The following is a 61395-nucleotide window of genomic DNA, read 5'->3' as shown; positions in this document are numbered from 1 at the left end:
TCTAAAGTTGAAAAGAGAGGATTTAGCTGCTTGTAAATTTACAGTAGAGAGAGAGAGAGAGAGGGATTAAAGGATTCAATTGGAATCTCTTAATATATATAGAGAGAGAGAAGTTTGAAGATATTTGATAGAGATTATAGAAAGAATTGAAGATTTGTAGAGAAAGAGAGAGGGCTGGAGATTGATCTCATAGTTGTTTCTTTCGGCTATATAGAGTAGGAATAACAGAGGAGCAAGGCATCTCTCGTTTGGGGGTTATCCTCTCGAGATCAACCTATAGAAAAATGAGAGAGAGAGAAATCAGAGAGTTTTGAGAAATTTATTTTGGTTTATTATCAATATCAAGATTGGTTTATATTCATCTCATTCTCTTTGTTATCTCATTAGTATTAAAGACACAGTCAATTATCATTGTTAATTTGAGATGAGAAAGAGTAAACAGTAGAGAGAGAGAGAAATCAGTTGAGGAAGACGAGGAAATCCGTGGGGAAATTATTTTCCCACTGAGAAATCGTTTCCGAGAAGATGAGAAAAAGTTTAGTTTTTCAGCAAGAAACAATAGAGTAGGAAGACGCGTTTGGTTGCTAGACGGGAAAATCAGCAAGAAACAATTTCCAGCGAGAGAAAAAGTTTAGTTTTTCTTCCATTCTCTCTTATTCTTTATATTTATTTCAATCTTTGATCATGATTAGCTAACCATCTCTAATCTAGGGTTGATGATGAAATCATATTCGAGTGTTTAGAAACATATTTGAATTGATTAATTCTCGGACTGTGCTTCAATGTTTAAGTTATTTTGTTAAATCGATTATCTTTTCATTTTCTATGCTTTTAGGTTCGATACATCATGCTTAGGTTAAATCCTTTGATGGTGTATACTTATCAATTCATAGATAATAATAGTTTAGAGGTTTGTTTTTCAAAATAAAATGATTACATGTCTATGAATCGGGTTTAAACGAAAACATCTTCCGGGAATCGGATAGTTCATTATCTTGATTTCTGAGTTATAAAAAGAGTAATTTAATTTATCTCATTATTTGTTCTTAGAAGTGATTTTATGTGGTGGAATCCAAAATCCTCTCCCCATTTGAGTTCATTTACGTTAATCGTTTAATATTTTATTATTTCTATCACCAAAAATAATTTTCAAAAACAAAAACCGTGTTACTTCTAAGTCTTAGAACGGGTTTCACTTAGTCCCTGCGGATCGACCCGGTCTTACCGGAATTATCACTTGATGCCCGTATACTTGCGGGTGGTGACCTATTTAGGGTAACCTTCTAGGCCCATCACTCATTAATTAAGATCGAATATCCCCTTCCCATCATAAATAGTTCCTCCATCATTGATAACAAAAACCTCCCAAACTCATACCAGATAATATTGATAATTAGAATCTCCACCATTGAAACCTTAATGAAAAACATTAAAAGACTTCGACGGTAAACCTTGACTAAATTTATTAAGTATGAACCAAGCTAATTAAAAAATAGAGAAAGAAATATAGAAGAAAAAAAATTAACAATGATTCCGGTGGACGGTAGTCATGGAAGCGGCTACCGACGCCGGTTAAGCGGAAGTAAAATAGGATCAAAACAACACTCTTTAGAGTTTTGTAGCTTCGAAATAACCATGAAACAATTCAATAGATACGGTAAAACAGAATGGTTGTATACGGATACCTTGTATTACATTTATATTACTAGGATTTACACCTAAACTAAAACTTTACATAATAAAGGATATACATAAAGAAAAGACTTGATATACAAAAAATGCAAGAATATCTCAAAAGACATTCTCAAGATTCTTACTTGGGTGGAACTCTAACCGAGTCCCACCGGTTCACTGTGATTATTATAACTCCTAACTGCAAACACAATTAATGTATGTGGGAAATGGGGTTTCCAGGAAGACTTTGGTCTGATCCAAGTGGAGATGGAGAATTAAGGGTGGATAGGCTAATGAGAGAGTGAGAATTGAACATCGGCAATTTTTTAATCTAAGAAGATCAACGACCAATGAGCTCAAGCTTATGTTTCCTTGTATGAGCTTGAGCTCACATAATCATAGACCTTAAATCATTGTACTTTAATAGATTACTTCATATCTCCTTTGAAATTGTTAGATCCGTAAAAGACGAATATGCCAACTCAGAGTTAAATCAGAGAAACTCTACAAAGAAAAAATAAATTGATAATATTCATTGTCTGCTACATATGTAGCAAGACTATAACTTGGGATAGCTTATCTTCGTTGTAGGTACAAGCTATATCCGTTTTCTTAAATAGTTTTGTTTATTAAAAAATGGTATACAAAAATACCATCGATTATACTTCTCAATGTTCTCATAGACTCATTAGAAAGATTTTTTTTTCATAAAATTGGCTTTAGACTTATATATTCATTCAAAATTTTCAGCTACATTTGAGATGAACTCCAATTCTAACACTCTTCCAATGCATTGTGGGGGGATTTAATTCCTCCCACTTACGAATTTTAAGCATGAAAACCTCTTTTACTAGATAATGAGCAATCTAATTATGCTCTCTAGGTGATGGTATAAAATTCCACCTTATCAAATAGTTGTGCTTTATTTATGTATATCATTGATTATATTGAGACATAATTTCATTTTATTCTAATAGAAAGCTGGATTGATAAGCTTAATTTATTGATAAATAAATCTTATACTTTGGTTTATTTAAACAAATGAAATATTCAATGATCCATTGATGTCCTTTTATCCAACGTTAGGAATAAAGGCGACAGTTTCTTGGGCGTCAGCATTAACAAAGATCCAAACGCGGTTGCAACAGAAATCTTCAGTCACATCGTTATCTTTCGGTATTACAATTGTTGTTACTTCAGGATGACTTTTTTCTATGATTTCTTTAGCTTGGACTCCTGGCATTCCCACTACTTGTGGCCAACTAAACGCCGGAGTTGCATTAACAATCAATTAATCAATAACATTCAATATCTAGTTTTTCGAGTAAAGAGATGTATATGTTACAATTAAAGTAAACTTTACAAAAAAAGAATCCAAGATTAGCATTAAGAGATTTATATAAAAAGAAACTAAACTTTTGGAGATATCAAATTTGTACAATATTTTACTTTGTCGAATTACATAACTCAGTTACTAGAGTTGAATCACAGAGTTCGTAGTTAGATCAGTGAAATACTATATTTATCCATCAAGTCATTCTGAAGATGATTGCTTTCACATATTACAAAAACAACCTATTGATGGCCCAAAGAAGTTGGTCAAACCTAGTCTATTGTGTTAAAGTACTGACCAGGAAAAATGGGTTGAATCTAGACCGTCCATTCTAGCATGGATAATCCCTTTGTTATAAAATGTGGAGGAACTAAAAATAATACTACAAGACATTTAAATAGGAAATTGAGAGAAGTTACCACTGCATCTAGACTCGCATGGAGGGTATACCGTCTCTGCTTATTATCTTTCTTATGTTCTTCTAGTGAGAAATTGTCTAATGGTTTTATTCATTTTTTTTGTGTTTTTATAGCCGTACTATTAAATATTTTAGATTACACTAAAATCTATAAAAATTATGAAATATTTCTTGGACGATCTCGAGGTATGGATAATGGTTAAAAAAATCAATAAAGATTGCTTGATTAATAATGTATATTTTCACTTGATTAACTGATTATACTGATTCTAATAATTTTAGTAAAACTGAAATTGACGTACTTATTATTAAATAAGATAGTCTTTTGGTTATTTCATTTAAAACTAAACTTTTTATTTAGAAGAAGAAACAATTTTAAGAAACATTCTCTTTGAGAATTCTTCACGCCCAATTCTCTTCTAATGAAGTCATCATATAGAAAAGAGTTAGGTGTGGAGAATTCTCAAAGAGAATGCTTCTTAAGAGTTTTTTCTCTTCTAAATAAAAAATTTAGTTTTAAATGAAATAAACAAAAGATTATCTTAGCTAATAATAAGTATGTTAATTTTAATTTTACTAAAATTATTAGAATCAGTATAATCAGTTAATGAAGTGAAAATATACATTATTAATCAAGCAATCTTTATTGATTTTTTGTTCTACTATCAATACTACGAGATCTTCCAAGAAATATTTCATAGATTTTATAGATTTTAATGTAATCTAAAATGTTGAATAGTATGGTTATAAAAACACAAGAGAATAAAACCATTCAACAATTTCTCATTAGAGGAAAATAAGAAAGATAATAAGTAGAGATGGTTTACCCTCCGTGCCAGCCTGGAAGCACTGGTAAGCTCTCTCAATTTCCCATTTAAATGTTAATATTTTTTTTAGTTCCTCCACTTTTAATAACAAAGGGACTAATCCATGCTAGAGTGGACGGTCTAGATTCAACCCATTTTTCCTCGCCACTACTTTAACACCATGGACTAGGCTTGACCCACTTCTTTAGGCAATTAATAAGTTTTTTTTGTAACATGTGAAAGCACTCATCTTCAGAATGACTTGATGGATAAATATAATATTGCACTAATCTAACTAAGAACTCTGTGGCTCAACTCTAGTAACTGAGTTATGTGATTCGACAAAGTAAAATATTGTACAAGTTTCATATCTCCAAAAGTTTAATTTCTTTTGATATAAATCTCTGACTGCTAATCTCAGGTTCCTTTTTTGTAAAATTTACTTTAATTCAGTGGTAAATGTATACATCTCTTTACTCAGAAAACTGAATGTTGAATGTTACTGATTAATTGATTGTTGATCCAGCTTCGATGGTTAGTTGGCCCCAAGTAGTGGGAATGCCAGGAGTCGAAGCAAAAGAAATCATAGAGAAAAGTCATCCAGAAGTAACGGGCATTATAATACCAAAGCATAACGATGTGACTGAAGATATCTGTTTAAACCGCGTTTGGATCTTTGTTAACGCTGACGCTCAAGAAACTGTCGCCTTTATCCCTAAAATTGGATAAAAGGACATCAGTGGATCATCAAATAATTCATTTGTTTAAATAAACCAGAGTATAAGATCTGTTTATCAATAAATTAAGCTCACCAATCTAGCTTTATATTAGAATAGAATGAAATTATGTCTCAACATAAACAATGAAATACATAAATAAAGCACAACTGTTTGATAAGGTTGAATTTTATCTAGTAAAAGAGGCTTTCATGCTTAAACTCCGTAAGCAGTGGGAGGAATTAAATCCCCTGTAGTGCATTGTTAGAGTGTTAGAATCGGAGTTAATCTCAAATGTAGTTGAAATTTTGAATGAATAAATAAGTCTAAAGCCAATTTTATGATAAAAAAAAACCCTTCTAATAAGTCTATGAGAACATTGAGAGGTATAATCGATGGTATTTTGGTATACCATAATTAATTAAACAAAACTATTTAAGAAAACGGATATAGCTTGTACCTACAACGAAGATAAGCTATCCCAAGTTATAGTCTTGCTACATATATAGCAGATAGCGAATATTTTTAAATTTATTTTTTTCTTTGTAGAGTTTCTTTGATTTAACTCTGAGTTGGCATATTCGTCTTTTACGAATCTAACAATGTCAAAGGAGATCTGCAGTAATCTATTAGAGTAAAGTACAATTATTTAAGGTCCATGATTCAGTGAGCTCAAGCTCATACGAGGAAACATGAGCTCGACCTCATTGGCCGTTGATCTCCTTAAATCAAACAAGGGCTAAATAGTACAGTTGTACTCTAATAACAATAAACTTAAGGGAAGTGCTAGAATCACAAAAAATATTGACAAAAGAAGTTACCCAACTGATGTAGCGGTTGCGATATTCATCTTTCGACGCATGTGATTTACCATTTTACGATTTCTTTGAATATGGATTGACTGATGGAATATGAAAGAGTTTTAGATCCATAAAAAAAAACTGTAGCATTTCTTGCAAACAAGTGTGGGGGAGAGAGAAGAATGGATATTTTAGGAAGACTTTGGTTTGATCTATGTGGAGATGGAGAGTTGAAGGGTGGAGGGGAATGGGAGGGGGAGAGTTGAACGGTGGCGATTTTGTAAATTAATACACAAAATGTGACTTTTAATTTATTGTTTTGAGAGTACAGTTGTACTATTTAGCCCTTGTTTGATCTTTGAAGATCAACGGTCAAAAGGTTGAAACTCATATTTCCCCGTATGAGCTTCAGCTCATGGCTCAAGTTCCAACTCATGATTGTTATCGGCTACCTAACTATTACATCAATTTCAATTGTTTGTCTTCCTAATGCTCTTATCTAATAACGTATGTAAGTTGTCTGCAGATTTGAGTCGTACTATTTGTTCAAAGTGCATAGAGACGACAAGGGGCCTAAATAAAATTTTGTCTAGCTAAGGGGGGAGGAAAAAAAAAATAGAAAAATCTATTAATGATTCGGATACACCATGAAGGAGCAGAAAATCATCTTTGTATAGCGACGCCACATAAGCGTTTGATCTTCTCGTTAAACATACATCCACATATAAGAGCAAGTAAGCAGGCTAATTGCATCAAATGATGAGCTAAAGGCAATAGTTAGCGACCTTGAAACGATATTTTGTCTCCAACGAAACCTTATGAATGTGCAGTAAGTACCCTGACAATATATTATCCTCTCAAAATGGGATTCTCTAATAGTTCTTTGAGTAAGTATTCTTCTCGACAGAGAAAATCGAAAAAACAATAAATGGTGCACACATTATTAATTATAACTTTATTTATAAGTAGATTACATGAAAGTATAGCTCAAGACCTTCCCCCATACAGGAGATACAAACCATGGGCCCGAGACCTTAATTTATGGCATAGACTGATAGACAGATATAATCAAACACACAACATATATAGAGTTTTAGGTACATAACTACTTCGATCATCGAATTACTTATTATAGCCAAACACAGAACAAAGTTTCTCAATTTTCTTTTTTTATTACGATTTTATAGTTTTATTATTGTTCTTTTAAATTTCGTAGATCCATAATAGAATAATCATTCTTCTCCGCAGTAAGGGTTTGGAAATCCAATAGGAGAATTTTGACCACGTTTTGGGAAAGACGTGTTATGGAGAAAACTGTAGAACCAAAAAGCAGAATATTTCGGGTAACGTTGGAGAGCTTTAGTTTTTCGGTCTACATATATTAAACCGAAACGTTGAGTATAGCCTGTACACCATTCAAAGTCGTCCATGAATGACCAAGCAAAGTATCCCTTCACATTCACTCCATCCCTATACATATAAAGGTTTGTTAAGAATGTGAGTAGTTTTATTAATTTTAGTATAATGAACTTCACTTAATATCGATTGTTTGTTAGTGATTATCTCACTTGATTGCCTGATGTACTGCAAAGAGATATTCCTTATAAAACCGAGCTCTCTTTTTGTCTACTACATTAGGAAACGGGGACGTATTATCGCTTTCATCATCCATTCCTATAAAATTCATAAGGGGTTAAGAGTGCAGATAGCCAATATAAATAAATCTACAAGGGATCATAAAACACAAGGAAAACCAATTATAAGTTATCCGTCCATACCATTTTCGGTAATGTATATCGCAGGATTTTTGTATGTGTCCTTTATGTAATTGAGACATTTTCGCATACCCCATGGTACAATGTAGAGCCATTCCGCGAAAGTCTGTTATCAAAATAATTAACAAAAATCAAAGAGAACAAATCCACACATGTATGCATGCAGGCGAGTGTATTAGCGAAAGAGATTAAGACGTTGAGTACGTACCGGTTCACCAATAGGATGGCCGTGGGAGTTTACAACTGCCGATAAAAAAACATAATACAAGAAAAAAATGAACACAAATAAATAAGATCGAAATGGAAAAATAGAATGAAATTACATAAAAAGAAGCCAACGCCACCCTTGGTTAGAGTTGTAAGAGGTTTAGTCTTCCACTTTAGAGGTCAAGGGTTCGAGGCACGCTGACAATTAAAGAAAAATTACATAAAAAGAATAACAAATGCATTATGCATGAGCTCTGTGGCTCATCCCAGCAAAAATTGTTGTTCTTTCGTTTCTTTTTTATATCTCGAAGAAAAACTAAAGTTGTAAGAGAGTCATTAGAGAAACACTTGAAATGGGGCATAAAAATCTGAGATTTGTATTAAAATAGATTGAAGAAGGAGTTTATGAATATTGACTTACCCGATCTGTCTATTTGTTGTTCTCGACTGAAAAAATCACGTTCGATGCTTTTCTTGTTATTACTAACATACCTTGATGTATATTGGTTAATACCCACAAAGTCCACCGAATTTTTCAACAAAAGTATCTCTTCATGTGTAAATTTTGGAAGCCGATTTCCAAGTATCTCACGCATTGATTGAGGATAGTCTCCGTAATATATTGGATTTAAGAACCTTCACCATAACCAAAACTGTTGTTAAATTAACTATTGTAAAATACATGCCAACAGCCATTGATTTGAGTAGTCTTCCACTTTAGAGGTCAAGGGTTCGAGGCACACTGACAATTCAAAAAAAAAATAAATTGTAAAAAACACAGGAGCTGGCCAAACCCTCGAACCCTCTTGACATAGTCAACTCACTTAGACCAACTTTTACTGATCCTAACCCCAAAAATAATACTTCAAAAAGAAAGGCAAAGAAACCAAAGGGGCTTCATCCTCTAGAATTTGAAACCAAGCTAGAAATCCCTCTGAAGTTGCAAATCCAAAGGGGAAACTAGTTAGAAACCCTATGATATTTCTTATCTTAGTGGGATCTTATTTATTCATGTGTGTAGTTTTTTATTCGACCTATAAAATAAACAATATATATAGTTTCACATTCTCGTCAAGTAGGTACAGTTGATTTTGTAAAATGTCATGTTTGAATTAAGTGCGAAAAGGAGTACCATCCAATCTGAAAGTCTAGATGCCTTTTTGCAGCTTGTACATCTTCTGGTTTGTTTGAGAAAGGTTGCGCCCATTCGCAATTGGGTGCCATGCCAATTACTCCATGTTGTTGGGACTATATAACAACATAATAGGGTTTAGGATACACTACAAAATAAAGAGAAATATGGACAACATAAGACAAGATTAGTATCGAATGGCGTGTACCTGATATGTTTTCCTATATACTGAAACAGCTGCCGCGTGAGCCAAAAGTAGGTTATGTGCAGCTATATAAGGTCCATGACGTTCATCTTTTAACCCAGGAGCGTGCTGCCCGCTACCATACCCTTTTACACAAGTCGGAAGAGGTTCATTGAATGTGATCCAGTGTTTTACCCTATCTCCAAATTTCTCAAAGCAAGTCCCAGCATAGATTGCAAAGTGTTTCCTGTATCAACATTTTCCGAAAAAGAAAACTCCAATACTCAGGAGGAGCTCTAATTGTGCTATGGTACCATAATTTACATTCTTGAGGATTAAGTTAAAAAGAAAAAAGAATTATTGAAAGGTTTTAGGGCTTACACAATTTTGTTACTTAGCCATCCGCCGAATTGTTCTTGTAGGTGGTTAGGAAGATCCCAATGGTATAATGTTACGATGGGCTTCATCCCTGACAATAAGAAAATTAATTTCCATGACACGTCTTATGTTTGAAATTGTTAAATATGCGGTACTTAATTAATCAATTTTAATATATTATTGCCGAAATATTTCACACTAATTGAGACATTTCTACAACATATAGGTATCTCTCTAGTGATAAATATTAAGTTAGCAAAATTAAAATTTAGTACCTTTACTCAGTACTTCATTAATGAGATTGTTGTAGTAAGCGATTCCTTTTTCGTTCGGTTTGGTTCCCAAACCATCTGCAAATATTGAAGTAAAACAAGTTCATCTAATTGTTACATTAGTGATCAGCTAAAACTCCACGAAACTAAGGGTCGAATACCAGGGAAAATGCGAGGCCATGATATGGAAAAGCGGTAAGCATTGAATCCCATTTGGGACATAAGACCGATATCTTGCTTATAGTGAACCGGATTATATGCATCATCTGCAACATCTCCATTGCTTCCATCTATTATATGTCCTGATACACGTACAATCACAATATTTCATAAAAACTCCGCCCCTCATAAGATTAATGTATGTGTGTCTTTAATCTGATAAGAAGAAATATTACCGGGTTTATGTGCATAAATATCCCAAATACTTGGGCCCTTGCCATCTTTATTATAAGCCCCTTCAATCTGATAAGAAGCAACGATGAAAATTTTTGAAAGTCGAATTACCTTAATATTTCTGATCAAAATATGAATAAACTAAAAGTTATGATCTTTGTTACCTGATAAGCTGCAGAAGCAGAACCGAACAAAAAATTGTGGGGAAAATCCTTTCGAGAGAACTTAGCAGGAACACCTGGTGCGACAGGGGTCACAGGACAGGTGTTTTGAGAGACCTGTTTTGACTCCATTGATATCTAGTAGAGGCTAATAGGTTGAAATGTGAAGTGCTCTTGGTTGAAGTATTTGTTGGGAATGCTCTTGCTTTTATAGTACTTGGGAAAGCAAGTTGGGATGGAACTCATCTAGTGGAATACTCAGAGAGAACGACTGAGAATTTAAGAGTCTGGTGCTATACTTTAAACCGTCTCTAAAAAGATACGTATTAAGAAAAGATAGAAAATAAAGTGGAAAAATACAAAGGATATAAAGAGAAAATGCTTTATTTTTCTCATCAACCAGTAATAGAGGATTCCAAAAGTTACTTTTTTCGAATTAAACTTATGGCATTAATACAAAAGAAATTGGGGTATTTGCTGACGAAGTATTAGCGACAACCCTAGTTAAATACTGTAGGCAAGTTATAGCTAACGACATGTATGATAAATAAGTAAATATATAAGAGGAAATAATTCGGTTCAATAATTAGATAATTTAGATACCACTAGGTCTTTTTGGTTTGATTTCTTTTTGGATGCATATTCACCCTTATCCTCCATCTGCCTCTAGAATCTTTATGACTATATGCTTATAAGAATTATTACTTGGAAAAGCAAAATACAAGGATGAAATAAATGGAATAAACAAAAGGGAAAAAGAAAAATAAAAATATTCCAATGATTTAGTAATTTAATTACTTATTTCTCCTTTTTCTCTTAAGATGAATATTCCTTCTTAGTTCATTTTGATGGAGCCTAAGCTTTGTTTGCTTGAGGTTGCATATCCAGACGCATTAGGTATACAAGTATATTGTGAGGTCTGCTTCATGTCGTCCTATAAGAATAAGTTCCCTGTTCTTTTTCTCTCTTTTCCGTTTTAGACTAAAATTCACACTTATCCTTTGTTTGACATAGGCCACCATTATACGGACAATCACTTTTCCTATATGGACAACAACAGTTTGGGGCTAAATAATACAATCTATTTGAAGGATCAAAAGATAAATTTTTTTTTTACTTCGTCCTCACGATCTTGACATCCACATATCTTCACCGCCCACACCAACAAATTATCCAGATACTCCATAGCTGGATTCTCTTTGATTTGATTTACGATTGACTAAGAAAGATTTAGGGAGAAATTTCTCAAATTAGTTAGTTTGATTTGGGTAGGGTTTCTGCTAGATTTTCTTTTAAAGGGAGGAGGGAGTAAGAGAAATCTGGTGTTAATGAAGATGAAAATGAAGAACGAAGGAGAAGATGAATATGTTGGTGGTGGTTCTCCAACAAAAAGGATCATTGTTCCTCAGACAAATTCTTCCCAGCCCTCACTCTCTCAAGTGTATCAATTCATCTATTTCTACACATACAAGTTTCAGATTAAAAAAATATGGCTGCTTTAATTGAATCGATTATTGTTCCTCACTCTTCTCCCCTTTTAACAAATCCTTCTGCACCAGTCATATAATCAGAGATTTCTTCTTCTTACGGAAGCAGAAAAAGTATTAGTTCTTTTCCTGGATTCAAGGGGTTGAAGATCCAATTTCCAAGGTGCAATTTAGCATCATCAGTTGTATTAAAGATGATTCAGCAATGTATGTGAAGCTAAGAGAAAGATTTTTCAAAGTTAGGGTTTCTAAACTTCCCAGTTTTGGGTGAAGGAGTGGTAGCCGATGAAGAAGGATAAAGAATGAAGTACTTAATTTTAGACCCTTTAGTATGATCGTGTTATTTACGCCCAATTTTGTTGTCCACATAGAATAGTTGATTGTCCATATATTAGCCACCTTGACATATAGTGGGTCGGTTTCTTTTGTTGGAGCTTATGCTCCGTCCAGACTGTATGCTAGATTCTTGTAGCCCTAAACTTGATTTGTAGTGCGTCCAAACAGATTACTAAATTCGTCTTCACATTAACAAAAAAAAAGATATTTTTGTTAGGGAGGATGGGTTTTAAGTCCAAAATTGAATGATCAATGGGTCTAGAGCCAAAAGATAATCTGAAATAGAAAATAAATCCACTTAGAGTAAATTACATGTCTAACCTTTGGTTTTTTATTACTACCTAACCTATCCTAAGTTAAACAAAATAACTTAAATTAAAGATTCAATAAATTATTTCTTCAAAAAAGAAATTTCGTTTCACAACAAAAATTTCTTTTTTCGTTATCAGAATGACCAAGCTTTTAGTTATAACCTTTTCTAATATAGATTTGTTTAACATAATATAATTTCAGCAGCATTGTGTTAGAATAAATAAGATGCTAGAGAAATGTAAGTATTGCCGGAGAATCAATGAAATGCTAGAGAAACATAATTTAAGACATGTGCAGGAGAATCAATGAAATGCTAAAGAAATATTAAAAATTTGGTTGACATAATATAATTTCAGAAGACTTTTGTTAGAATCAATAAGATGCTAGAGAAATATAATTATTTCAGGAGAATCAAAGAAATTCTAGAGAAAAAAATGGTTCTTCTTCTTTAATAAAATTTTTAGAATGTTGTTAGAATCAATAAGATGTTAGAGAAATGTATTCCTAATTTCAGAAGAATTTATTTTTGTAAGTATATTATTGAATTTTTAAAACAAATAAAATGTTAGAAAAATTTGAGAATTCTGTTATATATAAGAATGTTGTTAGAATTAATAAGATGCTAGCGAAATAATAAAATGATTATCAACCTATTTCTAACATATTGGTAACAGATGCTAATAGAATTAAGAAAATGCTAGTAAAATACTGAAAATATAGTAAAAACAAATCCAGTTTATATTTTTTTTTTTATGAGAACAAGATTATAATGATAAATATTTTTTTTATGTTAACAAGTGAGGGAGAAGCCTTAACTTTTGGGGTGAGAGAGACCCAAAACCACCCAACATCCACCACATGCATTATGTTGCTTACTTGATTCTAATCAGGAGCTAACGTTCCCGGATAAGTACATTGGTTGATTCCAAATAGCACTTAGTATCCTACAATGTCAGTTTTCTTTGTTTCACTTGTTTCTTTGCATCTCAATCAAGCCCAATGAACTTACATTGAAAAGAAAGACAAAAAAGAAAGGTGGGGGAGACGACAAAATAGTGGGATGGCTTATAAATTGGAGGCAATGCGCAATATTTATTTGGGATTCTTATATGGTGAGACATAAAATGTAACAACATACCCAAAATTCCGCAATCGCTAATTTAGTACACGTACCAACTAAGACACTCCTAATTGACTATTCGAAAAGTATACAATATGAAAAACTAAGAACTGAACTCATGTTCTCATACTTACAAAGCAAGGTGACATTAAGTCGGAGAGGAAGATGACGAACGCAAGTTTTCGAACTAGGGGTGAGGAAGAGAGAGACATTAAGTCGGGGAGGAAGAGAGAGAGAGAGAGATGAGAGAGAGAGAGATTAAGAGACGAAGAAGGGATGAAAGTGGTGGAAGAAGACGTAGATGAGAGGCAATGACAGAACAATTTTTTTCTAACTAGGGGTATTTCAGTTTGATTTGCGTGTGGTTCACACACGTCCTAAAAGAAGTGTCCCTAATTGCATTCTAAGTCATTATTACAAGAAGAATACGAAGAACTTAGGGTCCGTTTGATACGTGAGAAAACCTTGGGTAAGGAAACCAATCTTTTCTGATGGGTAAGAAAACCAACCTTGGGTAAGAAAACCTACCTATCAAAGTGTTTGATAGGGTTGTAGGAAAATGTCGAGTGCCTTTAAAAAATCATTGACATTTCTTTTATTAACTAGTTCATGGAGGGTGCCTTCAAAATTCGTGATGATCTTCTTCCTTAACACAGGAAGCAATCTTAACTTTTCACCAAAAAATAAAAATCTTCACTTGATCTTCTTCAAAAGTTTCTTTTATATGTGAATTAAGTTTTGATCTTCTCTACAATTTCGTGATGATCTTTGCTGTAAATTGTACATAAGCTTTGAGATTCTCCCAATTTCAAATTAGGGTTTAAATTTTTTCCCAAATTCATGTTAGGGTTTATACATGGAAGCAATCTTAACCTGGATTTCATGAAGTAGATGCTGCTGGAGAGAATTTATTTGACATTTATGTTGGTGATGAGGATGATCAGACCTAAAAGTTGATTAATCGGTCAACTTGTAGAGAAATTGAGAGAACAATAGAGAGAGATAGCTAGATCCAAGTTGCCATCATTAATAGTTTACATCAGATTGCAAAAATAGTTGCCACTGTACCGCCTCCAATGATTTCTAAAAGAGAACTTTTCCATCATTAATAGTTGCTATTAAATAGTTGCCATCAGATTGGCCTCCAATGGTAACTATTTCTGGTACGAGTAGTCTTTGTTGACGAAGAATCCATGGAGTTTGGGTCTTGATGTTTTGTGGAAATGGTGGAAGGAGTGATCTAAAACTAGGGGTTAGATAGGGGCTTGAGCTTCCACCATTGGAATCAATTCTAGAACAGAGAGAGAGAGTCAAGGAAAGATTCAGGGTAAGATTGAGAGAGAACGAGAGGAAGAGAGTCGGTGAAAGATTGAGAGAACGAGAGTGAGGGAGCCCGTGTGTAAGAATTCCATTTTACCACCTTTTTTGTGGTAAAATATTTAGAGTCATTTTCCCACTTTTTTTGGCCACAAGAAATCGTTTTCTCACACTTTTGACCCAAGCAAACACTGAAAAATCGACTTTCTCAAGAAAACAATTTTCTCAACCCTATTTTCCCACCAATCAAACGGACCCTTAATTCTTTTGATTTTACGATCAGCTAACCATCCAAGACTGTCCCAATTAGGGTCGTGGCTGAAAATGTATAGGCCATGTGCCAAATTTTAATGTTTGTACACGAATATGAATGATGTTATGATGATAAAAGAAGGCCAGCGCTTTGGGGAAAGCTAAATAGTTTCTGGGGTGTGAAATTTTAAAGGGAATATGTAAAATTTTGAAAATTTTCTGGGAAATATATTTTTTGGAGAAATTTTCCACCTCACTTCTCTCTCACCACCTTACCTCTCTCTCTTCTCCGACAAGGTCGCCGGCCGAAATTTTTTTCCGGCCGGCGACTTTTAAAACTAAAAAAAAAAAACTTTTTGCTCTCTCCTCTCTCTCTCTAAAACTCTTTTTTTTCCTCTCTCTCTCTAGATCTAGAGAGAGAGAGAGAGATGAACAGACCTTGAACAGATCCGTTCAAGGTCTAAACATACCTTGAACAGACTTCCTCTCTCTCTCTCTCTAGATCTAGAGAGAGAGAGGAAGAAAAAGAAAAAAAAAGAAAAGAGTTCTCGAGTGAGAGAGGAGAGAGATTTTTTATTTTTTTTTTAAGTTTGAAGGTTGCCGGCCGGAATTTTTCCGGCCGGCGAACTTTGCCGGAGAAGACAATGAGGTGGCGACAAGGTGAGGTGGCAGGGAGAGTGAGGTGGTGGCAGGGAGAGTGAGGTGAGGTGGAGAGTGAGAGGTGAGGTGGAGAGTGAGAGGTGAGGTGGAGAGAGAGTGAGGTGAGGTGGAGGGAAGTGAAGTGGAGGTTTTTATTTCCCTCTAACAACTTACAAAATAAAATTGTCAAACAAAGTTGACCAATTTTTGACCAAGTCTTCACACCCCGAAAACTATTTTGCTTTCCCCAAAGCGCTGGCCTAAAAAAAAAAATCCAATTATCAAAGTATTAGTCCTTAAGAATTCCGAACCTAAATGAAATCGCACCAACAAATTAGCCCAAATGGTGCAAGCTATCAAGATAAGATATTGATGAAGTATGTGCACAGAGATAGTCAATTAGATAGACCAATAAGAGAATTCAATGTTTTGATTAAGAAAGTGTTGGGTGGTCTTGGGCCTCTCTCACCCCAAAAGCTAGCTCAAGAGGTAAGACTTTTCCCACACTTATTCACACACCCTATCCCTTCCACAACCAATGTGTGATTATCCTAATAGAAAGTACAATGAAGTATACGTGTTGCGCATACATTTAGAGAGATTAAGGGAAGTAGGAAAGATTGATTGACCAACGCAATTTTCAGAACGAAAAAGGTGTAAGTGTGGAAGTTTAAGTCACTTGTGTATTAGGAGATGTCTGTCAATCAAGATGATAGTGCGTTCAATTTGTCGGACAAGACAAATGATGAAGATCATCAACTCCGATTCTTTTACAGATTGTAGTGTTTAACTAGAAACCAATTACGATATGCAGCTCACTCGGATGACCCGCGTCTAACGACGAACAAATTAACACAGAAAAGAGTATTGACTCGATCAGTGAATCTGACTAGAGGGAACAAGATAAATATGGTGTAGATTTAATATGTCCAAAAAGTATCCAAAGGGCTCGACTGGGAGTTGGGCCATGTGCCCGGGCCAATGGTTAGTCGAGTGCATGCTCCTGCCCATGCCTATGGCTAGACACATGTGCGGGGCCTCTAAGGCATGACCGCCAAGGCCTTTCCCATCGGGAATGGGTTTCCATAGCCAACCACCACAATAGAAATCACAGATGAGATTAATTCCCATTTGGGAATCCAGCTTAGATCTGATTTTATGTTTGGTGGTATTTTTGAAAACCTAATTCGACCAGGACTCCCTTTAGAAGTTTTTATCTTCTACTAATGTGTCTGTCGATGCATCAGCAGAAAATAGAAAATAGAATAGTTCCCTAGATGCCTATCTAGTGTAAAGAATGAGCTCTTCATATTCACATGTAAAGAAGGATCAAGAAAGGTATTGATTCAGGTTTAGCTAACCTAAATAGCGGGAGGTCAAGTTGATTGTTCAGGTGTTTCAAATAGAAGAGTTGCACAAGTGAAGCTCTAGACTTTGGAGAGAAAAAATAATCAGATTTTGGAAAAGTGATTTAAAGTAATTCTCTTTTTCACAGGGCCGGCCCTGAGCCCAAAGCAGGCAAAGCCTCGCTTTGGGCCTCCCGAATTTGGGGGCCTCTAAACTACAAAAGTTTCAATGGTTTATCTCTTCTTATAACAGATTTTAAGGGCCCCCACACATATTAAAACAATAGAATGGGGCCACACTTTTTGACCCATTCCCATTGCTTATTAGTGTGGGCCCAACAACATAATATGTTAAGTAATAAACTCTCCCATTTGCCCCAATTTTTATTCTCTCTCCCCTTTATCTTTTCTTCCAACTCCAGTTTCCAAATGACCAAACCCACGATTGTTCAAATTACCTCCAAATCTTCTCTTCATTATTCTTTCAGTGCCAATAACAAACTACCACCAAAGTGCCAAATCATCCCACAATCTAATTCACTAACTTTTGCTATTTCTCTCTCTAATTGTATATTGGTATGCAACTAATTAATTTTTTTCCTTAAGTGTTGCTTTTAAGCTATTTTATTTACGTCTGTAATTGTTGTTGTTGTTGTTATAAAAAAGACTAGGTGAATACCGCACAATACGAACTCGGTAAATCTCTTTTGGTCAATATCATTATAAGTATAAAGAGAGTTGGTGAAAGATAAAATCTATGTTGTTGGGTTCACTAGATATGCTGTTTTTTTTTTTGTTTTTCAGTTGTTTTCTAATTAACCTTGTGTTTTTTGGTTCTTAGTATTCTTTTTTTAAAGGCCCGCGCCCGATAGTCCGTTGACGAATTCAAATAGAAAAAAGAAAAAGAAAATAGATCAAATTCTCTTTTTTTTATCCTGTAAGAAACTGTCTGACGTGTTATATTATAATCTGTAGGATTATTATCATTGTTAGTATTATTAATTTGTTATCATTTGAAATATTAATATACATAGAAATAAATTAAGAATTTGGCTCAAAAGCATAGGAACAACACTTAGAATGAAAATCTGTTTAACAGAACATAATAGGCTTAGGACTTGTCACACTTCAAACTATGTATCCCTAGACATATTTAAGCATAGGTCATTCGAAAACAATAGTTGCAGATCTAGTAATGACTTTAAAACCTTCTAAATCGAGTTTTTAACTGGAATCAACCTTCCTTCTTTCTGAGAAAATTTTTACTCCGAGAATGGGTGGATCGACTTGATCTACTCAGTTTGACACAAGTACAAAAATGCAATTAGTTAACCGTTAGATACATTATAAGATTTATTAGGACTTTGAAATGGTAATCAAAATATCGTCACATGAAATCAACAATAGATAAATCTTCATTGCAGCCGAAAAAATCTTATAAATATACGTTCATGTAAAAATCATGAAAAACGTAAAGGGGCCACATTCTGATAACTCGCTTCGGGCCTCCAAAATGTCAGGACCGGCCCTGCTTTTTCATCTAGTTCATTAAATTAGTTTTGGCATGAGATTAGGGCAAGTTAATGATACCTGAAATTCCGCTTAGAAAATTAACTGATACCATAACCCAACAGTGTTTACTACGTAAAAGTTGTTGAAGATGTAAACTTAATACAATATTATTTTTTTGAGTAAAAGGATATAACAAAACTTTCGTAAAAATTTACATTCCTATTCCTATACAAACCAAACAACAAGTTAGGAATCTACCGGAAATGGAATTTTTATTCCTGATCGAACCAAACATTAAACCAAATAATTTGATTCTCGAAAATCGTATTACGGGCATGTGATTCCCGGGAATTACATTTCATTCTCGTGCGCCAAACATGGCCTAAACGTTATGAGCAGTTATAATGCGCCCTCCAAGCGTGTTAAAAGCGCCTCCCTCCTTCACAAAGTTTTCCTCACATTTACATTGGGGGAGGCGCCTTTAACACAAACAACGGGACCTTTAATACTTCTCGGTTATAACCTTCCAGTTATTAGACGACAATTAGTTGCTCGTTGACCTGTTTCTTTTCTTCTTCTTCTTTTCCTTCCCTCTCTCTCTCTCTCTCTCTAAAATATTTCGTCGTCTTCTTCTGTTCCATTTCGCTTTCTAGAAATGGACTTCAGGTGGATCTGCTGTAATCTCTCCATTTTCCTTCTTCTTCTTCTTCATCATCATTCAACTGTTAATGCAACCGGCATTTTCCCTCTACATCATAAATTTAAGGGAAGAGATCATTCAATCAGTGATTTGAAGAATCATGATAGCCGCCGCCATAGCCGGATTCTTGCTGACATTGATCTCCCTTTAGGTGGAAATGGAGATCCTACTGATGCTGGGTTTGATTCTTCATGTTGATTTCTTCGCTTTTGTTTAAACTTCGACTTCAAATTTTTTATCTAAAATTATGTTTTTAGTTAGATCTTTCCTATTATCCTGTTTGATTTGATTTCTTGTCCTGGTAATTTGGTCACATTTGATGAAAATTTGTTTCGATTTCGAAGTCCTATCTATCTTGATTCCTATAATGTGTTAGCTTATTTTGGGTTCTTTGATTTCAGACTCTACTATGCTAAAATTGGGATTGGAACTCCTTCAATTGATTATTATGTTCAAGTTGATACAGGAAGTGATATCTTTTGGGTGAATTGTATTGAATGCTCAAAGTGTCCTGAAAAGAGCGGCCTTGGTGTATGTTTTTTTTGTCCTAGTCCATCTCTTTCTCTTTGTTTCTGTCTTTGTGTGCTTATAGTTGTTGTTAATAGTTACCCATTGATCATTAGCACAAAATAGAAATGGAATGAATTTTCTTGGTTCAAGCTTCACAATACATAGATAGGATCGGAAACGTATAAGGAACAGTGGAACCAAAACCCATCATTGTAGTTTTATACTCCGAAACTGATTTGTTTATATCTTTAAGTTGGCTAGAGAAATTTGATCATATTTTTTGAGTTTATGATATGGTGGGAGGTTCGCTTATGGTTATGAACCCTCAAAAAGTTTGAAACTTTACGTTGTACTTGACTTTTTCTTATAGGTAGACCTCAAATTATATAATCCTAAGGCATCAATCAGTTCAAAAATAGTTACATGTGACCAAGATTTTTGCTCTGCTACATATGAAGGCGGCTTACCTGGTTGTACGTCAAATACGCCTTGTGAATATAGAGTGGTTTATGGAGATGGGAGCTCAACCGATGGTTACTTTGTAAATGATCTTGTACAGTATAATCGAGCATCTGGAAATCTCCTAACAATGCCATCTAACGCAACTGTTACATTTGGGTGAGTTACTTCTTGTCACTCTTTCATTTAGTAAAATGTATACTGCAAGAAGCTTAATGGGAGATGATATGCTAGAACAATGATAGAAAATCATAAAAGAAAGTTAGGAACTATGCAAAGATCACCAGTTACAGACACAAGTTTCTCTTAGGAGCCCAATGGAAAATCACGAGAAATGAGGCAGGTGTGAAAACTGTTTCTAGTGTTACTTTTCCCTTAGATGATGAAATGCGAGTTATATTGTTGTGTATAATTTATTTTATGAACCTCTGTGAGGAGAACGTGGTCCTTTGTTTCATTGATATGTTTGTTATTGATCCATGTGCATGCCTCAACTTTTTTGCACTCATGCTCTCAACGAGATTGCTTACATATGTTTTGATACTAATTCTTGCACTGTATACTATCTACTTATGTGCCATATGGTCCAACATCTATCAGTTACATACTCTCATGGCCTCCAACACTCATTGATCCAATGGATCGAACTATTACAAGCTAATTTACTTTTTTTTGTAATAGAAGATTGGTATGGCTTAAAGCACATTTTCTGATGTAGTTATTGTTGGGTTATGGTGTCTCCTAGTGTTCTAAGAGGAATCTCAGACATCTAATGTCTAACACTAGTATCCTTAGGATCTCATGCATAAGCTTAATATGAACTAAGTTAAATAGAGATTGTTACCTTAATCGCTATTTCCTACGGACTTAAACTGTTGAATATAAGAAGACCAAAAGATCCAATTGTAGCTCCTCTACTTGAGACACCGAGTAATCAACTTGATCTCCCACCTCAAGTTTAGCTAGAACTTTAATGGTGGTTAGACAAAGAATACCTTCTTCTTTAGACTAGATAGATAGTTGAGAACTATTCTCTCTTTCTTTCTCTACTTGATGTTGTAGAGTTAGAAATCTCTTTGAGAATTTTCCACACCTTATTCAGTTCTAATGAGGGTTTTATATGGAATCCCAAAGTTAGAGTCCAACCCTAATTAGGTTTCCTAAAAGCCAAAATAGAAGCAGAATAAAGATTTTCTAGTTTCTATTTTCTCCCTTTCTCTACTATGGTCGGCCATATTAAGCCCTAAGGGGAAGATGTGGTCGGCCCCTTATAGCGTGGCCGGCCAAGGTATAACCGACCCACTAATTGGCCTTAAGTGCCCTTAAGTGCTCCGGCCCAAAACATTTCCGTTCCGACCTTCGTACTATCTTTGCCTTAACTTTCTTTAGGCCTTTTGGACATATTTATGGGTTTAACCCATGTTTATATGTCTCATCCCTCTAGTCATATCTTTCGATAAAATCGACACTCTTTGGTGTAACCCGATGTAGGATCCGGACGAAGTTAGCCTCGAATCGCCCCGTGATTCGACGATTGTAGTTGGTTTCTAGCTAAACACTACGATCCTGAAATCGTCCGGACTTGATGATCTTCTTAATTAAATGTCCTATCCGACAAATTGCTCGCATTGCATCTTTGGTTGAAGGACATCTCCTTCAGTTAGGATTATAGTTCTGCTTTGTTATTCGTGGAAATTAAAGAATAAACAATTATACCATGAACCATTATTGAAACTCCATGAGCGTGTGTTGGTACACTACTTGTCCATTTGATTATTTGTTGCCTATATTGGCTTTCTAAATAATATCTTGCTTTTACTTAAAAAAAAATTGTGAAACGAAAAATTTGTATGGAAGGCAACAGTGAAGACATGTGACAAGTTTTTCTGAATACGAAGTTGAGTTTTTACATTTGCAAGTATTTTATTCCTTTGTGAAGGTCTTACCTTGCAAACCACCAATGGTTTTTATGGAACTCCTATTTTATGCGTGTTTCCTATATTAAAAAATTAAACCGACGACCGATATTCATGTTGGTTTTAGTTTAAAAGGCATTCAAATAACGTTTTAGCCTTGGGCTCCCTGTCGTATATTTTTCAGGCTTGGGCTCCCTATGTAAACACAGAGCAAAATACATGAGAATTTGTGAAAACCTTACTCCTGCAAACCAGTGCAAATCTTACATATGGAGCTGAAGCCTAAAAGAATTGTAGAATCCTTTTCAACAAACGAAAATTTTCTGTAGGGAGTTTTGACCAATTTCCCCTTCTTTCATTGTTAAGAACTTGTCTCAAACATAATTATTTCACGTTCTCATCTAAGTCTATGTTTGTTGTGTGAATGTCATACTACTATTAGCTTTTAGGGATACTGTTATTATTTTGTACGTTTGTGATGTGCTATAGCGATATTGACTTCATAATTATCATATTGTTCCATTGTTTCTGTTCAGGTGTGGTGCAAAACAATCTGGGGATCTAGGCACATCTTCTGGAGCACTTGATGGGCTACTTGGGTTTGGACAAGCTAATTCATCCATGATCTCACAGCTAGCCTCGACCGGAAAAGTGAAGAAGATGTTTGCACATTGCTTGGATGGTATACATGGAGGTGGCATCTTCGCCATTGGACATGTGATGCAGCCGAAAGTGAAAATGACTCCATTGGCACCGAATCAGTATGTGATGCTATTTTTCTCTGTGACTAAGTTTGTGAATGTTTTTACCATGTCTTACATAAATATTTCCTGTCAACTATATTCATGACTATTGCTTTTCTCAATGTGAAATTTATGTGCGGATGTGAAGTTATTTCCATTTGTTAACTGTACTATTTAGAGGCTTAGACTCAAAGAAGAATGAATCAGGGAGTGGCTGTGATGGTGCTGCAGATAATGTATCGTCCTCCTTTCATTTGGTGAGGGGGATGTGTAGTGCTTTAAGCTTAGGGGATACTGAGTAAATAAACTCTCATAGTTCCTGCTTGTGGATAGAAGTATAGAACTCGTCCTGGATTTTTTTGACATGACAGACTTCTAAAATAGTTTGACCCATATGTTAGATTGAAAAAGTACAGTACTATCATCTGTCACAACTCTTTATATTACATGGAAGACAGTTTCCCTTTTTAAATGAACATTATGAGAATACAGATAGAGAACGTGAAGCTAGGGGCACTTTCCAAGTGAACTTGCATGAAAGTGACCATCATGAGGATTTTTATTCAAAGGTGGTTACGTTGAGGATAATATTGTGTAGCCTCTGTTTGAGGTTTCCCCTGATTGTCTTCCAGATGGTTTTGTAATATTCCATGAACTAGTCGACACTGAAACTTTTAAAATAGTATTCAGTTAGTGATTTAACTGGTTAATTTAAACCGCCAATGCTTAGCTAAATATCATTAATGCTTCTACATTTTCCTACAAAGAGGTGAGATACACTAGCCTTTGTTTGTGTTGCCTTTTTTTTTAAGCCATTGTCAATCATCGTAGAAAGAAGACTAGATAATATGATGTGGCAGGAGAAGTTCTTTCACTTGTTTACATGGTAAATTATTGTAGTTATATATGTATAATATATAATATTTTGCTTGGGAGTTCTTATGCTTCTCAAGCAACCTCTATTAAAATCAATCACATAGAGAGTGATGACTGATGAGTGTAAGAATTTGAAGTTAGCAGACGTTGTTTCAATTTTTCTCCATTATATGCGAGTAACAAGTTTTTTCGTCTTTTACTTATTTTATTCAATGTCTTTTGCTTTTCAACTTTTTCGTAATTATGCGCGGTCATGATTTAGGTTATTCCAAATATTTATATATTAATCATTATATTAGGCCACATTACAATGTCAATATGAAGGCAATTGAGGTTGGTAAGACTACTTTGCAACTTCCAACAGATGTTTTCGAGACTGGAGATGGTAAAGGGACAATAATTGACAGTGGTACGACTTTAGCTTATCTTCCAGAGGTGGTTTATGAGCCATTGATGACTGCGGTATGTGACTGTATGAAACTTCAAGTTGCAGATTTATTGGCAAAAAACACCTAATTTATTTTCCTTTTACAAACTAGATACTGTCTCACCAGTCCGATTTGAAGCTCAGTACTGTCGAAAATCAGTTTCAATGCTTCCAATATATTGGGAGGTACTGTCTCTTGCTCAATTACATTGATATTATATAGGTCTGATTGATGTTTGAAATTTTCTTATTTCTGCTTTTTATTGATTCACCATAGCTAAAATGAATATTTTTATCAAGAGCTTCTGGTAATCTGAATCTGGTACACTTGTAGAGATACAAATGTTATTTGGAACCTGTTTTATAGTCGAGTTAGTTTTTTATTAATCGTGCTTTTGTTTTGAGTTTATCCAGGTTGCTGTTAATAAATCACACCTGAAGAAAACAAACTTTAGAATAAAACCACGAATCTGTAATATGTATATGAGTTTAGAATAAAACTAACTAATCAGGACGTCAGATCTCAGCAAAAGTAGATAAAGACAGCTAAACTACTTTCTAGAATATAATAGACTCGAAATAAAGAAAATAAAATTTTAAATCCACTTCCACTAGTAAATCTGTGATTCAGATATTTTTTAGACATGTATTCTGTTGGTGACATAATATGTTTCTCTTGTAATCTTCTAAGTAAGAGACTAAGAGTTTCTGGTTGAAATGTCAACTTAGTCTTTATCATCTTTGTGTCATACGGCTAACTAACTGTTCTTTTTGTACAGAAAAAGAAATTGTCCTTTTTTATTTGTATGCAATTAAGCACAATTTAGTTGCAGTAATTTTCTGAGGATCTGTTGAATCAGTGAGTAACAAAAGGGTGTTAGTAATCCGATTTTTCTCTGTGCATGTAAATGCAGCGTCGATGATGGATTTCCAACTGTCACTTTCCATTTCGAAAAATCAGTTCCCCTGATGGTTTATCCACATGATTACCTATTCCTATACCGTGTAAGTACTTCGACTGTCAATCAATAGTCTAAAAATATTGTACTTCTTTTATTGTCAATTATCAGAGTATTCGGTTAAGCTGTTTGATTGCCAGATTAATTGCATGAAGCTTAGTGTTACTACACCTTGACTAGATCATGTTGCATATTTGATTTGAAAGTTGATTCCTTTTTGTTCTTAAAGTGTTTGTGTTCTTACTGGTACGGGCAAAAGTTAAATAGTGCTCAACTATATACAGAAAGTTGAATAGTTTTTTCGTTTCTTCTCAACTTCTTCTTTCTTTCTTTCTTTCTTTCTTTCTTTCTCTTTCTTGCTTTGTCTTTCGTTTTGCAGCGAGTACTAGCACCTACTGCTGCTTTTTTCTGCACCCATATGAACCTGTCTTTTGTTCTTTCATATGTATATATGTAATTTATGGTAAAAAGAATATATAAATTTAAATCCTCAAAAAAAACTATAATATAACTCAGACAAGTAGTTCGACTCGGCCAGACTCGGGGATCATGGCCGAGTCCGAAATAAACATGTCTCCGAGCACTTAGGTTCGTAGCCTTTGTTTATCCTGTGTCATTTAATCCCTTCTCTACTTAGTAGCACTTGGCTCCGACTTCCAATTTGGATAGGCAACCCCTTAGTTTCCGACTAGTCAATAACATAACCATGGTCACTGATCTTCAGAACTTTAAAAGCTTCTCAACGATGTTGCGTAATCTTGCTGTAAGTGGCGACATACTTGCGCTTTATATACCAGGTGATAAGGGAAAACATCGTAAACAAGTAAAAGAGGTTGTTTCCTTATTGGGCTACAAACAACATTGTTTGTAAGCTAACTCCGTCCGTGGTAGAGCATAGTCCCATTGTTTCGTTTATTCACCTTTAACGCTTAGAACTTTCTTTTGTCCATTGGTTTAACATTGTGCAGTATTACCTCTCTCTCAAGAGTTGTCTTGAACATTCTGCACAAGGTTATTCTGGAATGACTTAAAGAACTTTTTGTCTTGATCAAAAGTGATGGCTTTAATTTATTTTTATTTTTTTGATCGTGGACTTATTGTGGTTTGCTTACTGTTTTTGAAACAATTGCTGCAGGAAGATATTTGGTGCATAGGTTGGCAAAATGGTGGATTGCAATCTAAGGACGGGAAAGACACTATCCTTTTGGGAGGTAATTTTCTTAAAGAAGTGCATTTGATTTTATTTGTATTTTAATTCCTTTTCTGATAAAAAAAATTAATCTTCAAGATCACTATCACATCCTGCAACTATTTTTAGGGCGTCCTAACCTCTCTTCGGTTGGTAGAGTCAGGATGGTATCAATGAATAGTGAAGCTTTGTTATCAACTTGACCGAGTACCCCATCATACTGTCTGAACGACTATGTCATTACTAATATAGCCTTTTAAAAATAAAATCTCTATATGAAACTAGCGATGTCCGATTCTTCTTTTTCGCCCATACATATAACGGCCTTAATATTTGATGCTGTCAAACTCAACCCTTGTTCCTTTGAAATTCGGTCCATTTCTTACCCCCGACCCTCCAAGCGTTAGCAGTTGATGATATTTTCCCCGCTTTTACCATCCCAGACCCAAACCAACAGGAAGGCTTAGTCCTCGGCTAAGGCTCCATGAATCCCCCCAAAAGGCCTCGGTACTTACTAAGCTTGAGCGTACATCTATAGAACAGGCTCTGCTGCCTCTGCATACTCTCGTGAGTGATGTGAGACTTTCACATTAACCACACTCTTCCCATTCTCCTTAAATCTCGAAGATTAAATTATTCCAAACTAGTAGATTATGTTACTCGTTATATATAAGAGTTGTTGATTTATGAGGTCTGAGATATCTTACAAGGTTCTAGAAACTTGCTTCTTTTTCTGTGCAGATCTAGCTCTGTCAGATAAGTTAGTCGTTTATGATCTCGAAAATCAGGCTATTGGGTGGATGGATTTCAACTGTAAGTAATGCATTTTTACCTAGTTCTCAATAAAACTAGTTACTGCCAAAAGATAAATGTCAGAATCTACCGAAACAATTTTGTGTAGGTAGATTGAATTACCGAAAAAATTCGTCCATGTCGGCCAAAAAATTGCGACAGTGTACTCCTTGGGCAAAGTAATATCCCATTTCATTATATCTACATATAAATAATTTAGAGTCAAATTCGCAGTTTGTTCTTTAGAGTTACTGATATGATAAGCCTGGTTACTTTCAGGTTCGTCTAGCATCAAAATGCAGGATGAGCAGACAAAGGAGGTCTATCAAGTGAATGCTCACGATATTTCATCAGCATGCTGTATGGATGTGGGAAGATTTGGTTTGTTGTTGTTGCTAGTGGTTTCCTTGTTGATGTACAATTTAATTCACTGAATTACTCGCTAAAAACGTCTTCCACTGATTTAAATGTACATTAGATATCATTGGGTGGTTAATATATTTGATATTGAGAGGTTTCTTTGCCGATTCAAGTTCTTGAAGCTTTCTATTTTATGCCCAAAAATTTACTTGATTAAAATTTGCTCCCTAATCTTCATCCCCCAATGTCTTTCTCTCTCCCAAATTCCCCGCCATATTCTACACTATTTTTTACTGTAAAAATAAATAGAAGACTAACATATTTTTACCATTTTTTAATTGTTATTTCTAGTTATGCAAACTATGTTTGCTTAAGATATAATACAAAATGTTGACAACATAAAACTGTTTTAAATTAATTTAAGTCAAAAATCTTTTGTGCTTGGAACTAGTTGAAATTTAATTTTCTTGATGGATTATAATATTTAGGTTAGAAAAGGGAAACCATTTTATGTCTTTAGCATGTGTCATGTTAGAAAAACCTCACTTGATTGTAGGATTCTCCTAACATTTGCTCACAATTTAGGGAATTGATTGATGGCTTAATATGAAAATCTTTCACTTAATCCTTCTCTTTTGCAAAATCTTTCACTTAGTACAACAAAATCCTTGTTCTACGTACACGGTTTCTTTTCGTGTTTTATATTTCAAAGTTCGAGATCATTGCAAGTAACCAGGATCACACAAATTGAACCTATTGCATGCTCAATTAAATTATAGTGTAAATATTTCATCCTCATCATTATTAACTTTACTTGATACTCATTAGTTTTTCATTTCAAATATTAATGGATTTTCTTAATATGTGACATAAATACACTTTAAAATACATCATAGAATTTTAACAATCAAATATTTGATTCATTTAATTAAATGAACAAGATTCATTGTTACTTTGTAAAAGGTAAAAATAATATATTGATGATTTGATATTGTAAAGATTCAATTTCATTTCTTGGGTAAGATTCATTACTTAATATATTTGATTTGACATTGCTTTTTCATTTCAAAATCCAACCCAAATTCTCCCTCTAGTATCCTATTAATACTCTGGTTGAATCAAGACATTTTCATTGTCTTATTCTACCCAAAGGTGTTGGAAATGAGAAAATTCATCTTAAACCCATTCTTACTTTCTCTCTTCTTTTGCTTCTCATTATCATATACTACTAAAGCAACTCCAAATGATACTCTAATCACCGAGCTTCCTGGTTTTAATGGCACTTTCCCTTCTAAACACTACTCTGGGTAAATCAAAACTGTTTTAATTACTTGTGCGTTTTTCTACTGATCTTTTTATTTTCATTATATTTTGATTGGTTTCTAATTTGTTTATTGAATTTGTTGGTTTTTGTTAAATGGGTATTGAAGATACATAACCATTGATGAGAAGAATCTATTCTACTATTTTGTTGTTTCGGAAAGAAAACCGTCCGAAGATCCTGTTGTTCTTTGGCTCAATGGTGGCCCTGGATGTTCAAGTTTTGATGGTTTTGTTTATGAACATGGTATATACAATCTCAAGCCTTTTTGAGTTCTTTCGAGCCCACCAATTCACACCGACACGACATCCTAGGTACCCGGCCTTGCACACTCGCTGTAGGCACTCGCCTAAGCTATCTGGGACTAAGTGTCTTGTCACTCAATCATGCCAATTGTAAGTAGGATCTCTTGCACACTTATTGATCCACCACCCTTAGGATCTGAGTGTTGACCTAGCTCTGATATCATATAAGACCGGCCGTCTAACCCATGGTAGCCGGCCAATATTGTCCTTGATTAGTTGTAAATACATAGGCAGGGATTTTGTTTTTGGCTTCAGCTCAAACAAACCCATTTCATTATATAATTTGATTAGTTTATGATTATCTTAATTAACATCTATTATTCTACTTTTTTAGGTCCATTTAATTTTGAAGCATCAAAGACTAACAAAGATCTTCCCAAACTACATCTCAATCCATCTAGTTGGTCCAAGGTTAACTAACACTACTATAACTCTTTGACTTAATGATTTATTAGTTTTGCTTAAACTTTTGACTAATTCTCCAAATTTTAGGTTTCCAACATCATCTATTTAGATTCTCCTGCTGGTGTTGGGTTCTCATATTCCAAAAACCCTAAAGACTATAGAACTGGAGACAAACAAACAGCTATTGATACTCACACATTTCTCCTGAAGGTACTTTTTTCACTTCTTAAGACCAACTAAATTCCATACTAAATAGTATTACTTGTTATGGTTAATCTTATAATTTGTTTTGTGTGTACAAAGTGGTTTGAGCAATACCCGGAGTTCCAATCTAACCCTTTATACCTGTCCGGAGAGTCTTTTGCGGGGATATATATACCAACTCTTGCTTCTGAAGTCGTAAAAGGTGCTAACTTCGTAATGCATTTTATGAGCTACTCGTATGCTTAAATATTAATCTATTAACAAACTTCGGTTGATATTTCTGCAGGAATAGACCACCATATAAAGCCGGTTCTTAACTTCAAGGTGTGTGCTCTTAAAGAACGTTCGTTTAAAAATGTCGGACGAAAATTCACATTAATATTTGGTACAGGGGTACATGATAGGCAATGGGGTCACTGATCCTGTATTTGATGGCAATGCTCTTGTTCCCTTTACCCATGGGATGGGCCTGATCTCTGATGAACTGTTTGAGGTACAAAAGAGCAATTCAGAACAACTCTTATTGAATATATAACGAGTTAAATACGAAGTAGCTGACATGTCATATTGTTTTCGTATTTAAGAATGTTACAGCTGCTTGCAACGGAAATTTTGCGAAGAACAAGACCCCCTCGTGCTCTAAGTTGTTATGGGAAGTTGATACAGTAGGTTTATGCATCAGAAATTCCTTTTGTGTTTCTCGTTTCGATTCGCCTTATTAATATTTTCTTGATATTTATTTTGGTTTACATTCAGGTAGTTTCTTCTTTAAACGTATATGACATTCTTGAGCCGTGTCACCATAACCCTGAAACAGAAGAGACGGTAACGAAGAATACAAAGTTACCATCCAGCTTCAAGAATTTAGGTAAAACGGACAAACCCCATCCGGTAAGGAAGAGAATGTTCGGTCGTGCTTGGCCTTATAATGCTCCGGTAACAGATGGAATCGTTCCGACATGGCCTCAAATCTCATCACATGAGTTTAGTGTCCCATGCATTGTAAGTTATTTGAATGAATACCCATTTCTATACTTTCATATTACAATGCACTTAACCTAACCAAATAGTGCATTATGTGGTTCATTTGAATTTTGTAGGATGATTCAGTTGCTAGTATATGGTTGAACAGAAAGGATGTGAAGAATTCGATTCACGTGTCACAGGTTAACGGACAGGATACTTGCATAATATCATAAATCACTTTAACTTTTCTTCTTGGATGATCGAAGTTGTTTTTTTCGTTTCTTGTAATTGTACTTTACATTCTGAAACACTAGGAAATTACGTGGGGCCTTTGTACGTCGAAAATTAGTTACAATCACGATTTGGGAAGCATGATGCCGTATCACAAAAACCTTACTGCTCGGGGATATCGTGCACTTATATTTAGGTATCATACTCCTCTATCTTGAACTTAATTATTGACATTTTTGTTCATGAGCTAATGACTTTCGTGTTGTTCTCGGTATGAAAGCTAAGCTTAAACTCAATGTATTTCTTAAGAACTAAACTAAATCGAGTGTTCTATATTTATTTTCATTTTTATTATACTTTTAAATTGCAGTGGCGATCATGATATGTGTGTGCCGTTTACGGGGAGTCAAGCATGGACTAGATCACTTGGATACAAGGTTTTGGATAAATGGAGGGCTTGGTTTTACAATGAACAAGTTGCTGGGTAAGTTAGGACATTTTCTCTTTTGTCATTCTTTTCGGTTCAAACAGTTATTCATTCGAAACAAACATTTTGAATGTTTCAGGTTCATTCAAGGCTATGACAAAAACCTTACCTTCCTCACCATCAAGGTATGTTATTTGGCATTTATCATTTTTACAAAGAATCACTGTAGTGAATGTCGAAATAGAATACCTTGGCATATGTTCATTTTTACTAAAGCCACTATTTTTCTTGAAAAATCCGTAAAAAAATTTAAGAACATTAAAGAGAAATATAGATTCTTCCTGAAGAAGGTACGCGACCAGAATTATCATACAGAGGTTTCTTTTGCTTAGAGTTTTACTCAGAGTCTCACCTAGAACTTGATGTGGCATCCCCAAGATATATCATTAAATAAATCCGTGCTCTTAATATTTTATATTTGTGAGGTAATGATGATCTCTTTTCCCTCATGGTTGCGCAGGGAGCTGGTCATACCGTCCCTGAATACAAGCCAAAGGAGTCATTGGCGTTTTATAGTCGATGGTTGGAAGGAAAAGCTATATGATTCACAAAAAAACATATAAATGATGGATCGTAAACTTATAAGCATTTATAGAGAAAGAGAAAATAGAAGAGATGATGTTGATTTGTTAAACTAAATTCCATTGTAGTTCAACTCTTGACAAATTGAAAATGAAACTCTTCTTTCACTTGTTTCATCTTATATTGCATAAAGAAGCTTGAATGAATTTTCCTTTGCAAGACATTCACAACAATTGACCTACCTTTATCTATTCAACAAAACTATCATCAACGTTTAACTAAGTGATTATCACCCAGTCACATTTTTAAAATAAACAGACAAATGAGGTCTATCAAGTGAATGCTCACAATAATTTCATCAGCATGCTGTATGGATGTGGGAAGATCTGGTTTGTTGTTGTTGTTAGTGGTTTCCTTGTTAATGTACAATTTGATTCACTGAATTACTGGCTAAAAACATCTTCCACTCATTTAAATGTACATTAGATATCTTTCCCGTGGTTAATATATTTGATATTGAGAAGTTTCTCTTCCGATTCAAGTTCTTGAAGCTTTCTATTTTATGCCCAAAAATTTACTTGGTTAAAATTTGCTCCCTAATCTTCATCCCCTAATGGCTTCCTCTCTCCCAACGCTGCCATATTCTACACTATTTTTTATTGTAAAAATAAATAGAATACAAACATATGATTTCTTTTCGTGTTTTATATTTCAAAGTTGGAGATGATTGCAAGTAACCTGGCTCACACAAATATTAATAGATTTTCTTAATATGTGACGTAAAGACGCCTTATAATACACAATAAAATATTAAGTGAATCAAATATTTGATATGGTAAAGATTCAATTTTTGCATTGTCAAAGGTAAAAATAATAAGAATGATTTTTCATCCAAAATTAATATATTAATGATTTGATATGGTAAAGATTCAATTTCAATTCTTGGGCAAGATTCCTTATCTAATCTAATGGATTTTGACATTCCTTTTTCATTTCAAAATTCTCCCTCTAGTTTAATAGTCAAGTTGAATCAAAACATTTTCAATGTCTTATTCTACCCAAAGGTGTTGGAAATGAGAAAAATCATCTTAAACCCATTCTTACTTTTTCTCTTCTTTTGCTTCTCATTATCATATACTACTAAAGCAACTCCAAATGATACTCTAATCACAGAGCTTCCTGGTTTTAATGGCACTTTTCCTTCTAAACATTACTCTGGGTAAATCAAAACTCTTATATACTTATTCATTTCTCTACTGATCTTTTCATTTTCATTATATTTTGATTGGTTTCTAATTTGTTTATTGAATTTGTTGTTTTTTGTTAAATGGGTCACTACAAAACAAACACGTTTTTGTTATGGCCTGAAATCGTAGCTAAAGCAAACAATTCCGTAGCAAATGATCAATAACTACAGACCACTGCCCGTGACAGATAGTCCCGTAGCAAATAGTATTAGCTACGAACTTTTTGACTATTTTCTATGGAACTAATACCATAATAAAAAGGCACATTTTAGCTACGGCAAAGTCCGTAACTAAAGATCTTACTTTTTTGAAAAAAAAAAAATACCATTTAATGAAATTATAATTATATACACAAAAAAATTTATCGGGTTTATTAAATAAATAATTAATAGTTACAGTAATAGGTATGAACAATCAATTGTATTCATTCCTTAAAAGAGCTAAACATTCAATATTAAAAATGAATATCTTCTATCAATTAAAAGAAGTATACACGTTGATCCCTAAGTATGGGTGAGCATTGGACTAAAAATCCCCTACGAACACTTGTAATCTTTATCGCCAAATCTCATCTTATGCGTGAATGTGCCAGTGGTTTAATATAACACTAAGCATTCTCCTCAATTTTGCTGTTCCTGCAGAGAAGTTCTTAGTTAATATCTTTTTCTAAAGTATAATAATCTTTCAGATTCTTTTTAAGTTTAGAAAAATGAGGATCCCATGGATTGAAATGAACTATTAAGACAAGCTAGTTATGACATCCCGATGCTGGAGAGGCCTGTACCGTTTAAGAGGTTCCAGCCACACTAAATGAGATCATAGATCAAATGAATTAAGAAACCGAATTTGAAAAATGAAATTTCTGAGTTCAGAAGATTTTACCTGTAGATATAGTTTACCATGATACCAACACTTCGACGAATGCCATATCCTGATCGATCCGGCTTCCAGTTTAGTCTCTCGATCATTTTACACATGTTGAAACAAAACTTTGTTACATTTCGATTTTAAAATCGACGAAGGATTAGAATATAAATTCAAACACCAAAAATGGTAAAATGTAGAGAAAAATCACGAGGATGGCAGTTCTAACATATGGAAAATTCTTTTAGGCACATACAACTCCATTTTTTGCAAGTGGAAGTTTGCAACTGCATCGTCTAGAGATTTCCCTCTCTTTTTCTGAATAAGGTACCTGAAAGCCTCAAATTAACCATAAGCAATTTGCTCATTGTTCCATCTAAGGAGTTAAAATATCAGGTGTGCATGAAATTCTCATTGAAGTTGTGGACTGCTGAAGCAGCATGTGTCTGTCAAACGAAAACAGTTGAAGGAAGCCAAAACTTAATGGAGTTGGCACACACCATTGAACTTTATTGATAGTTCAAAGTTGAGAATCGAATAACTGAGTATTATAATCAGACATTGAACTTCAAGATGGTATATGAAATTTGAACAAATCGAAAGCACATACCATTTGATCAATTGGCAATAAATTATGTTTTATGACAAAGAAAGACAGCTTTCAACATTCTCCCGTGAGTCGATAACACTCCCTTTTAGCCTCTTCTTCATCTTCTGAATAATCTTATTTGCCTCATCAACTTCAAATATCTTCACTAACCCACTAACTAGAGCTTCTATGCTCTCAATAATGATGGAAGAGAAGCACTCTTTGTACTGCTGGCATGTACCACAAACATGTGCACTATATAATCATTAAAATAAACCGACAAATAGTTAATTGAGAGGTGATTTAGTAAGAACGTAGAGCGAGACCATCAGGTCCCTATCAACAACGGTTTCTGTGCAACTTCCATACCATTTCAGCTTTAATTACATAGAGAAGTCGAGTTATTTCGGAAAGTTCTACACAAATTAATCAACATATAGAGATAGTTACAGATTATTTATCACCTATGGAAGTTGAATGGAAGGAGGATAATACGTTACGACTGACTCTAACCTAAGCTGAGTTACTTGAAATCTTGGCCGCTTACAACTTTTATTTACAAACGCGGCATCAGGATTCAGGCATCCTGAAAGAGAAATCGACGTTTCCTGACAAATTTTGTTACATCTAAAGAGTAAGGATGGAAAGCAGTGAAATTAATATAGTGTACCCGTTATGCCCAATTTTCTTTTCTTGGAAAGAAGTTGGTTGAACATGTCTCGCGAATGAGCTAATGGTAAAAATAAAGAATGACAGAATAATGACACACTTTCAGTCATGAAAATAGTGAAAATGTAAATAGAAAATCACAAATGGATTAGTCTCCCTACCCAGGTGCGGAACCAGTAGTTGGTCACTTTTGTTTAAATGTAGGCAAAGACGCTAAACAAGATTGAGCTAGTTTAAAAACAACCCATAAAACTTATAAAGCAAATTGAGTACTGTTCTTTGAAACTCTCATTAAGAGTTTGACAAGATTATGAATTGTTTGTGGCCAACAATTGCAGGTTACATAAGACTTGTCTTTGGTTCACAATTAAGAGTTAAATTCACAAGAATTCCAACAACTTCTGAACCCACAAAATGAGAAGTAAAAGGGCATAGTAGAGATGAAATGAAAGAAACCCCACCATTATCGATCACATTTTTTTAATAGAATATTGAATTGAAACTACCTGATGAAGTTCTTTAGGATCTTGAACTTTGGACTGTCCTTTAACAAGACATTGCAAAAAAAAGACTGGCCTTTAAGAGATCACACGTTTCAGTTTAAATGGTTTTTATATCGTCATAGTCATCAGACATCACCTATGCTTGATATATCCATCTGACTAAAAGCTGAAAAATCATATTTCCATAATCTTCTAAAGCTTTTGCAACAAATCAAAGATCGATTTCCAGTGATTGAAAATGATCAATACAACTACATCTGTCTTTGCAACAAAATCAAAGATCTATTATCTTGATTTAGGGTTTCATATTTTGCAAAAAGAAATCAAAAGATACAGAAATACCTGACTTTCCCACCCGAAAATTAGTAAAATACCTTCTTCTTCCACCAGAAAATCAACTCAGAAAAGTTTTACTCAGAGAAAAAGATGGGAAAACCAGCGAAATACCCGACTCTACCTCCTCCTCCTGCTCCAACTCTGTCTCTTCAAAAATCCTTCGCTTCCTGCTGGAAACCCTTCTGGCCGAACTCCCTCTCTCCCGAAGCCCTTTCTGCTCGATTAGAACTGCCGTCTGGTCAAGTTCTATTTCCAAAATAGAAAAAAAATTTGGGGATGATTTGGGAACCCCCAAATCTTAACATATTTTACAAAGAGCAACCCAAAATTCGGGCTCTTTTTACAATAAGCACCCTAAATTTTTGGCGCAATTCCCAAATTTTTGGCGCATTTTCCAAATCGTTGGCGCAATTTTTTTGTGCCAAAGTTAATCAATATCAGCTACCGTTTTTGCTCTATTAACTACGGACGTGTCGTAGCAAATGACCATCAATTGTTACGCCTACCAAACCGTAGTCAAAAGACACTTTCCAATTTCCGTAAACTTGGTGTTTCGCACTCACTTGACACAGACGCATGTGTAACAAGTGCACAAAAATTTTGTAGCTGTTGGTCGGCATTTGCTACGCCCTACAAATATCCATAGCAAATAGTGACTAATAGCTATGATATTATTACTCCGTAGCAAAAGGGTCGTAGCTAAAATCAGTCTGTTTTGTAGTGGGTATTGAAGATACATAACCATTGATGAGAAGAATCTATTCTACTACTTCGTTGTTTCGGAAAGAAAACCGTCTGAAGATCCTGTTGTTCTTTGGCTCAATGGTGGCCCTGGATGTTCAAGTTTTGATGGTTTTGTTTATGAACATGGTACGCACAATCTAAGGGTTATTTAGTAACTGACCCCAGTTATTTAGCAATATTAATACTACACCCCAAAATGAAAATATGTACGGCGTTGACCTCTATTCTCGATTTTTCTGTTAAATATCAGTTAAGTGGTTCGCGTGCCAACCACATTTTTGACTTATGACAAAAATACCCTTCATGAAATATTTAGGTTATTTAGATATTGACCCCAGTTATTTAGCAATTTCAGGACTACGCTCCCAAAATGGAAATGTGTATAGGATTGACTCCCATTCTCGATTTTTCCGTAAAACATTAGTAAAGTGAGTCGCTTGTCAATCACATGCATAGGTCTTTTATATTATAAGTAACAAGTCTAAGACTAACCAAGGACTAGACTTTTTTGTGTCTAACAGTTGTATATATGAAACTTTTTCTAGTTTCTTTAACAACCAGACCTAGTACGTGGACGACCAGATACTAGGTTAACCCTTTTTTATATGTTTTTGATCGATGGTCTATCCAATATATCTAGCCAGATGGGTCCAACCTGTTTCAGTCTTAGGATAACATATTTTCCTTGCTATTTCTACCTTATTAGATCGGGCCCTCGCACTAACTTTTACTTCATGGACCAATCATGAAAACATCTCTGAAAACCTATAGAAATAAGAAGAATACGAAACCGCATTGTTGTTTCGGGGGTGTAGTCCAAATATCAGTAAATAGTTGGTGGCCAATGTCTAAATAACCTAAGTTCATGAAGGGTATTTTTGTCATAAGTCGCACATGTGGTTGGCACGCAGACCACTTAACTGATATTTAACAGAAAAATCGAGAATGGGAGTCAACGACATACATATTTTTATTTTGGAGGTGTAGTCCTAATATCGTTAAATAACTGGGGGTTCATGTCTAAATAATCCTTCTTTTAAGCCCACCAATACACACCGACACGAGTACCTAGGTACATGGCCTTGCATACTTATAGTCTATCGTCTAGGCACTCACCCTAAGCTATGTGGGACTAAGCATCTTGTCACGCAATCATGCCAATTGCAAGTAGGATCTCTTGCACACTTACTGATCCACCACCCTTAGGATGTGAGTGTTGACCTAGCTCTGATATCGTATATGGTCGGCGGTCTAACCCCTGTAGCGTGCCAATATTGTCCTTGATTAGTTGCAACTACATAGGCATGGATTTTGTTTTTGGCTTGAGCTCTAACAAGCCCATTTCATTATATAATTTGATTAGTTTATGATCATCTTAGTTAACATCTACTATTCTACATTTTAGGTCCATTTAATTTTGAAGCATCAAAGACTTGCAAAGATCTTCCTAAACTACATCTCAATCCATATAGTTGGTCCAAGGTTAACTAATACTATAACTCTTGAACTTAATGATTTGTTAGTTTTGCTTAAACTAGTTTTGACTAATTCTCCAAATTTTAGGTTTCCAACATCATCTATTTAGATTCTCCTGCTGGTGTTGGATTCTCATATTCCAAAAACCCTAAAGACTATAGAACTGGAGACAAACAAACAGCCATTGATACTCACACATTTCTCCTCAAGGTACTCTTTTCACTTCTTAAGATCAGCAACTAAATTCCATACTGAATAGTATTACTTGTTATGGTTGATCTTATAATTTGTTATGTGTGCACAAAGTGGTTTGAGCAATACCCGGAGTTCCAATCTAACCCGTTATACCTATCCGGAGAGTCTTTTGCGGGGATATTTATACCAACTCTTGCTTCTGAAGTTGTAAAAGGTGCTATATATGTAATTTCGTAACACATTTTATGAGCTACCCTTATGCTTAATCTATTAACAAACTTCGGTTGATATTTCTTCAGGAATAGACAACCATATAAAGCCGGTTCTTAACTTCAAGGTGCATGTGTGCTCTAAAAGAACGTTCGTTTAAAAATGTCGGACGAAAATTCACATTAATATTTGGTACAGGGGTACATGATAGGCAATGGGGTCACTGATCCTGTATTTGATGGCAATGCTCTTGTTCCCTTTGCCCATGGGATGGGCCTAATCTCTGATGAACTGTTTGAGGTACAAAAGAGCAATTCAGAAGAACTCTTCTTGAATGTATATAACGAGTTAAATACGAAGTTGCTGACATATCAAATTGTTTTCGTATTTAAGAATGTTACAGCTGCTTGCAACGGAAATTTTGTGACCAAGACCCCCTCGTGCTCTAACTTGATATTTGAAGTTAAAGAAGTAAGTTTATGTATCTCAAATTCCTTTTGTGTTTCTTGTTTCGATTGGCTTTATTTATATTTTCTTGGTATATGTTTTGGTTTACATTCAGGTAGTTTCTTCTTTAAACCAATATGACATTCTTGAGCCGTACCATAACCCTGACACAGAAGAGGCGGTGACGAAGAATACTAAGTTACCATCCAGCTTGAAGAATTTAGGTGAAACGGACAAACCCCGTCCCGCAAGGAAAAGGATGTTCGGTCGTGCTTGGCCTTATAATGCTCCGCTAACAGATGGAATCGTTCCGACGAGGCCTCAAAATTCATCAAATGTTTTAAGTGTCCCATGCATTGTAAGTTATTTGAATGAATACCCATCTGTATACTTCCATATTACAATGCACTTAACCTAACCAAATAGTGCATTATGTTGTTCATTTGAATTTTTGTAGGTTGAGTATGTTGATTCTGTATGGTTGAACAGAAAGGATGTAAAGAATTCGATTCACGCTTCACAGGTGAACTTACAGGATACTCGCATAAAATCATATCCTGCAGTTGTTTTTTTCTTGTGTTCTTGGATGAAACAACTTCGAAGTTGTTTTTTTCTTTTCTTGTAATCGTACTTTACATTCTGAACACACTAGGAAATTACGTGGGAACTTTGCACGTCGAATCTTATTTACAGTCGCGATTTGGGAAGCATGATACCGTATCACAAAAATCTTACTGCTAGGGGATATCGCGCACTTATATTTAGGTATCATACTCCTCTATTTAATGACATTTTTGTTCTTGAGGTAATGAGTTTCGTGTTGTTTTCGGTGAAAGCTAAGCGCAAACTCAATATATTGCTTAAGAACTAAACTAAATCGAGTGTTTTGTATTTATGTTTATTGTACTCTTAAATTGCAGTGGCGATCACGATATGGTTGTGCCGTTTACAGGGAGTCAAGCATGGACTAGATCACTTGGATACAAGGTTTTGGATAAATGGAGGGCTTGGTTTTACAATAAACAAGTTGCTGGGTAAGTTAGGACATTTTCTCTTTTATCATTCTTTTCGGTTCAAATAGTTATTCATTCGACAAAAACATTTTGTATGTTTCAGGTTCATTCAAGGCTATGACAAAAACCTTACCTTTCTCACCATCAAGGTATAATAATTGAATCCAGTTCCTCATTCTCTAGTTATCGTGCATTTATCATTCTAACAAAGAATCATTGTAGTGAATGTCGAAATAGAATACCTTGGCATGTCGAAATATATTATGCTTTACTAAACATGATCACCTACTCACCCATCTGTTCATTATCTACATTTGAAGGGTTGAAACCATAACACTAAAGCCATTATTCTTCTTGAAAAATCCATAATATATTTGAAGAACATTAAAGAGAAATATAGATTCTTATCAAAGAAGGCACACAATTAGAATTATCCGACAAAGGTTTCTTTTGCTTAGAGTTTTAATCAGAGTCTCACCTAGAACTTGATGTGACATCCCCAAGATATTGCTTAGAGTTTTACTCAGAGTCTCACGTAGAACTTGATGTGGCATCCCAAGATATTTACTTCAACCAACTACGTATTAAAATAGGTGAGTAAGAGCTAGTAGTTCTACTATTTTCCATTTATTAAATACATGCTCTTAATATTTTACATTTGTCCCTCATGGGTACACAGGGAGCTGGTCATTCCGTCCCTGAACACAAGCCAAAGGAGTCGTTGGCGTTTTATAGTCGTTGGTTGGAAGGAAAAGCTATATGATTCACAAAAAACATACATATTTTGTATTGTGAACACATAAGCATTTATAGAGAAAGAGAAAATAGAAGAGATGATGTTGATTTGTTAAACTAAATTCCATTATAGTTCATCTCTTGACAAATTGATAATGAAACTCTTCTTTCACTTGTTTCATCTTATATTGCACAAAGAAGCTTGAATGAATTTTCCTTTGAAAGGCATTCACAACAATTGACCTAACATTTCCGTTATCTATTTCACAAAGTTATCATCAACATTTAACTAATAAGTGATTATCACCCAGTCACATTTTAAAAATAAATATAAATATAAATATAAAATTAAAATACAATAAAGTTACCAAGACACTAATAGTAGCCAGGCTAACCACTCCAATCGAAAATACTAAAATGACTTTTTTCTTTCTTTTTATCATAAAGGGAAAAAAGTATCGCATAATAAAACATTAATAGTAACGAATAAGTAAGATATATATAGAATAATAATAGCCGAAGAAAGAAACCAATCACTTTATTTTCGAGTCTTCTGACCTGATTGTGAGGGTTTCTAAATATATAATTTTTATTTAGAAAGCCAATGAAAAATCATTTCTAAATATATAATTTTTATAGAAATACGACATATCAAACAGAAGTTATATCGTTTTAAAGTTAAAAAAAAAAAATTAGTTACAAAAAATGACAAAAAAGGGTATTTTTATTTGTATACTTTTTGACATTGTTAGAGTACAAGTTAAAAAATAGTGGGGTCTAATCTGGACGATTCATTTTGAACGGTCCACATTAGATCGAGAGCCATTAATTTTCAAAAAAGATTCCCTTCTACATGTACTCGTCAACAAGCTTACTAGTCAACAAGTTGGGCCCAAGAGCTGGGTTACCAAGAATTTTCGATAATATTAATGATTTGATATGGTAAAGATTCAATTTCAATTCTTGGGTAAGATTCATTATTTAATCTAATTGATGACATTCCTTTTTCATTACAAAGGTATTTTTATTTGTATACTTTTTGACATTGTTAGAGTAGAAGTTAAAAAGTAGTGGGGACGATTCATTTTGAACGAGCCATTAATTTTCAAAAAAGATTTCCTTCCGCATGTACTCATCAACAAGCTTACTAGTCAACAAGTTTGGCCCAAGAGCTGGGTTACCAAGAATTTTCGATAATATTAATGATTTTATATGGTAAAGATTCAATTTCAATTGGTAAGATTCATTATTTAATCTAATTGATGGCATTCCTTTTTCATTTCAAAATCCTGGTTGAATCAAGACATTTTCAGTGTCTTGTTCTACCCAAAGGTGTTGGAAATGAGAAACTTCATCTTAAACCCATTCTTACTTTCTCTCTTCTTTTGCTTCTCATTATCATATACTACTAAAGCAACTCCAAACGATACTCTAATCACAGAGCTTCCTGGTTTTAATGGCACTTTTCCTTCTAAACATTACTCTGGGTAAATCAAAACTCTTATATACTTATTCATTTCTCTACTGATCTTTTGACCTGATTATATTTTGATTTGGTTTCTAATTTGTTTATTGAATTTGTTGGTTTTTGTTAAATGGGTATTGAAGATACATAACGATTGATGAGAAGAATCTATTATACTATTTCGTTGTTTCCGAGAGAAAGCCGCCAGAAGATCCTGTTGTTCTTTGGCTCAATGGTGGCCCTGGATGTTCTAGTTTTGATGGCTATGTTTATGAACATGGTATATACAATCTTATTGAGTTTTTTTAGGCCCACCAATGCACACCTGACACGACATCCTAGGTACCCGGCCTTGCACACTTATAGTCTATGGTCTAGGCACTCGCCTAAGCTATGTGGGACTAAGGGTCTTGTCACGCAATCATGTCAATTGTAAGTAGGATCTCCTGCACACTTATGGATCAACCACCCGTAGGATATGAGAGTTGACCTAGCTCGGATATCATGTACGGTTAGCGGTCTAACCCCGAGTAGCTTGCCAATATTGTCCTTGATGGGTTGCAACTACATAGGCATGGATTTCGTTTTTGGCTTGAGCTCTAACTAGCCCATTTTATTATATAATTTGATTCGTTTATGATCATCTTAATTAACATTTACTATTCTACTTTTTAGGTCCATTTAATTTTGAAGCATCAAAGACTAGCACAGATCTTCCCAAACTACATCTCAATCCATATAGTTGGTCCAAGGTTAACTAATACTACTATGACTCTTCTTCTTTTTTCTCTTTTCGACTACAATGGTCATTACAAAGACATTGTCATGCAAATTGTTGCGAAAGCGTTAAAGTAATTGAATACATCATTAAAACTATGATAAAATAACTAAATAACTTGATAAATTAACAATAAACTTTAAAAATAATAAACTCGATTGACAATATTCCAAGATCTAAATAACAAAGACAGACTGGACTCCCTTTTAAAGGGTTTAGATATTTCTAGATATACTTGAACTAGGAAATAAATAACTTGTAAACTCTTCATGATAACTATTAACCTAAATAGACTTCTAAAGATAAGGAAACTTCCTAAAACTTGAACTATGTAGACACTTGTCAAATAACCTCAGCTAAGCTTGCTCTTGTATGGTTGACTGGCCCATTAGGTAGATGGTCTCCGTCATACTTGTCTTCTTTCCAGAAGGTTCGCCCCAAACCTTACGTTAAGGTTGATGTTACCACATACGATGATATCAACAAGGTGATCCTTAACTTCCATTTGGCACGAACGATGTCGAAAATCGAAGAAGACAAATATGGCCTAAATCACCGAGTACAATGGAAACCAATGATGCCAAGAGTCTCTCAAAAGCAATAATAGTGAATAAAAGGCTAATAAGTTACAACACCTCCCATCATCTTGTAATAAGAAGAAGAAGACGAAAAATACCATATTTCTTCGAATAGAAAAATCACCCCTGAATATCTTCAAACCCATTATGATTAAAATCACTTTTCTTTCAATAACAAATATGAGTATCTTGCCGACCAATAAGTGAAGAATGAGACTCATTAAAAAATGGTAGAAGAAGAAAAGACGAATCACCTGGTTCCCAAATAAAAGTGTGATAGTTCTCAGAAATTTGAGATTCAAACCAAGTGATACATCATTGCAATAATTGGGTTGCAAATACACTCCAATTCCTTCATTGTATCATTAAATTCATCCACGATCAGATTTGGACCGCCACCTAGATCTCAATCAAAAGCTTTTATTGATTGATCTTTGGTTATTGGGTTTAGGTTTATTCTGAGAATAGAGGAATTTATCTTCTTTTGTTCATTGTCTGAAGAGAATTTTGCAGATGAATATTTGATATAGAAAGAAGGGACGAAGTAGAAAATAATTGATGTGGAAGAATTTTATGATTCGAAACGAGGATATCTTCTCTCGTAATCGCATATGAATCAAATAATTAGTCTTGAATTGGGTGTTTCATATCACGACTAGAGTTTTGGTGTGATGAAGGAACATTACTTCCTTTTTCTTCCTTCGCCACTGAAAGAATTTTGTTCCTTTTGTCAAGAATTTTTCATTCATTATCATCGATCACAATGATCGAAGTAACTTTAGAGAACTGTTTTCTCGAGTCAATTTTTGTTTCAACCTATGACAAATATTCATCCAAAGGAAGAAAAACATACTGAAGATACTTTTCAATGTAATCCAATCATCTATGAACTTTTTTTCCTTGATCAATGAGTCTCCATTGCATCTCGTTGAATTTTTCATAGACTCTTCTAGACAAGTGTTGCTCGAGGACAAAAATCTTATCTTCGTCGTGGACATCTTGATTTATGAACCAATCTTCCATCTATTGAATCCAAAAATTCATATGATATTGACCAATGAATAGAGGAATTTGGAAACTTCATTTATTTTGTTTTGATCTTTTCAATCAACATAGAGTTGTTGTGAATCTCGATAGGGATCCCAACCTAAACAGGGAAAAAATTCCAGCATTCAAGAAGAGATATATTCATGAAAAAAATTCATCTTTTGTTCCCAGATTCTTCAAGCTCTAAATACCAGCTTATGTAGATTGTTGCAGAAGCGTTAAAGTAATGGAATCCACCATTAAAGCAATGATAAAATAATTAAATAAACTGATAAAATAACGAATAAAATGATGAACTTGATTAATAATAAACTCAGATTTGAATAACAATGATAGACTAGACTCCTTTGATAGAGTTTTATGATTTCTAAATAAACATAAACTACGAAAGAGATAACTTTCAAATAACTAAAACTCTTAATTTCCTATTCTCACCAAATAGGAAAGAAATAAAATACCTAAACTTTTAGAAATAACTAAACACCTAAATGAGAATTCTAAAATAAAGAAACTCCTCTTTAAACATAGACTTGGACGAGTGGCCCATTAACCTTGGGTGTGAGCCCATCTAGCCGTGGATGGTCTCCATCATACTTGCCCTCAAGTAAGACTCAACAGTGCGATCCTTAATTCTCACTTCGAGCAAACGGTGCATTGGGTTCGAAGGACACCCACTTGGACTAAATCACTAGCTTCAATCCCATATTGTAAAGAATATCGCAAAATCAATTGTAGAAAAGAGACTTCCAACAAATTGCGACATCTCCCGTCATCTTTTAGTTTGACGAAGAAGACCACAAACACCACAAAATACTCTATGGAAAATCAACCTTCAATTTTTTGCATCCAATTCATCACTTTTTCAAAAACAACTTCAAATATCTTCCCACGTTCATCTTCATGAAGCTTATAAAACCAAAACTTCATCATAAATTGTCAAGTTTGGAACTACCTTAGCCGATACATCACAAAAATTCAGTTGTATAGTGGAAGTATTTTGTGTAACAACTAACAACAACCAGTATCCTATTGACTTCTTCTGTGAATGCAAACAATCGAGAAGGTGAAAACCCTTTAAGGGGCATTGTATTGAATACGTGATGGGCGTATTCTAATTGGTTCCATGAATAAAACCAAGAACTTGTAATTGGTTCATGATTATGAGGAGATAAACCAACGAAGACACAATTTGATAATGTAAATTTTCATCTTTTGTCCCAGATTCTTCAAGCTTCGATACCAGCTGATGTAGATTGTTGTGGAAGCGTTAAAATAACTAAATAAATTGATAAATAACGATAAAAACGATAAACTTTATCAATAAACTCGATTGATAATATTTCACGATCTAAATAACAAAGACATATTGGACTCCCTTTTATAGGGTTTAGTATTTCTAGATATACTTCAACTAGAAAATAAATAACTTCATGTGATAAGCACGATAAATATCGGGTTACTACAAACCTTCACTTCCATGGGATCGAACCTGGGACCCCCGCCTTGCGGAGTAGATGCACTAACAAACTGGGCTACCAGTTGTTGGCTACGACTATAACTCTTTAACTTAATGATTTATTAGTTTTGCTTAAACTTTTGACTAATTTTCCAAATTTTAGGTTTCCAACATCATCTATTTAGATTCTCCTGCTGGTGTTGGATTCTCATATTCCAAAAACCCGAAAGACTATGAAACTGGAGACAAACAAACAGCCATTGATACTCACACATTTCTCCTCAAGGTATTTTTTTTTTCACTTCTTAAGAGCAACTAAATTCCATACTAAATAGTATTACTTGTTATGGTTAATCTTATAATTTGTTTTGTGTGCACAAAGTGGTTTGAGCAATACCCGGAGTTCCAATCTAACCCGTTATACCTATCCGGGGAGTCGTTTGCGGGGATATATATACCAACTCTTGCTTCTGAAGTCGTAAAAGGTGCTAATTTCGTAACTCATTGTATGAGCTACCCGTATGCTTAAATATTAATCTATTAACAAACTTTGTTTGATATTTCTGCAGGAATAGAAAACCATATAAAGCCGGTTCTCAACTTCAAGGTCTGTGTTCTTAAAGAACATACGTTTAAAAATGTCGGACGAAAATTCACATTAATATTTGGTACAGGGGTACATGATAGGCAATGGGGTCACTGATCCTGTATTTGATGGCAATGCTCTTGTTCCCTTTACCCATGGGATGGGCCTGATCTCTGATGAACTGTTTGAGGTACAAAGAGGAATTCGGAACAACTCTTATTGAATATATATATATATATATATATTACGAGTTAAATACGAAGTTGCTGACATATCAAATTGTTTTCGTATTTAAGAATGTTACAGCTGCTTGCAACGGAAATTTTGTGACCAAGACCCCCTCGTGCTCTAACTTGATATTTGAAGTTAAAGAAGTAAGTTTATGTATCTCAAATTCCTTTTGTGTTTCTTGTTTCGATTGGCTTTATTTATATTTTCTTGATATATATTTTGGTTTATATTCAGGTAGTTTCTTCTTTAAACATATATGACATTCTTGAGCCGTGTCACCATAACCCTGAAACAGAAGAGACGGTAACGAAGAATACTAAGTTACCATCCAGCTTCAAGAATTTAGGTAAAACGGACAAACCACATCCGGTGAGGAAGAGAATGTTCGGTCGTGCTTGGCCTTATAATGCTCCTGTAACAGATGGAATCGTTCAGACATGGCCTCAAATCTCATCAAATGTTTTTGGTGTCCCATGCAGTGTAAGTTATTTGAATGACTACCCATTTCTATACTTCCATATATAGTATAATGAACTTAACCTAACCCAATAATGCATTATGTTGTTCATTTGAATTTTTGTAGGATGATTCAATTGCTACTATATGGTTGAATAGAAAGGATGTAAAGAATTCGATTCATGCTTCACAGGTGAACTTACAGATACTCGCACAAAATCATTTTATCTTGTCCTCTTAGACGAAAGAACTTCGAAGTTGTTTTTGACAAATGCTAAACGAAGCTGCATAATTGCTTCATAAAGCTATTTGCTAGACACAACCATTTAATTTTTATTAAATTGCTAAACAACACTAAAGATTGATTTATGGGTTTTATCTAGCAAATAATTTTTTGAATCTCTGATTGCTAAATATAACTATGTTTTAACTTCCCAAAATTATTTACTAGACGCAGTTTTTTCTTTTATTAAATTATCAAACAAAAATAAAATTGGTTGTATTAGTGTTATCTAATATTTAAAAAAAAAATACTTAAACGTGTTATAGGTTTTAAAAAATATACATTATTTATATGTAGTATGATTTTATGTTGTATGATTTTATGAAATATACATTATTAAAGTTTAAACTAAGCTTAAAAATATACATAGTGATTTTATGTTGTCTGATTTTATGAATATCCCATGGGATTTTTTTTTGTTGAAAACATATCCGTTAGATTTTTTTTTTGTTGAACAATATCCGTTGGACTTGATAAACCAAAATTCTAATCTATAAATACCCGTTGGACTTGATAAACCAAAATTCTAATCTATAAACACGATTTGATTTAATGAAATATACACTATTAAGGTATAAACTAAGCTTGACTAAGTCATAGTAGTTAGGGTTATAGAAGATACTTGGTGATTTTATGTATGATTTTATGAATGAATATCCGTTGGGACTCTTTTTTGTTGAAAATATACCCGTTGATGAGGAACCAAAATTTAAACTAAGCTTGACTAAGTCATAGTTATTAGGATTATAAAAGATATTATCTCTATCTCTTTGAACCCAATATTTTTTGAGAAAAAATTCGGTTATATTTGATTTTTTTTTTTTCTTTAGATTTTACCTCAAATTATAGCTTGAAATGCTCTGATTGGAATAGAATATTTTTTTCGTTATTTGTTAATATTTGGTTAACTTTTTAGTTTAATGTTCGAATAAATTTTGTTTATGAATAATTAATTATGGTAATAGAAGTTTGAATTTTGAGAAAAAATTTGATTATATTTGATTTTTTTTTCTTTTATTGTTGGAGTTAGCAATTTAAGACAAAATTCAATTAATTTTATTTAGTTATTTTGTGTAATAATTTTTTTAGAGTTGTGTATAGAATGGAAGAGAGACTCGGTTATACTTGATTTTTGGTGTTGGTGTTGGTTAGCAATTTAGGACACAATTTTAGTTAGTTTTATTTAGTTATTTTTGTCTAATAGTTGTCCTTAGCAAAACTGAAGTTACAAATAGTAGCATACAGATCTTTTCTTTTAATCGTACTTTACAATCTGAAACACTAGGAAATTACGTGGGGCCTTTGCACGTCGAATCTTATTTACAATCACGATTTGGGAAGCATGATACCGTATCACAAAAATCTTACTGCTCAGGGATATCGCGCACTTATATTTAGGTATTATACTCCTCTATCTATGAACTTCTTGACATTTTTGTTCTTGAGCTAATGAGTTTCGTGTTGTTTTCGGTATGAAAGCTAGTGAGTGTTATATTTATTTTTATTATACTCTTAAACTGCAGTGGCGATCATGATATGTGCGTGCCGTTTACGGGGAGTCGAGCATGGACTAGATCACTTGGATACAAGGTTCTGGATAAATGGAGGGCTTGGTTTTACAATGAACAAGTTGCTGGGTAAGTTAGGACATTTTCTCTTTTGTCATTCTTTTGGGTTTGAACAGTTATTCATTCGACAAAAACATTTTGTATGTTTCTGCAGTTTCATTCAAGGCTATGACAAGAACCTTACCTTTCTCACCATCAAGGTATATAGTTCAATTCAAATCCTTATTGTTTAGTTATCTGGCATAGATCATTTTTACAAAGAATCATTGTAGTGAATGTCGAAATAGAATACCTTAGCATGTCGAAATATATTATTGGTTTAATGAACATGGTCACCTACTCACCTATATGTTCATTATCTACATTTGAAGGGTTGAAACCATAAACACTAAAGCCACTACTTTTCTTGAAAATTCCATAATATATTTTAAGAACATTAAGGAGAAACATAGATTCTTAGTGAAGAAGGTACACAACGAGAATCATCGTATAGAGGTTTCTTTTGCTTAGAGTTTTACTCAGAGTCTCACTTAGAACTTGATCGGGCATCCCCAAGATATTGCCTAGAGTTTTACTCAGAGTCTCACCTAAACTTGATGTGACATCCCCAATATATATATACTTCAACCAACTACGTTTTAAAATTGGAAATAGGTGTAAGAGCGAGTGGTTCTACTATTTTCCATTTGTTAAATCCGTGCTCTTAATATTTTACATTTGTCAGGGTATGATGTTCTCATTTTATATTTGTGAGGTTATGATGTTCTATTTTGCCTCATGGTTACGCAGGGAGCTGGTCATACCGTCCCTGAATACAAGCCAAAGGAGTCATTGGCGTTTTATAGTCGTTGGTTGGAAGGAAAAGCTATATGATTCACAAAGAAAGAGAAAATAAAAGAGATGATGTTGATTTGTTAAACTAAATTCCATTATAGTTCATCTCTGGACAAATTGAAAATGAAACTCTTCTTTCACTTGTTTCATCTTATATTGCATGAATGAATTTTGCTTTGCAAGACATTCACAACAATTGACCTACCTTTATCATTGAGTTAATTCCTATTTGGCCCCTTACTTTGTGACCAGCTTCCTTTATGACCCTTTTTTTATCGTAAATTCAAATTTGGCCCCCTTTTCTTAACTCCGTCAGTTAACTTTAATGTTTAATATTTTTGTTACCAAAATTACCCCTCTTATAAGTAACCATATAAATTCAAAATTAGCCCCCTTTTAGACATGGGCTCATTCCCAAATAATTTTCAACTTAAAATTAATATAGGGCCCAAAATGAAAATATATCTTAAATTTTTTTAAAGCACCACCTCATCTTTCTCTCTCTTCCATGTCATTACATCCATCTTGCAGCCACATCATCCTCATCTTCTATGGTAAAAGTCGCTGGTCGGAAAAATTTACCGGCGACCATCAAATTAAAAAAAAACTCTTCTTTCTTTCTCATCCTCTTTTTCTCTCTCTTCTCTTCTTTTTTCTCTCTCTTCTCTCTTTCTACACTCTCTCGTCTCTCAATCTATACTCTCTCTCTCTCTCACTAAGTATACTCAATCTATACTCTCTCTCTCTCTCTTCATGGTCTGGTTTCAAAATGGTCTGATTCGAAATCAGATATCGGTCTGGTTTCATACCAGACCGAGATCTGGTTTCACATAACCAGACAGAGATCTGTAGTTTACAGATTGGTTATGATCCGTGAGATCATTCAAAATGGTCAAGTAGAAGATAAATGGTATTATTACGATACTCTGATTTATGTTGAAAATATATATATATATATATATATATTGTTCAATCTCAGACCTACATTACGATAGTTGCGTATTGTAAAGAAAATCATTCTCAAAGGAAGTGAGATGTTTGTTCTGCTATTTGATAGACATAGAAAGGTTAGGATTCAATTGGAAGATCTCAATGAAGTTCTTCTCCATTCATTGTGAAATCAACTTACCTACTATCTTGTATGTAGGTCATACTGACCAAACCACTTTATTTGTTCCTGTGTGATTATTTCCGCCGTCTTTCTCTTAATTTTCCTGCAATATGTATGGTTATAAAAGTCTGAGTGAATGTAAATGGATTTTGTGAAGATTAACTATAAATCTATAATGCTCGTACTATGTTCAAATTGTTATTATATTAATTGTTTTTGTAGCCCTGTTTCTAGTTGTTAACAGGCAATGTTCACTAAAATTTCAGTCAAGATTGCTAATAAATATCTTCGAATTTGCAGATTCAGAGGCTTGGACGATGATGCTTCCAAATGGGACACGGTCGCTTCTGGTATATCCAATGCCAAGAGATCCTAACTCAAGTTATAATGATGAGACGACGAAGGAGGTTGGAAGGTTTCCCGTGTTGGCTCCTACCATGAGTTATGCTTATAGTAATAAAGATCGAGCTTGGATGAGATCAGTTGCTAACAAATTTGTAGCTAAACTTCCATGAGTGTTCTAAAATCATGACAAGTTGATTTTGATTTTGAAAGTTAAAATGATGATAGCCGTCTAAAAACTCAGAAAATAATGTGCCTTCAATATCTCGTTTAATATCCCAAAAGTAAATCAGAAAATAATGTGCCTTCAATATCCCTTTTAATATCTCACTGATCATAACTAGTCTCTCGGTATGAAATCGGTATGAAACCAGACTTTCATGGTCTGGTTGCTCCGGCGAAGGTGAACCCTTCGCCCGAGCTATTTAGAGAGAGAGTTTAGATTGAGAAAAGAGAGAGTTTAGAAAGAGAAAAGAGAGAGTATAGAAAAAGAGAAGAGAGCGAAAAGAAGAGAAGAGAGAGAAAAAGAAGATGAGAAAGGTAGAAGAAGTCTTTTTTTTTTTTATTTGATGGTCGCCGGAAATTTTTTTCCAGCCAGCGACTTTTACTGGAGAAGAAGATGATGATGATGTGACGAGAGTGATGAGCCAGCAAAATGGATGTAATGACATGGAAGAGAGAGAGAAAGATGAGGTGGTGCTTTCAAAAAATTTAAGATGTATTTTCATTTGAGAAATGCTACACTTACAACTAAAAATCTGGAAATACAATCCAGATCCTATGTGGCAACTTTGGAAATTAAATTCCATTTAACACCACATTCTTCCTTCCTAAAATAACCTCTCTCTTATCTTGTTTCTCTCTCTAAACCTTTCTCTCTTTTTCTACTATTAACTTATAGAATTATTTCTGAAACTTCATCCCTTTCTTATCTCCTCTTCCCCTCCAATAATCCTGAACATCTTGACGATAATTGTAATTGAGCTATCAATTGGGCGGAAAGAAGAAACTATTTTAGTCGGAGAAGAACATCATAGCTCGTGCAAGATCCAATTTTTCTTTTGATTATAAAGTGTTTGAGTTATAATACTCAATTTTTTCTAATAAAACTTAACCGATTTGCCATACTCGTTAACTTCTCTGTACCCTAAAATCTCCCATTAATTAAATATCTTCTATCCCACCTTGAGTTTTATGTACCTGAAATTTATGCCTAATTCAGAAAATAAAACAGGAAAGATGAATAGGTGATCACACAAATCATACTTGGTTGGATTGTTTTCACGTTCTACAAAATAAAAGAAAGGAGAAACTTTTAGAGAGAAAAACAAGAGGAAGGAGAAGGTAGTGATAATTAACAGCAAATCAGGACAAAAAAAGAAAAAAAGAAACATTCCCAAATAACAAAGTTAGTGAGAGAAAGAAGGATCAGAGGTGAGGGTATTTCAGGAATTGAGGATCCCGTGATAAATGCTATTAAATTTCCAAGACCTGCCACGTAGGATCTGGATGTATTCTCCACATTTTTGTTGTACAAAAATGATGCTATGCCCGGCTGATTTCCCGGCCCCAATCCCGGCGCGCTGACGTAGCGCGCCAACCGGGCATAGCATCCGATCTGGAGCGAAGAAAGGAGCCAGGAAATGTGGTTTCGTATTTAGTCCCTGAAATTTATGTTTATTCAGGCACAGTCCCTATTATAAAATAGTTAGTGATGCCCTAAAATCTATCTCCCCCCTATCAGACATCAGTTGCGTTCTTCTCACTCTCTCTCTACAGCTCGTCTTCATCACTCTCTTCTTCATAGCATCCCACTTTATAAACCCTAAATATTTTCAAATGGGTAATTAATCTAAATATTTTCAAACGGGTAATTAATCGTTATGATTTTGATCGTAAGTCTCAAGCTTATCATGAAATTATTGATCTCTGGGGAAAGCCCGGTCATTTAATCACAAACTTGCATCACGAAAGTATTGATCTTTGAGGAAAGCTTTGTCGTTTGATCACCAACTCTTCTCGTCATGAAAGTATTTATCTTTGAGGAAGCTTTGTCATTTACTGTCGAATTTGACTTTTTAGATCTTGGTGAGGCGTTATATTAGTAGTGGTGGATGAACTGCTTATAATCAAATAAGAGAATATGGATGTAAAACTGAGAAGATTGCACATTACTCTGTGTTTATCATTTTACGTAAGAAACAAATATCTATCTGTTGAAGTCAAATTCGAATGGATGTTGTAATGGTAATGACATTGAAGTAGAGAAGGTGTTTGTTGAAATGAAAAAATCTCAAATTCAACCAAATGTGTGTCCTTTAACTCTTTGTACTATAGTAATCTATGTGTTATGTAAAAATGTCCAATTTTCTGAATCTATTAAGCTTGAAGAGATCACTTCGCTGTCTTTTTACTGTTATTACATTACTAAATTTTATGTAGTTTCTAAATTACAATCTAAGCAACTTGTCCTCCTAATATGTAGTCACTTTTTGCTGGAAGAATACTTTTTCTTTGTTAAGTGATTAAACATCAGATTGTATGTTTATAAAGGACTGCATTTCAACAGAAAAAAAAAATGGGTACATGCACCTTAACGCTCAATGGATACCCACTACAAATTGATCAAATCAGTTTGTCAGCTTAAAGCATCTACATAGGTATGCTATATGCTGTGATAATTTATGTGAAGTGTCTACGATTCTTTTAATACACATGGTATATCTTTGCACCTGCAAGATGATCATTCAACTTACACCAACAAAAGCTAATAAAAATTATGGAGAAATCAAATAATATCATATAGGTAGGTGTCTAACTCTGTTCATCCATCCGGAGTTGTAAAAAGAAACACAAATTATGTTTTTTCTTTTCTTTAAATAAAACAAAGAAACAAGTAACCACAAGTCACAACACAATGTTATTAGGGTGGGTTTCCCTCAACTTGAAAACACTTCCTGCGACAGAGCTCAAATGCTATCGTGTCCGACACATAAAATGTTGTCTAATCGTTGAAGGTTGTTTCAGCTCCAATAACTTCACTACCGCTCACAATTCCTGCAGCTAAATATACTTGAATAAGAATTGATGAAAGCTAACCCAAGTCTTCGATGGAGATATGGGATGAACCTAATTTAGAAAAATAAGTATCAAAATCTTTCTCTCCGCTACTCCAGAATCAGATGACGAAAAAGAACCACCTCTGTTAGATAGGACACAATTTTTTTTGCAAATTGAGGGCGTTAGGCTCTCATCGTCATTTCTCCGCAATCTTGTTTTTGTTTAAAGTTTCAAGGCTGTAGTCGTTCCGTTTAGGGTTGGTTTTGTCCGAAAATACAATTTCATCCATTGCTTCTCTATGTCTGCCTCGGCGAGTATCGAGCTTTGCTTGTGTACTTCCACGCCTCATCTTTTAGCTTAGATTTCTCGTTAATATTAAATACTTCATCCATTGCTTCTCTATGTCTGCCTCGGCGAGTATCGAGATTTGCTTGTGTACTTCCACGCCTCATCTTTTAGCTTAGATTTCTCGTTAATATTAAATACTGTATCCTGTAGAAGTAATAATTTAACGAATCGACCAAGAAAAAGAAAACATTTCCGACTCGGTAAATGCAACACTTAAACTAATAAACAGTTGCAGAAGAAGACACACTCACTTGATGTTATAATCTTTCATATGGGTCAAATGCACAATAATTACAACATAAATTTATCAATCTTGCTACACGAAAATACCATTACCATCAGGATATTCTATAAGTTTTGTTAAGTATGTATCAACTTTTTTGCAACAACTTTTGATTCAACTCGTTTGAAGAAAATGATTGTTCCTACCAAGCAATTAAAAGGATTTGTACCTATGAAGAAGAAAAATGATGAACACTCACCTCCGTTGCAAGAAAAATGGAAGCCCTAGGTGGTGATGAAGAGAGAGTGAGAGAGAGAAAGTCGAATGAAACCTTCGATCTGTTCAAACCCGAGGTGCTGTTCTCTGATGAAGAGAGGAAGCCGTGCCCTAACTGAGATGAGGAGAGAAAGTGAGTGAAACCTTTGATCTGATCAAATGCTATTGTCCAACCATAAGTGATGAAGCCGAGTGAAGATGAAACCCTGAGTGAAGAAGTTGGGTGAAGGTGAAACCCTAACTCCCTAAGTGAAGAAGAAACCCTCGAGAGGAAATGTAGAGTGAAATTTTGAGATGAAATGGGATTAATTTGATGTTTTTATGCAAAGCCCTTTATTGTAATTAAGGTAAACTTAAGGGACCAGAAATGAAACTCGCCTAGTTCCATTTCCTGTTGAAAACACGTCAGATGCTATGCCCGGTTGGACTGCCAGCTCGGCCAGCCGGGATTCAGGCCGGGATTCAGCCGGGCATAGCATCATTTTTGTTTGTCGTAAGAGTAGCATTTCTCTTTTCATTTTGGGTCCCATATTAATTATAAGTTGAAAATTATTTGGGAATGAGTCCATGTATAAAAGGGGGCCAATTTTGAATTTATATGGTTATTTATAAGAGGGGTAATTTTGGTAACAAAAATATTAAACATTAAAGTTAACAGACGGAGTTAAGAAAAGGGGGTCAAATTTGAATTTACAAAAAAAAATGGCCCATAAAAGAAAGCTGGTCACAAAGTAGGGGGTCAAATAGGAATTGACTCTTATCTATTCAACAAAACTATCATCAACCTTTAACTAAGTGATTATCACCCTGTCACATTTTAAAAATAAATATAAATATAAATATAAAATTAAAATACAATAAAGATTACCAAGACACTAATAGTAGCCAGGCTAACCACTCCAATCGAAAAATACTGAAATGACTTTTTTCTTTCTTTTTATCAGAAAGGGAAAAAATTATCGCATAATAAAACATTAATAGTAACGAATAAGTAAGATATATATCGAATAATAGTTGCCGAAGAAAGAAACCAATCACTTATTTTCGAGCCTTCTGACCTGATTGTGAGGGTTTCTCATCTTTACCAGCAACAAAACGTGGAAGTGTAAGCAATGTATTTAATCGAGTGACTCCTTCAAGAGCAGACCAATCTCCATATCCAGCAGGCTTTTCTGCAGTTTCTTCATCTGTTTCATCAGGTAATATCTCAGTATGTACAGATCCTGATTGATCCAGTATATGTGCACCTGTGTTGAGTAAAGATACTGGTGTTCGTTCTTCGGATTTGGAGGTAAATGAGTTGTTTACATTTGAGTCGAGGAAGAGGCAAACGACAGCACAGTCATCAACTTTGGAGGTTGGGTATTTCGATCTCCAAGCTCGAACTGCTGATTCGACTAGTACACGAGATGCAGATGATCGAGGAGCTCCACCTACTATGTCTACCACTTCCTTGTTTGATAAGACATCCCATACCTGCAGAACGAAAAATATATTCGAATTTGATCAGAAGACTTGTTTGAAGATTCGATTTTACCAAAGAGACAAAAATATGCATCCACACATGTTTGAATATGTAAAATGCGAATAAGACTGAGTCAGATCCCTTGTGTTGTTACCAGAGACATGTTACCGGATCAGAGAAAATATAGGGTCATTACATATGGGAAACCTTTTCAGGTTTGACAGTATCGATATCATTGTTGCATAAAAATATTGAACGAGGAAAGGGGGAGAAGAAGATTTCAGTTCTCTTACCCCATCGGTAGCCAAAATGATGAACTCGTCCTTCTCAGTGAGACGTCGATAAGAAATCTCAGGCACGGAAATCAAACCAAAATCTTTCAAACAAAAATCTCCAAAAGCTCGTGCCATTGCCAGGCCAGGGGAGTCACAGTTCGGCAACCAAATTCGGCAGACCTCAGGCTCATCCTGAAGGGCGAACACACGCCCTCTACAACGTTTGATTCTCTCTGCTTCCTCTATATTATAACGTAAAGAAAGAGTTAGGAATAAAAGAGGATATGAAAATCAACAATAACTTTCACTCTGCCCAATATATATATATAATATACAAACTCATAGAAAGAGAAGTGGTAATACTTGGAAGATTTGGCTTGAGGTCCACAGTCAATTGCACTGCCATAAGAGAGTCATCTTCGTCTCTTGTACCCAGTATGGCTCTTGAGTCTCCTATGTTTCCGAGAATAAGATCTTGACCCTAACCCATGAGAAAAAAGGAATTGACATGTGAGATAGAAAAACTAATTGAATACATCAAATCAAGGTTGTATTACAAGTTCACTGATTACCTGTTTGATCAGAGTAACTGCTGTTGTTCCGCTGCAAAAACAATTGATATTTGGGTGCATTCTCAGTTCCCTATCCATAACTTTAAACGCTTTCAGGAATGATTCCTTCAATGTCAGAAAGATCTCTGGGTGTTTGTCCTTTTCATCAAAATCCATGGATGTCCTAGATTCTTCATCAACACAGAAAGGGGTAGATTCATCCATATTGCTGTTCTCTCTGGATAGTCTGGGTGTGTCTTCGTTGCCTATATTTACTTCCCAATGGGCACTGAGCTTCAGAGGAAGAGAGTCCCTCACTCTCTTTGCAACCATATGACCCAATGGACCGTGCCCGTCAAAAACCCCACAGAAGACGGTGTCGGTTCTTGAGCCGAAATTCTGCATACAGAGACGCATTATTTGAGAGATTAAGAAATCTCCTAGATCATGTTTGACTCGCGAGAATTGGATGCTATTACACAACTGTGACGCTCAAGGATGTGAAAATCTACTCTAATTCAGTATAATGTCAATTAATTTTATTGGTAACAATTATCTCTTTGCTGATAGATAAACTTGTTTCCTTCAATATATTTTTAAACCATAAATATCTTAAAAATGCCCGATACGAGTTGTAACAGAAAACTATCTCAGTTAGCAGAAGCTTGTATGAGCTAATCCATGAAGAACAAAATGATGCACAAAAAGGAACAGTATTGAAATAAAAAGAAAGTCGATGGTAAGTAAAAAAACGATACTATCACAAAATCTGGATGAAAAGAAATTCATCAGAAAGTATTGAAGATAACATAGGCATTAATCAATGACATAAGGAAGGTAGTGTCTGAAGGAAATAATTGTGTCGATGAAAGCAGATGTCAGATGAGATCTTCCAAGTATCAGATAAACCAACAATATTACTGGTCAATTCCAGCCAGTTCATATATCTTAGAGCCTAAGCATATCTTCACTCAGGAAACGAGAAAACTCTTCCTATGATAGCCCCACATATCAAGAGTCAGAAAGACAAACACATGTGATGAAATATCAACATAAATTCCACACTCTGGCCTTCAAAAAGTAATTTCTTTGCATTTTCTAGAGGAAAAAAAAACAGGAAAGAAGTAAGGGAAAACAGAAAATGGCAAGTACTTCAGCCCATAGTATTGTTAAGTACTAGAACAAATAAAAGTCAAAAAATGATGAATCTGCAATAAATGACATGAGGACACTTGAAAGAATGGTGATTAGCAATTTGGTGTACTCAAGAAGAACCATCACTGACGCCATCGGTGAAAAGGTCAGATTATGCTGGAAGGTGTACTTGATGTTCCTGTGACCCCATGTCCTTATACGGTCAACTACTCTTCCACAAACACCACTAAGGTGCTTCATGGATGCACTGCTTAAGAATCTATTATGTTTATGACCTCCAGTGGTTACTTAAACCAATTGGCACCCCTATTTTGAAGTTCCTAAATGAAATACCAATTACGAATTTTAGTTGTAGAGATGAAATAACAAGTATCCGAGTAGTACGAAATGATAAAGAGTTAGGTTTCCCTACTTCATAAGAATATCACAACAAAGTTATTATATTCAATTGGCTAAGCAACAATAAGCAAAAGTATAAGAGAAGATAATCCTAACTTCCCAATAAATACCGGAGCTAGATCAATTACGCAAAAAAAAAATTAAATAGCTAAATGGAGGTGGGGAAGAGCATACCTCCCAGACAATCATGGCATCCTGATTGGTTCCTTTCTTTCCTTGTTGGGTAAAGAGTGAAGCAGTATTACTGGTCCCATTGAAAGCCAACCTTCCAGGAATTCTGCGTAACTGTTCCGATCTTCTTGAATCAAACGAAGAGTTCCTCCCCTGCTTTGATTTCCTGTTTTTCTTGGCCCCTGAAGGAGTAGGAGAATACGGATGTGAGCCCGTCCCGTCTGCCGACAGGCAGGACCCCATCCTGAGGGCCCTGATAATTTCAAATAAGCAATCCAGACCAGCTAAACAGTTAGAACTCCGATTTTGAACAGGCCGATCGGTCAGAAGCAGACTGAGATTCTCCGTTTCTGCCGTTCTGTCAACTGCTTATATATCCAAATATCTTAAAAAATTTTACCAAATCCTTTGATTATCCGATATCCACGGAAAAGAGAAAACCTTATGCTCTCCAATCAATTTAACAAAAACCAAAGTAATCCTCCTTTAAAATACAAAACCAAGACTAAATCGAATCCAGTTTAGTCTTTTAATCCTCAACTCAGACAGAGTTTTTAACCCCCAATTTCAAATGATTGATCACTTGGAAACAAACCAATTTTCTATTTTTTGTGTTACTATGATAATACTATCACTGCCCTAATCATTCAAATCTCTTAACACAAAATCAAACCCAATAACTAAATTCTTCAATTAAATGAACCAAAGTATGTATGTGATCAAGAAAACACGAAAACGAATAGAATCAGATCCAATGTATGAACTTTTTATCCACAGTATGAAAGACAGACAGATTCTATTGAACAACTAAACCGAAGAAATTCGAAAAAGTAAACACTTTTAATCAATATAACCTATATTTAAAAAAGGCAAGTGGTTGAAGAAACCCTTTTTGATCATAGCTAAATTGGAAAGTTTTCTTTAACCTGATTAAATAAATAAATAATAAAAGAAAAAGCTAAATTGAAAGGCTTACAATCCTTGCTTCCTTTTCTCAAACCTAATTCAGGTCATCTCTACAAAGAATAATCCCAAAACCAGTTATTCAATCCAAAATCTGAATTCCTAGCAACGAAAAAAACACTTCGAATAAATCAATCAATCGAGATCTCAAATTGTATTCCTCAATCATCCAGCTTCAAATTTCGATCAGATAATGCAGATTATATAGAGGATTTAAAGTTTTCAACCTCATAAAGAAACAATTTAGAGAGAGAGAGAAAATCAGAAGAAAGAAGAAATTAACGTGATCATTTCTAGGTTTTGTCGAAGAATCCTGACTCGATCTATTGAAGATTTCATTTCCATTTTCATGGCTTTTGTTTCTCTTTTCCTTTCTTTCTATTTCGATTTTCTTTCGTTTTTATATATTTTTTTTTTTTACATTTTACCTTTTTCTTTTATATTTTCTGTTATCCACAAAAATTATAATTCACAATATAAAATATATAAATGATTACGTGGACGTAGTGGTCTGGAGCTTCACCATAGAACTTCCCTGTTTGCTCAAGATGTTATGAAGTTCATTTGTAGTTTTGGGTTGTGGAATTTGAAAGGCCTAAAACTTTTGGAAAATGTTATTTTACCCGACAAAAAGTAGTTCGAAGGCTTTTGAGATCAAACATTCGAGTTATTTTTTGTCGAATCAGGTAGGACTATTGCAGTTTTTTTAAAACTCGTGTTCGAAAATATTGAACAAAGTTTAATTGAAATTTGACGTGAATTTTAAAATTTAATTGCAAATATAATTAAGAGAGAACTCAGAGA

At 34.5% G+C, this 61395-nt stretch overlaps 6 protein-coding genes and 2 long non-coding RNA genes across 8 annotated transcripts; 4 read left to right on the top strand and 4 right to left on the bottom strand.

Annotated features, from left to right (window-relative positions):
* Positions 1–6690: 6690 nt before the first annotated feature.
* LOC147559870 (beta-glucosidase 4-like) lies at positions 6691–10429 on the bottom strand. The gene is made up of 12 exons (XM_086661828.1): positions 10253–10429; positions 10091–10157; positions 9857–9997; positions 9699–9773; positions 9427–9514; positions 9070–9292; positions 8862–8977; positions 8151–8365; positions 7731–7765; positions 7526–7628; positions 7316–7421; positions 6691–7217 (listed from the first exon to the last, which is right to left on the bottom strand). The coding sequence occupies exons 1-12, from the start codon at positions 10379–10381 to the stop codon at positions 6980–6982; spliced, it is 1536 nt and encodes a 511-aa protein (XP_086517954.1). The 5' UTR covers positions 10382–10429; the 3' UTR covers positions 6691–6979.
* An 8687-nt stretch (positions 10430–19116) lies between these two features.
* Positions 19117–27666, top strand: LOC147559869 (aspartic proteinase 36-like). Its single transcript, XM_086661832.1, has 10 exons — positions 19117–19449; positions 19672–19801; positions 20151–20398; positions 22692–22916; positions 24074–24236; positions 24314–24387; positions 25116–25206; positions 26296–26371; positions 27091–27162; positions 27421–27666. Exons 1-10 carry the CDS (start codon positions 19226–19228, stop codon positions 27573–27575), a joined length of 1458 nt encoding a protein of 485 aa, XP_086517958.1. The 5' UTR covers positions 19117–19225; the 3' UTR covers positions 27576–27666.
* An 817-nt stretch (positions 27667–28483) lies between these two features.
* On the top strand, positions 28484–32109 carry LOC147559868 (serine carboxypeptidase-like 20). The gene is made up of 14 exons (XM_086661829.1): positions 28484–28808; positions 28932–29068; positions 29462–29538; positions 29620–29742; positions 29836–29938; positions 30023–30060; positions 30128–30229; positions 30321–30401; positions 30493–30738; positions 30837–30902; positions 31017–31129; positions 31304–31417; positions 31500–31545; positions 31881–32109. The coding sequence occupies exons 1-14, from the start codon at positions 28663–28665 to the stop codon at positions 31962–31964; spliced, it is 1476 nt and encodes a 491-aa protein (XP_086517955.1). The 5' UTR covers positions 28484–28662; the 3' UTR covers positions 31965–32109.
* Positions 32110–32994: 885 nt separating this feature from the next.
* Positions 32995–41178, top strand: LOC147559866 (serine carboxypeptidase-like 20). The gene is made up of 14 exons (XM_086661831.1): positions 32995–33161; positions 36884–37020; positions 38300–38376; positions 38458–38580; positions 38677–38779; positions 38865–38902; positions 38974–39075; positions 39169–39246; positions 39338–39580; positions 39680–39745; positions 39875–39987; positions 40143–40256; positions 40339–40384; positions 40915–41178. The coding sequence occupies exons 1-14, from the start codon at positions 33016–33018 to the stop codon at positions 40996–40998; spliced, it is 1470 nt and encodes a 489-aa protein (XP_086517957.1). The 5' UTR covers positions 32995–33015; the 3' UTR covers positions 40999–41178.
* Positions 33535–36413, bottom strand: LOC147559867 (uncharacterized). Its single transcript, XR_015234678.1, has 3 exons — positions 34664–36413; positions 34072–34499; positions 33535–33824 (listed from the first exon to the last, which is right to left on the bottom strand). It is a non-coding gene; the product is annotated as an uncharacterized LOC147559867 (long non-coding RNA).
* A 1107-nt stretch (positions 41179–42285) lies between the features above and the next one.
* Positions 42286–50448, top strand: LOC147559865 (serine carboxypeptidase-like 20). The gene is made up of 14 exons (XM_086661830.1): positions 42286–42457; positions 42579–42715; positions 43111–43187; positions 46458–46580; positions 46677–46779; positions 46864–46901; positions 46969–47070; positions 47177–47254; positions 47346–47591; positions 47695–47760; positions 49136–49248; positions 49374–49487; positions 49573–49618; positions 50208–50448. Exons 1-14 carry the CDS (start codon positions 42312–42314, stop codon positions 50289–50291), a joined length of 1473 nt encoding a protein of 490 aa, XP_086517956.1. The 5' UTR covers positions 42286–42311; the 3' UTR covers positions 50292–50448.
* Positions 50449–54980: 4532 nt separating this feature from the next.
* Positions 54981–55858, bottom strand: LOC147559864 (uncharacterized). Its single transcript, XR_015234679.1, has 2 exons — positions 55596–55858; positions 54981–55257 (listed from the first exon to the last, which is right to left on the bottom strand). It is a non-coding gene; the product is annotated as an uncharacterized LOC147559864 (long non-coding RNA).
* A 665-nt stretch (positions 55859–56523) lies between these two features.
* LOC147559863 (putative protein phosphatase 2C 33) lies at positions 56524–61050 on the bottom strand. The gene is made up of 5 exons (XM_086661833.1): positions 59632–61050; positions 57925–58302; positions 57716–57833; positions 57371–57594; positions 56524–57088 (listed from the first exon to the last, which is right to left on the bottom strand). Exons 1-5 carry the CDS (start codon positions 59869–59871, stop codon positions 56651–56653), a joined length of 1398 nt encoding a protein of 465 aa, XP_086517959.1. The 5' UTR covers positions 59872–61050; the 3' UTR covers positions 56524–56650.
* Positions 61051–61395: the final 345 nt, after the last annotated feature.

This window comes from Eschscholzia californica, unplaced genomic scaffold, assembly GCF_041429995.1.
Source record: "Eschscholzia californica isolate CP2 unplaced genomic scaffold, dmEscCali1.0.p SCAF_2, whole genome shotgun sequence".
Lineage (NCBI taxonomy): Eukaryota > Viridiplantae > Streptophyta > Magnoliopsida > Ranunculales > Papaveraceae > Eschscholzia > Eschscholzia californica.
The sequence above is the reverse complement of the archived record's forward strand: the minus strand, read 5'-3'. Positions and strand labels throughout refer to the sequence as shown.

What these genes read in the sequence shown, in the direction of transcription:
- LOC147559870 (XM_086661828.1), bottom strand. Translation starts at nt 10,381, where the DNA reads ATGGAGTCAAAACAGGTCTCTCAAAACACCTGTCCTGTGACCCCTGTC. An exon ending in ATGGCCTCGCATTTTCCCTG is followed by an intron (nt 9,774 to 9,856) that starts GTATTCGACCCT and finishes CAATATTTGCAG; the next exon opens with ATGGTTTGGGAACCAAACCG. An exon ending in GCCATCCTATTGGTGAACCG is followed by an intron (nt 7,629 to 7,730) that starts GTACGTACTCAA and finishes TTTTGATAACAG; the next exon opens with ACTTTCGCGGAATGGCTCTA.
- LOC147559869 (XM_086661832.1), top strand. Translation starts at nt 19,226, where the DNA reads ATGGACTTCAGGTGGATCTGCTGTAATCTCTCCATTTTCCTTCTTCTT. An exon ending in CTGAAAAGAGCGGCCTTGGT is followed by an intron (nt 19,802 to 20,150) that starts GTATGTTTTTTT and finishes TTTTTCTTATAG; the next exon opens with GTAGACCTCAAATTATATAA. An exon ending in ATTACCTATTCCTATACCGT is followed by an intron (nt 25,207 to 26,295) that starts GTAAGTACTTCG and finishes CAATTGCTGCAG; the next exon opens with GAAGATATTTGGTGCATAGG.
- LOC147559868 (XM_086661829.1), top strand. Translation starts at nt 28,663, where the DNA reads ATGAGAAAATTCATCTTAAACCCATTCTTACTTTCTCTCTTCTTTTGC. An exon ending in TGCTTCTGAAGTCGTAAAAG is followed by an intron (nt 29,939 to 30,022) that starts GTGCTAACTTCG and finishes ATATTTCTGCAG; the next exon opens with GAATAGACCACCATATAAAG. An exon ending in TGTTATGGGAAGTTGATACA is followed by an intron (nt 30,402 to 30,492) that starts GTAGGTTTATGC and finishes GTTTACATTCAG; the next exon opens with GTAGTTTCTTCTTTAAACGT.
- LOC147559866 (XM_086661831.1), top strand. Translation starts at nt 33,016, where the DNA reads ATGAGAAAAATCATCTTAAACCCATTCTTACTTTTTCTCTTCTTTTGC. An exon ending in AGCCGGTTCTTAACTTCAAG is followed by an intron (nt 38,903 to 38,973) that starts GTGCATGTGTGC and finishes TATTTGGTACAG; the next exon opens with GGGTACATGATAGGCAATGG. An exon ending in TTACCTTTCTCACCATCAAG is followed by an intron (nt 40,385 to 40,914) that starts GTATAATAATTG and finishes ATGGGTACACAG; the next exon opens with GGAGCTGGTCATTCCGTCCC.
- LOC147559865 (XM_086661830.1), top strand. Translation starts at nt 42,312, where the DNA reads ATGAGAAACTTCATCTTAAACCCATTCTTACTTTCTCTCTTCTTTTGC. An exon ending in AGCCGGTTCTCAACTTCAAG is followed by an intron (nt 46,902 to 46,968) that starts GTCTGTGTTCTT and finishes TATTTGGTACAG; the next exon opens with GGGTACATGATAGGCAATGG. An exon ending in TGATATTTGAAGTTAAAGAA is followed by an intron (nt 47,255 to 47,345) that starts GTAAGTTTATGT and finishes GTTTATATTCAG; the next exon opens with GTAGTTTCTTCTTTAAACAT.
- LOC147559863 (XM_086661833.1), bottom strand. Translation starts at nt 59,871, where the DNA reads ATGGGGTCCTGCCTGTCGGCAGACGGGACGGGCTCACATCCGTATTCT. An exon ending in CAGTTACTCTGATCAAACAG is followed by an intron (nt 57,834 to 57,924) that starts GTAATCAGTGAA and finishes CTCATGGGTTAG; the next exon opens with GGTCAAGATCTTATTCTCGG. An exon ending in TCATTTTGGCTACCGATGGG is followed by an intron (nt 57,089 to 57,370) that starts GTAAGAGAACTG and finishes TTCGTTCTGCAG; the next exon opens with GTATGGGATGTCTTATCAAA.